At 38.3% G+C, this 72,089-nt stretch overlaps 6 protein-coding genes across 7 annotated transcripts; 3 read left to right on the top strand and 3 right to left on the bottom strand.

Annotated features, from left to right (window-relative positions):
• Positions 1–31,734: 31,734 nt before the first annotated feature.
• LOC149951790 (uncharacterized) lies at positions 31,735–33,974 on the top strand. Its single transcript, XM_090169675.1, has 2 exons — positions 31,735–32,544; positions 32,605–33,974. Exons 1-2 carry the CDS (start codon positions 31,735–31,737, stop codon positions 33,811–33,813), a joined length of 2,019 nt encoding a protein of 672 aa, XP_090025801.1. The 3' UTR covers positions 33,814–33,974.
• A 2,224-nt stretch (positions 33,975–36,198) lies between these two features.
• LOC149951789 (uncharacterized) lies at positions 36,199–37,681 on the top strand. Its single transcript, XM_090169674.1, has 3 exons — positions 36,199–36,363; positions 36,452–36,916; positions 36,985–37,681. Coding segments are annotated over exons 2-3 (699 nt in total). The 5' UTR covers positions 36,199–36,363; positions 36,452–36,914.
• Positions 37,682–41,878: 4,197 nt separating this feature from the next.
• LOC149951788 (uncharacterized protein F54H12.2-like) lies at positions 41,879–43,201 on the top strand. Its single transcript, XM_090169672.1, has one exon. The coding sequence runs from the start codon at positions 41,879–41,881 to the stop codon at positions 43,199–43,201; it is 1,323 nt and encodes a 440-aa protein (XP_090025798.1).
• Positions 43,202–43,833: 632 nt separating this feature from the next.
• On the bottom strand, positions 43,834–47,867 carry LOC149951787 (uncharacterized). Its single transcript, XM_090169671.1, has 7 exons — positions 46,608–47,867; positions 46,411–46,552; positions 46,122–46,349; positions 45,973–46,060; positions 45,503–45,912; positions 44,931–45,440; positions 43,834–44,834 (listed from the first exon to the last, which is right to left on the bottom strand). Exons 1-7 carry the CDS (start codon positions 47,865–47,867, stop codon positions 43,834–43,836), a joined length of 3,639 nt encoding a protein of 1,212 aa, XP_090025797.1.
• Positions 47,868–48,302: 435 nt separating this feature from the next.
• LOC149951786 (uncharacterized) lies at positions 48,303–49,115 on the bottom strand. The gene is made up of 2 exons (XM_090168206.1): positions 48,823–49,115; positions 48,303–48,747 (listed from the first exon to the last, which is right to left on the bottom strand). The coding sequence occupies exons 1-2, from the start codon at positions 49,093–49,095 to the stop codon at positions 48,304–48,306; spliced, it is 717 nt and encodes a 238-aa protein (XP_090024332.1). The 5' UTR covers positions 49,096–49,115; the 3' UTR covers position 48,303.
• An 18,865-nt stretch (positions 49,116–67,980) lies between these two features.
• LOC149951785 (uncharacterized) lies at positions 67,981–69,997 on the bottom strand. 2 transcript variants are annotated; one of them, XM_090168204.1, is made up of 2 exons: positions 68,278–69,997; positions 67,981–68,215 (listed from the first exon to the last, which is right to left on the bottom strand). In XM_090168204.1, the coding sequence occupies exon 1, from the start codon at positions 69,946–69,948 to the stop codon at positions 68,299–68,301; it is 1,650 nt and encodes a 549-aa protein (XP_090024330.1). In that variant the 5' UTR covers positions 69,949–69,997; the 3' UTR covers positions 67,981–68,215; positions 68,278–68,298. The 2 variants fall into 2 exon arrangements, with proteins under 2 accessions (XP_090024330.1, XP_090024331.1); XM_090168205.1 differs by having other exon boundaries at positions 67,981–68,205.
• Between the last annotated feature and the right edge of the window lie 2,092 nt (positions 69,998–72,089).

Raw genomic sequence — 72,089 nt, 5'->3', positions numbered from 1 at the left:
GGGCATCGAAAACCCTAAGGCCGTCAATGGTTGGTCAACAACGCTTAGCGAAATTCTTGGCTCGTTTAAATAAGCGTGTACTCATTGGTTCTTCTCAATGTGAGTTTATTTATAATACCATAAGTGGCATAATTACCCTAAGTGTGCCAATAGGAGCCTTTCCCACAGAAAATCTTCAATTTGAGCTTGTTCTAAACAGACCAAAGAACCGTAGGACTCGCGAATTCCGTTCAAGTACTCTTTATGGTATATTTAATGCTCGCGCCGCAGACGCCGCTTCGCAAACACATTACGTAAATTTCGTCACTGGAAAAATGACGTCATTTACGTCAATTTCGTTAAACAAGGTATCATGGAAAAATTCATCTTATTGACACACTTAGGGTAATTATGCCACTTATGACAATACGTTTAATGATACGTAATATTTCTTTAAATGAGTTTACTCGTGATTCATAAGTATAATGATTAGTTTAAAACGTGTTTTAAACATAGTTTTTTATTGTTTATTATGTGTTTTTTATTGTTCGCTTTAAAAACAGTTTAAAACAATGAATCTTGTTTAAAACAATAAAAAACATTGTTTTTGTTCTTTTTAAAAAAAACAAGGATTTTGCCAACCCTGACACCCCACCTTATGGACGTTGAGACGTTTATCGTAACCCTCAGCAATAGGTCCGTTCGAAACGTCAATACATAGACGTTGGAAAGTAGAACACAAACGAAACACTAACATCACAAAACCACAACACGTCACAAATGCAAAATATACATTACAATCGCAACATCTCACACACACACACACACACACACACGCACACCCACACACACACACACACACACACACACACACACACACACACACACACACACACACAGGGATAGAAATAAACACTCGGATCTACCATGCCAAGGCTCATATTTATTAGAATGTTAATATAAGGTTATTAAATTAAAGTAAATCAAAATCAAACAACAACCAAATATCCGAACACTATAAAACAACTACATATTATTTAACTAATCACAATTAGGCAGTTAAATAAAAAAAACATAATACTAAAAATACTGGAAAACTACCAATAATCAACTAACGCTACCAACCCCATAAAGCATATCAATTCACCCCGACAAACAGGAATATAATCAACAACAAACAAAAACCAAACAATTACAAAAAAATATCATCCCCCCCCCCACTACATTACACTGCAAACCTACATTTTATATGGGAGAAGATTCAAACTACTATAAATGGTTTTGCACATTACATGTCTACGCCTTGACTAGATGCAAAGTGCACAATCTACAGAGATACTGTACCACACGACATAGCGGAAACCGAACCAGCGGACCCTCCAGAAGTTGAGTTCTCGCGTCGTCGAGTCTTCTATCGTTCTCTCTTCCTCCATCCTGACACCGGGTTTTACCACGACGACCACGTGACCCCAACATCTTGGTCATTACCTCTTTCTAAAAGTATTGGTTGTTTGTAATGGGTATCGGCCACAGCAACTGACACTTTCCAGAATGCTTAATTGAGAAACGAAGCGTTCTACGTGACCCAGACAGTTCACACAGTAAATGAAATGTATGATCCCTACGGTTGGCATCTTCTATAAAACGGAATCTCTCCTCTCCCTCTAATTAGTGTTTGGGGTAGGGATGTCGCGACAGCAAAAATAATTTGACCTTCAAAAAATAAAGAAACCCTCTCGCCGTAACACAATTCAACGGAAAACGACAAAAGCTCAATTTAAAGATTTACGATCCTTGGCGAGTATTTTTCGATATAGAGAACATATGGTAAAACTAGAAAAACTAGTTACAACGCCGAAGATGGAACCTCTTGGCACAACGGGCTGTTCGTAAGATAGGACTACAATCGCTTAGGCCTATAACGCCTCGTGAGAAAGAAGCATGACTACAACAACTGATAATTTTATTAAAAAAATAGGTTTTATTTAAAGTTAACCAATAAATTCGTTACACACTAGGAGATAATTACCTTCCCCAAATTGACCATTGCATTGATGAACCTCCATGGAAGAACCGAGAGGAGAAGCCCTACTACAACGTCCACGAAGAGACAGAAGAAACAATAACAGACTGAATGACTATATTTGGTATTAATTTTGAGTTTGGTTTTAAGGGGGGGGAAGGGTATAAAATATTAGTTATGGAAATTTAAAAATTATTACAAGAGGATTAAAACGTGGGAGTAGAGATTCACCATAAACTATCAAAATAAAGGTCTAAAGATACGATTAGCAACAAATACACAAGCGTATTGCAAAGTGTGCCTCCAGCCTTTGCCTCATGGATTGCTTCAAGTCGAAGCAGCGGACGGAACATTTAAAATTTTAATTTAGAACTAGATATTAAAAATTTAAAATCGAAAATGACGAATTTTCCGTGTCGTCAGAGCCCAAATTTCAAACCGCAATCTTCCAAACAAAGAAAAGTGACCCCACGCAATATTATAATGCGGAAAAAAATTAGTATTCGTCCGCCACAGTTATATAGAACCACAGTGAAACTCTGACTTTGTTGTTATTCCATTTCATTAGGCTTTCATATGGACGTGTAGCTTAAAGTTTAGTTTCTTTTTTAGTTCTTCCTGAATTGTATTCTTCACTAAATGTTTTGTGTTTACAGAGTTTCAAAATCTTAAAGTTTAACGAAATTAAACAAGCACCTGATATTAAGAGTAAAAATATAAGCTTTTCAATGTTCCAAATGTTAAAATCGCTTTCAGCTGACGTCCTGTGAGCAATAGAGTTTATCGAACGAATGTGAGTGTTATAGGTCTTTTATTTAAAAACATTATGGATCCAGTTCATGAAAAATAAATCTAAATCACTTATCACGTATTAGTTTAAAAACAGTGCTGCCTTACTTTTTCGATGTGAAACAAATAATTTAACCGAAAAATGCTGGTTCTCCCAATTCCCATTTCTCCCAATCCCATTTCTCCCAATTCCCATTTCTCCCAATCCCATTTCCCCCAATCCTATTTGTCCCAATCCCATTTGTCCCAAAATAGTTATCCCAAATCCCATTTGTCCCAAAATTACACTTGGTATAAACATGAATCTCTGAACGAACTTTATTATGAACCTACCATAAAAATATATATTACAAGAAATAAGTCCAAGTAATTCTTTATATTACTACAATTAGGATATGCCTATTAACAAAAGAAATAACCCAAATTATACTCTCAAGTGATAAAATGTTCACCACAATACTATGAATATGGTAAACCTAACCTAATCTAACATAACATAACGCCAAGTTAATTCACATATTCACAAAACGGTAAACTTACTTTGTTTACCGATTCCAAAGGGCTTTACTCAACTGCCGTCTTCATCTCAATCACTGCACGTTTTTTGATTACTCGTAAATGATCTCTTTACCTATTTTATTAGACAATGTCGTCAAAAAATATAATGCCGTCAAAATGTTACGCTGTACCGATGAGATCTAAAACCGCGCAATTACCATATATTTCGAAAATAATGATTGGGAGAAAGGGGAATCCATATTTTTGGGAATATTGATCGTTGGGAGAAATGGGAATAAATTTTTTGGGAAACTTGATCGTTGAGAAAAATGGGAATACATATTTTTGGGTTAAATGAACTCCGGTTCGGAGAAATGGAATTGGGACAAATGGGACACCATGTTTTTGGGAGAACTGATAACTTTGGGAGAAGGTAAAATTGGGATAAATGGGAACATACCAAAATGCTGGGTAACCTTATGAAAATAGCATCTGTTAAAAATTAAGAAAGGCGGTATTCAGAAAACATCACCATGGACAAGAGTGTAATTAACATACTTATTAAGTTACTTACGCTAGCACATAATTTAAACTTCGGTTTGTAGCAAACCACTTCAATGTGAGTTGACCCCACAATGTCATAGCAAAATGACCATTAGGGCACGGAAGCCGCTTAAGTGGCGCCATCTCTAGACTCCTTGCTGAACTAAAGGAAGAGTTAAGCTTACCACAAATAAGCTACATCTCCACCAACCCGTCAATTAATTAGTGAATCTTTCCGGTCTCTAGAAACAATCGTCTGCTAAATAGAGGCATAGCAAAGAATCTTCAGATGGCGGTTGAGTACCAACATAATTATAAAAAATAAACACGTTAAAAAAAAAGAAAAATAGACAGGTAAAAATATTTTATTTAATCTTAGCTAAAACTGAAACTGAACATGAAAAGACCAAAAAATCTCCTTCAATTTAAGAACCACACCAGAAAGAGTTTATAAATGGAAAATACTAATACGGCTATGAACACCAACAAATCAGGCGTTTTGAAGGAATTTTCTAAGTTTCTGAAATATACTTAGACAAGAAAACAAATAAAAACAAGAAATTGAAATTAAAAATGGCTACGTTAGTTTCGTCAAAATATTCATAATTTTTCTTATTCTATAGGGAATTCGGTCTTGATCGGGGTGTCTCGGTTCGATGGGACACCCTCTGAATAGTCCCTAACTGGGCGAAATTCCAACTCTTCTCTCCTGACGACTGACGAAATCGGAAATTGGTCGATGAAGTCATAGAAAGCCTCGAGTTTAACGCTGCTGACATCGATGGTTGTGGCGTCTGTGTCAGGTTCACCAACTTCTGCTTTCACGGCGTGGACGCTGTGGGGCTTGTCACTGAGAGACTCAATCTGTTCCTTCGTCAAACGACGCAGGTGCACCAAACAATACCTACCTCCCGTTTGGCGACCAGAGAAATCAAATAGACGTGGTGGTGATTGGCGCACTTGTTCTTGGTGGTGACTGTCCGAAGCGCCGATTTGGTTTCCAGCTGCACCATGAATTCGAAGGTGACGTTCGAGGGTTTTACTGCTCGCAAAGTTCCAGTCGCAACTGGGGCATTTGTGGCTAAGAACGTGCTTTTTATATTTAGACCGATATTGTTTTTTTGTACATCCAAAGGGTTTCTCGTCCGAGTATCTTTTTTTATGTTTTATCAAACCACTCGAACTCGCAGATGCGTAGCTACACTGGTCACACTTGAATGGTTTTTCATCCGAGTGAGTTCTTCTGTGGTGAATCAAACTAATTTTACTTGCAGACGCGTAGCTACACTGGTCACAATGAAATGGTTTTTCGCCCGAGTGAGTTCTTCTGTGGGTATTCAAAGCATAATTACTTGCAGAAGCGTAGCTACACTGGTCACATTGAAATGGTTTTTCGCCGGAGTGAGTTCTTCTATGGATAATCAAATGACCCTTCTGTACAGAGGCGTAGGAACACTGGTCGCACTGAAAGGGTTTCTCACCCGAGTGAGTTCTTCTGTGGAGAATCAAAGCATTCTTATGTACAGACGCGTACCTACACTGGTCGCACTGAAATGGTTTTTCGCCAGAGTGGGCTCTTTTATGTGTAATCAAATTCCCCTTCGTTGCAGCTGTGTAGGTACACTGGTCACACAGAAAGGGTCTTTCTCCCGAGTGAGTTCTTCTATGGCAAATGATTCTGCTCTTGTAGCTCGTTGCGTAAGCGCACTCTGTGCACTTAAATTTGTTTTTCTCGGCCACTCATTTTGGCAGAATCACGCTTTACAAGTTCGGTTCGAAGTTTCTTTTGGGATTATGAATTTGTTTCGCAACTAAGATTAGAATCCTTGTATTATTCGTTATCGGCCAAAGCGCTTCTAGAAATGCCTAAAATACAGCAAATATTTTTAAAATTAATACTTAACTATTTTGTTAAAACCGATTCGATGGCCAGCCTACGTAAGAGTAGGTTTTGAAAATAGAGGTTAAGCAGAGCGCTCTAGAAGTTTGAACAATAGAGGAAAGTTACGTGATCATACTCCACGGTGTTACTTTCGCGTTTATATTTCGGTGTTGCAACCTTTTATAACTTGAAAACGACGACTAATTTTTGAAATTGAAATGTTACGAATATATATATATATATAAGTAAAGCACAGTACACGAAAACAAATGTTTGTGTTTAGACATTACTCATATAAGGCGCGTTTTAGTATTTGTTAAACACTTATTTATTTTCGCCATGTAAATATGTCTGAAATGTAATAAAATTATATTTTAACTGATAATATTTTCTTTAATAGTGCAACTGAAGAATTTAATTTCATGAACGTCTAGATACTCCGAGTACCGACGTGGTCGTGCAAACTTCTAAAGCGTCCTGCTTCACTTTATTGAAAATATTTATGTTGACTCACGCGAGCCTACATTTTTAAACATCAATATTAGCGAACACGAATCAAGGACCGCATAGATACGTTTTTGTTCCGAGTTTAAATTTCAAAAACAAAATTTTAACGTTAATTTACAGCAAAACTCCTTTGGAAGGTTTAATCATAACTAAAAAAAACATAAAAACCACTGTTGTACAATAAAAATACTTTTTATTAAACACTATGGCAGATGTTCCCAAAAGGGTCACAGCAGTTCCGTGAATTTGCAGCGCGGCCATCTTTGTTTGTGTCAAAAGTTTTTTAAGATCAGTAAAAAAATGAGTTTGGGTTCCGCCAGAATTAGGTGAATCATTAGGGTTCCATAGCGAAAAAAAATTGGGAACCGGTGCACTCTGGCATAGTTTTTAATAAAAAAAAGTTTTTATTGTACAACAGTGGTTTTATGTTTTATTAAGTTACAGTACGTACAAGGTAGTCTGTAGATATATTTAGGTTTTATCATTTTGTTGGCAAGAATCGAAAAATCTTCGGTTCGGAGTAAAAACCTGACCCAGCAGATAAATCAAATCCATATAAATCTCCATGCGCGAATCACCATGGTCAATGAAAAGATAAATAGTAGGATACAGTAGGCTACGCGTAAAAAAAGAAATATATATATATATATATATATATATATATATATATATATATATATATATATATGGACAAATCTAAGCAACCAAAAATTTTAAATTGGTTTTCGACAGTAATAAAATAACGGAAATAATTTTTAATCGACTAAATATTATACTAACTATTTATTATAACCAACATAAGCTCACTAATGTACAAAGACAATGAGAAGCCAAAATGTATTGAAAACTAAGACAGATGTCCCTATAGTTGCCTTTTGTAATAGGTTTTAAACAAGTTCGCCAAGAAGGCGATAGTACTATTTCGTGCCCGTATTCCATTTAAGTAGGTAGCATAAAATCATGAATTAGTAATAAACCTTAAATATGAGGGAAATATTACTTCTGGCCATACACCACTTCGATAAGTAAGTGCCATATTTTTTATTACATCTGAGGGTCATTTCTTCGAACGTTATTCAATCGGGATCGGACTGTATTACCGACCTGGCTCTCTTAAATCCTGACTGCAAAGCCTCCTCGTGGCGAGAGCCGGGCAACGTATGGCTAATAACCTGCGGCTGATTTGCACAGGTGCACTGTTCCTATCCAGTGGTTTGATGGGGTCACTGGAGCTCTTGAGGGGTTCCACACCCGGCGTTCGGAGTCGCGGGGCTCGTGGGGGCGGTCCACACCCGGTTTGCTGGGTCACTGGAGTCCTTGGGGTGTCACGTGCTCGGGGCGCTGGGTCACTGGAACCTCGGGGGTGTTCCATACTTGGCATTCAATATACTACTGGAGAGGATGGTTGTAGTGGAAGAGGAAGTCACTCTAGTCCTCAGCTGTGCGAGGGTGGGAATTAGGCCAGCCCATGGTGTCGCCTTTTGTTGGGCAATGATGAGGGCGTTTGTTTGCCATATGTGAGCCTGTCTTTATGGCTGTCTCACTGGCCGAACGTTTGTTTCGCAAAGTGCATTTTTGTCCGGCATGACTCTTTGTCTTGTGTGCCGCCGTAGTGCCCAGCGGAACGGTGGGGTACAAATACATAACCTTATGTATTACCGACCTAGTATGGCAATTGCGAGTAGAGTAATTGAATGGCGTGTCAGCAACGAGGAAACATGCAGTGATCACAAATACATTTTCTTTGAAATTGGTGATCTTGTCATGGAGAATGATTCGAATGCAATTCGTGTCAAGGATATTGATCTTGAAAGGTTACAAGATATTATCGTGCCTGACTTGGAGAGGTTGATGGAGTCTCCACTCAACAATGAGGTTGAGGTCGAGGCATGCGTGGTGGAGATTAATAATCTCATTATTGAGCGTTCGAAAGAATTCTCAAAGTTGCGTAAGAATAAGGGGCACAAGTCCACTCCCTGGTGGACGAGCGAACTCAGTGAGAAGAGGAAGGAGTTACGTACGCTCAGGAAGAGGTTCCAAAGAACCAGGGACCATGCAGCCCGGGAGGCGCTAAAGGTCGAGTACCGTCGTGAGTCAAAAAGCTATAAAGCACTTATAGCAGACTCAAAGCTAAAGTCCTGGCAGGATTTCTGCACAAGGGTTTCAAGGGAGGATCCTTTCTCCCTACCCTATAAGTTGGCCACAAAGAAGGTCAAATGTAAGAATGCATTAAATTGCATCAAGAAACCGAATGGTTCTTTGACCTCAGGTATTGAGGAGACGTGGTCTACTCTGATGGATACTCTTTTAAAGAGGACTCCTTGGATGATGATGAGGAGGTTCATACGACAATAAGGGAGTCATTGCACGAAGACTTCATGAGTCAGAATGATGAGCCATTTACGAGTGGTGAGGTCTTGGAGACTATCAACTCTTTTAAGAAGGGCAAGGCTCCTGGTGAGGATGGTATCACCATCGAGCTTTTCAAGATATTTTTCTTAGCTTGCCCAGCGTTGTTTGTCAGGCTTTTCAACACTTGCCTCAGTATGGGATACTTCCCAAAGCTTTGAAGGCAGAGACAGGCAGGACGCAAAGGCCTACAGGCCAATCTCGCTTCATCCGGTGGTAGGGAAGGTGCTTGATAAGCTGTTGTCAAGAAGGTTGTATTACTTTCTTCCCAGCAACAAATTGCTTAGCGATAAGCAATTTGGGTTTAGACATAGTCGATCCACGACTCACTGTCTAACCAATATGGTGAACCAAATCAGGGATAACAAAGCAAATAATTGTCACACCAGTCTGATATCTTTAGATATCGAGGGTGCTTTTGACAATGTGTGGATTCCAGGAATCCTACACGGTTTACGGAACTTTAAGCGTCCGAAGAACATATATGAGACATATGTTAACTATCTAAAGGATAGAGTTGCAGTGGTGAGGGCAGGTAGTACCTGTGTACGGAGAGTACTGACCCGCGGCTGCCCTCAGGGTTCATGCAGTGGACCTCTGCTATTCAATGTGGTTATGGATAGCGCACTGAGGATTGAGTATCCAGAGGATTCTCTAATCCAAGCCTTCGCGGATGACTTGCAGTCATTATTTTGGGGCACGTCCAGGCGTGCTCTCGAAACCACGGGTAAGGTGATCGTGGATAAATTGACTAAGTGGAGCCAAGTCTATAAGCTGAGTTTTTCCATTAAAAAGTCGGCGGCTATCACCTTCGCCGCAAAATCCAAAATGAAAAGCCTCCCAATCTATAAGATGGGAGCCGTCAACATTGCAAATGTTGACAAGTTGAAAGTTGTCGGTGTCACCATCGACAGCAAGCTTTCCTTTCTTCCTCATCTCGAGGAAGTAAGTGTCCGGGTGACGAAGCTGGTGCAAAGCATTGCTTGTTTTGCAAAGGCTGAGTGGGGCCTTGACCATAAAGCGTTAAGGACTATCTACAATGGGTGTATTGTGAGAGTAGTGGCTTACGCTTGCGGTGCTTGGTGGAAGAGCACGCAAAATAGTGTGATGGTGAGGAAGTTGAGCTCAATTCAGAGAATTGCGGCCCTTCGTATTACTTGTGCTTACCGGACTGTCTCGAGTGATGCGCTGAGGATCCTTGCTGGTATTCAACCGTTGGACCTGGTGGTGAGTCAGGAAGCTGCTGTGTTCAGATCCTTTTCTTTTAGAGAAGACAGTAAGCACTGTGGGGTGGAGTTACGTGGTGGTAACTACCTCTACCCAGGCGACCCATGGGAGGACCACCCAGCGGTCAGAAGCATTATAAACATCACAGAGCAACTACCCAATGGCAATGGGATAGAGGTGTTTACTGACGGTTCGTTGTCCGGTCGGGGTGCCGGAGTGGCATTTGCTGTGTACAGAGATGGTGTGGAAGTGTACAACGAGGTCACTCGCATTAATGGTAAGGTGGATGCGTTTTCTCTGGAGCTCTTAGCAATACATGAGGGTATTTGCTGGTTAAGGACGCATGGTCAACGTCCTGGTGATGGTGCAACGGTTTTTACAGATTGTCTTTTTGCTATTAACGCAATAAGCAATCATAAAAACAATCATGGTTTTTGCCATGATATCCGTAAGGTGTTAAAACGGATGGAGACTCAAGTCAACTTTACTTGGATAAAGTCGCACACTGGGTGTGCAGGGAATGAAAGGGCTGACTTTCTTGCAAAGTCAGCAACCGATCTTCCCGAGGAGAAGGAGATGAAGCCAACTAAGTTGGTGATTAAAAGGTGGCTCAATGAGGTGACGACTCAAAGGTGGCAGGAGTCGTGGGATGAGAGTGAGAAGGGAAAGGTAACTAAGAAGTACTTTCCTAAGGTCAATGGTAGCTTCAACACGAACTACTATTTGACGCAAATCCTAAGTGGACACGGTAAGTTCCCACTTTACCTGTTCAACTTGGGTCATATTGCATCGCCCAAATGCATATGCGGTGCTCTGGAAGCAGACTCAGAGCACTATGTTCGTAATTGTCCTAGAACGAACCATTTGTTAAGGAGACCAATCCGCGAGAATGGACTCCACAATCTGGATAACGAAACGATCAACGATCTTGAACGCGTAATGCGTTATATCGTTGTGAATTTTGACGAACACACGAGTGAGTCGTGAGTAGGAGATGCAGGTATACGGGTGTATACGGTTGCGTGTATGTGATTTAGGAAGCATTTCCTATCTTTGTATACAGGTCGACGGCTCGACCGGGACAAATGATGAGTAACCCCTGTAATGCTTTGGCGGTGCACGGGGTATATAAATACAACAATCTGATGTATTACCGACCTAAAAAATGCTCTGGCACTTCCGGGTCAGCCCTAAGCGACTCTCTGCAATCTTCCTTTTTGGTTCTAACTTCGGGGCTATTAAGTCGGACTTTCGTTGTAGAATTATATATTTGTGCAGGAAGGCTGGATATCTTTGAATCAGAGGTACTGCGCACTGAGCTATTTGCTTCCAAGAGTCCTCCTTCGGGATAATCTGTTATATCGGCATTCTGGATTCGGATTGGACGCGGTAGTTCTTCTGGCTGAGCATTGGAACCTGAATGTTGTTCAAATGCAATTGGCCCGGAAGTAGATTAATCTGACTGAGCAATAAATGCATCTGTCCCCGAAGTAAAATCTAGACGCCTCCGCTTTTTCGCTCCGGAATTCGGGATCGAGTTTTTTAGCAGCGTACCTTTCTCTAGCTTTAATCTTCTTTGTTTCTCTAACATCAATGCCACCTAAATCTCTCAAACCTGACATTTTATATACTATCAAATATGCACTTCAATAATAGCAAATAAATAATACAAAAGGTAAAACCAAATATGAAACCAAAGTATTCTTAATTACGCCTGGAACATTTTTATTTTTAAGGGAAATCTCCAAAAACATGCTAACCTGCCATCTTATTTATTACTTACCATACACGGCTTCGATTACGCTTCAACCGAACTACACGAGTGACGTGGCTTTAGCTTGCCAAACTTATTTATTACTCCTAGCCATAAACGGCTTCGATATTAAGCTCACAAACCACTCAAACATACAACCTAACTACACGAGTCACGTTACGAGTTTCGTTACATGGTTCTGGTCCTCAAACCCGTGAGTGGCGCGCGGATTCCAGCGGAGGGGGCGGGGACAGAGTTGCCAGAATAATTTTAAGGACTCAAAAAAGGGAAACTAGCCCAAAATCACACCCAAACAAAAATTGTTCTCTCTTTAATACAGCCCAATTTCAGTCAGAGGAAATCGCTGTTACCTGATGATTAAAGCAATGAACTACGAAGGCACTTATAATTGGAAATTAACTTTCATTACACTACTATTCTAAGTCTTCTATCGAATAGTTAAGTAATTTATATAGGGGCAGTTATAGCAGAATATTGTTTGATGATCTACACTAACCAACGTATAAGGTATATAGTCTTTTGAACGATAATTCGAATAAAATAAATGAAACTTATAGCAGTAAGAATATTTATCGTCGTACGAACCATAAGTTTTACAACGTCGTGCATTGCCCAACCTTTTTTCCCGAGATAGCATTCCCAAAGTAGCTAACTTTGGCGGGTAACCACCCACTTGGCAACACTGCCGGCGGCGTCCCAATCCCTCTCAATATTTCTTGCCATGTTCCTGCGGATATCTGCCCCATCCTATATGGTGCCTCTTTATGCGCCCTTAAAAAGAAAGACGGTGGCGTTCGTCTAATAGCAATTCCACACGTCGGCTGGTCGCCAAGTTGACCTGCTCTCATATTATGCCACCTCTTGGCCCTTTGCTTCGTCCAGTGGGCCCTTAATGGGTCAGAATGTGCAATAACTGTTGGCTTTACCGGGGAGTCGGGGTCCGGCTCTTGTAACCCATAAGGGCGGTGGCGAGATGTTAGCTTCGGCTCAGGCTAACGGAAAGGGTCCGTGCAAACTGGCCGCCTCGGCGGATTGGGTAGCCTGCTGTGGGGCGGCGGGCCTCCGTATGAGGGCACGGCGGTCCTGTTTCCCGTCCTTTTGGACTCACACCGGGATCTTCGGTGCCAGCTGTGCCGGGTTACCTGGACTGCTGTGTGCTCGTCATTCCCTTTAGGAGCTCTCTCCAAAGGGCTTGACTCCCTGCCTCCATAGGTGGGGTGTCGGCTGGAGTTGCTACAACATCCATTCTTAATCCCACTGCTGTGTGCGAAGTGGGGATTGGTCCACCCGTTGCTGCACCTTCTGTTGGGTTGAGTGGCTTGCGTCAAAGGTGCGACCATCAGTAGTGGGGTTCTGCTAGCCCTGCTTTATTTGTCACCTGTCCGGGCTTGGGGACGCTGGCGTAGGGCACGATGATGATAGGCCTCCGGTGGTATGGTCTTTGTTACTAGGTACACCGGGCTATAAATTCTGACACACTGCTTCCTCCAGTGCAGTTGGGGTTTGGTACTCGCGGTGGGGCTGAAGCCGCAGCCCACGCGGCCCGCATTTATGTCAACTACCCTCACCAGGAGACCAAGGTCTTGCTGAAAGTTGATTTCTGCAACGCTTTCAACATGGTTCGTAGGGATCGTTTTCTCCACAGCGTGTATGAGGAGCTCCCCGATCTCTTTCCGTTTTTACATCAATGCTACAACGGGTCCTCTCATCTCACCTATGGCGAATCGCACATTCCCTCTGACAGAGGTATACAGCAAGGGGATCCGTTGGGCCCAGCCTTATTTTGTCTCATCGTGCAGCGTGTAGCTTCCCGCATGAAGTCAGAGCTGAATATCTGGTATTTAGACGATTCTTCACCCGCTACAGCCCCGAAGTGGTCCTCGACGACTTGTACCTCCTGCAAGAACTTTCATCGAACATCGGTCTGGCACTAAACCCTTCGAAGTGCGAGCTTCTTATCCTGAATCCGGGTTCATTTGATCAAGCTTACTTTTAGTCCCTTTTCGAATCGGCAGCCCCTGGTATCTTAACAGTCGCTCGCTCCCATTACGTCCTACTCGGTGCGCCCCTTTCGGACGAAGCTATTTCCTCTTGCATTACGAGTAAGATCGCGGCGCTAAAAACAATGGTCGGGAACCTCAAAGACATATCGGAACATCACGGCTTCTTCCTCTTAAAGCACTCGTTGCCTATTCCTAAGCTCTCGTATCTCCTACGTAGCTCCCTTGTCTGGCGATTCGAGGACGGGCTTCAGTCTTTCGACGATACCCTACGTGTTGCGCTGCAAGATGTCACAAATACATTGATGGACGACGCTCCTTGGATGCAATCCTCGCTTCCGGTGGCAGCGGGCGGTCTTGGAATTCGACACGCGGCTACTATATGATGCCTTAACACAGTGGAAGCTCAGGACAGACGCAAATTTATCGCCCTCTGACCACTGGCCCCATCAAAAAGTGTGGGAGAGCCCATTCGTCGAAAAGTCGTCCGCTTTCCTGTGGGACTGCGCTGCCACTGATAGGGACAAGGCAAGACTGCACTCTGAAAAATCTAAGGAGTTGGGATGCTGGTTGAACGCGCTCCCCTCGCCGTCTCTTGGCACCCTCTTAAACGACGATTCATTTCGAATCGCCGTCGGCTTTCGCCTGGGCGCCCGCATCTGTGTGCCGCATTCGTGTAATTGTGGAAGTGCTGTTGACTCATTCGGCATCCATGGTCTTAGCTGTAAGCGTAGCGCGGGTCAGCTTTCCCGTCACGGTGCTGTTAACGACATTTTAAAACGTGCCCTGGTCTCCGCTGGAGTTCCGTGCATCCTAGAGCCGGCAGTTCTTTCGCGTGATGACGGAAAACGCCCGGACGGTTTAACCCTGGTTCCTTGGTCGGGCGGGAAATCCCTCGTCTGGGACTTCACCTGTACCGAGCCTCTAGCGTCCTCATATTTGGCCTCTTCTTCCTCAGCTGAACCAAAAAAAGAAAGTCAAATACGAGGGCCTCGAGAGTCGATACATGTTTAAGGCCGTCGCCATCGAAACCCTCGGCTCCTTCGGACGGGACGGTTACCGGCGAGCCGCGATCGGTGGAATTTCTCACGCAAAGAATTGCTCTTGCGGTTCAAAGAGGGAACGCAGCTTCAGTCCTTAACTCGTTCCCCCGGGTGCTTCGCTTGCCGATTACCTGGCAACCTTCTGCTAATTTCTTTTCTTTTGGTTCACCATAACATTCGATGTAACTTTGTTTAAGTGGTTAAAGTGAATAAAATTATATGTTACTTCCTCTTGTAGTTTCTATGGCAGAAGAGAGACAAAGCGAGAGCTGGTGAAAATTTTGTCCGTTAACGCTCCGAGGGGATGCAAGAGAAAAGGGGTAGATAGGTAAAGACTACATAAAACCATTTCGAATTTTTTGAATTTTATTCTACGATTGGATTACACATTTATTTACACTCTTATTTCAACTTATAAAACTTCAATGGGTATACCACCACTGCCAGTTTCCTCCACCTCAACTACTCATCTCCATAATTTCATCACAGTTTCCCCAGACATTAAAGTGAACGGTATCAAACTGGCCAATTTGTCGAATTCGTCGTCACTGTCGACGTTAAACTTCAGATCGTCCGAAAGGTTTCTCCTTTTAGAATAACGTTATTTAATAAAAAAAATCCATATTTTAGAAATTCATTAACGGGAAAAATAGTTACTTGGCTGGAGGGGCGGCTGCCTTTTAATCGGGCGTTTTGTGGGCCGGAGAAGTTTTGAAATCAACGTCTGCCTTTTTGACGGGTATTTTGCAAACCGTCGACTGAGTAGGAAAGCGGGTTTATTTGGTGTTTGTAAGCGGTCGCGCACCAGAATTGCAAAGGGAACGTCTAAGAGCGGGTTTATTTGGTGTTTATAAAGGGTCGCGCACCAGAATTGCAAAGAGAACGTCTAAGAGCGGGTTTATTTGGTGTTTATAAGGGGTCGCGCACCAGAATTGCAAAGGGAACGTCTAAGAGCGGGTTTATTTGGTGTTTATAAGGGGTCGCGCACCAGAATTGCAAAGGGAACGTCTAAGAGCGGGTTTATTTGGTGTTTATAAGGGGTCGCGCACCAGAATTGCAAAGGGAACGTCTAAGAGCGGGTTTATTTGGTGTTTGTAAGCGGTCGCGCACCAGAATTGCAAAGGGAACGTCTAAGAGCGGGTTTATTTGGTGTTTATAAGGGGTCGCGCACCAGAATTGCAAAGGGAACGTCTAAGAGCGGGTTTATTTGGTGTTTGTAAGCGGTCGCGCACCAGAATTGCAAAGGGAACGCCTAAGAGCGGGTTTATTTGGTGTTTGTAAGCGGTCGCGCACCAGAATTGCAAAGGGAACGTCTAAGAGCGGGTTTATTTGGTGTTTATAAGGGGTCGCGCACCAGAATTGCAAAGGGAACGTCTAAGAGCGGATTTATTTGGTGTTTATAAGGGGTCGCGCACCAGAATTGCAAAGGGAACGTCTAAGAGCGGGTTTATTTGGTGTTTGTAAGCGGTCGCGCACCAGAATTGCAAAGGGAACGTCTAAGAGCGGGTTTATTTGGTGTTTGTAAGCGGTCGCGCACCAGAATTGCAAAGGGAACGTCTAAGAGCGGGTTTATTTGGTGTTTGTAAGCGGTCGCGCACCAGAATTGCAAAGGGAACGTCTAAGAGCGGGTTTATTTGGTGTTTGTAAGCGGTCGCGCACCAGAATTGCAAAGGGAACGTCTAAGAGCGGGTTTATTATAATAATAATAAGTATTTAAATATGAAAAATGACTCTAAAGAGATTCTAAATTCCTTTAATGAGTATTTTGCAAATGTCGGAAAAAATATAGCTAAAAACATAGACGGAAATTGTTACCAAAGTGTAAATTCTAATTACTCTCATTCATTTTATTTAAAACCTGTAAATGTAAATGACGTTAAAAAAGCTGTTTGGGACTTAAAAAATACAAAATCGCAAGGAATTGATAAAATAACTTCTAAGATGTTAAAAAATAATATTGATTATATCGTAGCCCCTTTAACGTATGTTATAAATTTAAGTTTTTCTTCTGGAATCTTCCCAAAAGTTTTCAAATATGCAGAAATTGTACCGGTGTATAAAAATGGTCCAAAAGATATAATTTCTAATTATCGTCCTATTTCTATAATTTCAAATAGAGAAATGTATGAAAGAGCAGTTAATTTCTTATTTCGATAGTTTTGGTATAATTTCTAAAAATCAGTTTGGTTTTCAAAAAACCTTATCGACAAATGACGCTCTAACGTTGTTTTACGATTTTATTTAAAAAAATTTAAACAATGGTAAAAAAGTACTAGCTGTCTTCATCGATTTAGCAAAGGCATTTGATACCGTGTCCCACAATATTCTAATTAAAAAAATTAGTAATATTGGTATTCGGGGTCTCCCTCTTCGTTGGTTTAGCAGCTACCTAACTTCCAGAAAGGCTTTAGTTAAAATTGGCAACGAACGTAGTGATGAGGAGGTTTATAATTGCGGCGTGCCTCAAGGCACAGTCCTCGGTCCATTGCTATTTCTCATTTACGTTAATATGATTTGTAATTCTACCAATGCTGATAAGTTAGTTTCTTTTGCAGACGATATGGTAAATCTGTATTGTGGTGACACATGGTCAAGTGCTTATAAGAAAGCTAATATTAGCTTCAATAATTTAAAAAATGTTTTGGATGAACACCTCTTGAGTTTGAATCTTGTAAAAACATGTTACATCACTTTTTCGATAACAAATAGTAGACAACCCACAGACGGAAAGATCATAATCCATAAGAAAAACTGTAATAGATTGAATGATTGTGGATGTCATAATATTGAAAAAGTGGATAATACTAAATACCTCGGTATTTATATAGAACACTAAAATGGGAAGTTCATATTAAAAAAATTGTGAATACCCTAAGATACTCATTGTTCACTTTGTATCAGTTGAGAAATATACTGAACAATAATACACTAAGGACAGTGTACTATGCCAATGTAAATTCTGTATTAAACTATGGAATCATTTGTTGGGGCAGTGCAACAAAAATAGCATTACACCCTCTTGTTAATTTACAAAATCGAATAATTAGGGTTTGTCTAAAAAAACCATGGTACTATTCAACTGTAGAATTATATAAAGAATTTAGGGTGTTAAATATAGCACAACTTTATATTTCGACTGTAGTCTCAGCATATTTTGTATACCGCAATATTACGCAATTCGATGGGAAAAAATATTTAACCCGGTTCCTTGATAACTGTAATGTAAAAATTCCCAGAGCAAACTCTACAATTATTCGAAGAAGTTTACTATATCTCGGACCAAAATGGTTCAATTTGCTACCATTGGAATTAAAGACTGAAAAATCTTTTCAACGGTTTAAAGTAATTGTAAAAAATAATCCGGCACTTTTTGTCTTTTGATCTCTGTGATTTGGGAGTTCTCTAAGCGATTTTGATGGCATGTTTGATATCTTTTTAAATGTTTTTTGTAAATGGTCCCGCAACTGATGGAATAATATTTAAACCACTCCCCCTAAATACAAGCACTGCTTAGGTGGGGGGAGGTTCTGTTGTGCAATATTTTAATTTTTTGTAACTGTGTCCCGGAAGAGTGGTATCTTAAGCACAATAAAAAATAAATAATAATAATAATAATAATAATTTGGTGTTTGTAAGCGGTCGCGCACCAGAATTGCAAAGGGAACGTCTAAGAATATATTACAAACGGAACGCAGACGTAATTTTACGATGGAAATTTTATAATGATAATATTAAAATATATTGTGCAATTACCTTTCACCCTCCAAATTTAGAACGACTTTTGAAAGTCAATAGTAAGACCGGACTAGCTTCCAAGAAAAAAAGAACTGGAGAGGCTGAACCTACTATGATATGTATGTCATAAAAATAAAAGTTATTAATTTCTTCAAATATGTGTTCAATATTTGATTTATTTATATTGTCGCTAGCTCGCTCCGCTCAGGTTTTTGTCAAAAATACCCGTTGGGGTTTTGTGACGCCCTAGTTATAAGTCTTCTATCGAATAGTGAAGTTATTTAAAAAGAGGCGGTTATAGCAGAACATTTTTTGATAATCTACACTAACCCAAGTATAACGGTATTTATTGCAAAAAAAATTCTTACCACACTCTCGATATAATGTTATTATAACCATATTTAAATAAATTTTAATCAAATTTGGCACGGACAAAGTTATTGAAATTACCCTTATTTAAAATTAAATACCTGTCCTAAATTTCGAGGTTTTGAGAGAAGCGCGTCGCTTTAAATGACCCGGGCTTAAAATCTTATCTCGGTTTTAAGGGCCCATAACGATATTTATTCATTTTCGTACGTTTTGTCGCTTCTATGAGATTACCAACAAAATGACTGCCTATTTAGTAGTTTTTAATTTTGGATCCTTGCTCACGGTTTTCATAGAGACCATAGCACAGTGTGCTGGGAGACCGAATTTGTGGTCAAAAATCCACAGCGTATATTTTGGATTTTTTTTTGGTGAGATGATGTCAAAAATATAACTTTGGAGACGATAGCGCCAGCTGGTGGCTACTTCGCGTACAAGTGACGTTACATGTGTTTTTGATATATCATAAACCTATCATATGATAGTACAAATAAAATATAATTTCTTGTAAAAATCAACGTATATACGTTGATTTTTACAATAAATTATATTTTATTTGTACTTAATCTACTTTTGAAAAAAGTGGGATTTTGGTTGCAAACAACTGAATTTTGGTCATTTCAGTCAATTTAACCCTAAATATCTCAAAATGGCGCGAATGCGCAGCTACAAAATGGCATAGCAACATTTTGCGGTATTTTGTCTGTACATTTCGAAGTTTCAGCTAGGTAACTGTTAAGGAATCAATTTTTGAAGTAACGAGTAAGCTATCTGAAAATGGCGGGGGTCATCACTTAATTTTTTACACAAGCGTTAAGCGTCGGAAAACATTTGGATTATTTGTTTTTATAATTTTAATTCAGTCTTTTCAAAACGAAAACGAATCAAAAATTGATTTAAATCAATGATTATAACCGTAAAAAAGACCAGCATTGCGAAACGTGCCGGAAGATGGCGTTTAATAAAACTATCGTTTCTCGGGGAGATATATTTGTACAGAATTTCTAAAACGGTTAAACGTCGCAGATGAGCTGAACGAAATTCCAAATCTTTTTGAATTTATTAATATTTTAATATTTTAATTGAAAAATAAAATCAAGATCAAATTAGGTTTTTAAAACCGAAATGTAAAAAAAAAATGGAGTGATAGTCATCGTCATAGAGAAAGGTTCTTCGCGGCCAATGAAAAGTAGTTGAGTGTTAATTTACATTTTGGAGTCGATGAAGCGCCTCAATTGGAGGAGATCCGCTCAAAGGGTTGACCTGAAGTATCCTGGGAAGAAGGTTCGAGCCGTTCACTGGACACCAAGACCAAATAAGTTTAGAACCAGTTTTGAAACTTTCCAAAGCTGCCGCCAAGGTAGCCGAAGATCAAGGTATTTCGGGGCTTGCTTAGGTTTTAAACGAATCGTTGAAGAGCCCACACCTGAGCAAACAAAATAGAAGAAAGGTTGAAAAAGAACAAGGGTGCATGTATGACGAACACTTTGCCTTCTTACACTCCAGACAGATGGCGATATTTCCGTTAACTTCTACAATATTTTAAGGAAAGGTGCTAATAGTCTTGGATTTCAATTATACCCTCCTTATACATTGGTTGCTCAAGCGAAAGAAAAAAGTTATCCTCAAGAATTCAAGTTGGGCAGTGAGACTAGTATTTATGTTTCTCTCAACTCTCTATTGCACCATACCGCTAAAAGAATTATCGCAATACAGCGTGAAGTATTGAACCAATGTTCTACGTCTACCTCAATAAAAAATGCTCCTGGGGTTTTGATGGCAATACAGGCCAATCAATATACAAGCAAATCCACACTGGAAATGAACCTTTGATCCAAATTCTTTGCTAGCGACCACTGCCACTCCACTTCAGCTGAAATCGTTAGACGTAGTACTGTTTCAGAACCTGCGCCTCAGTCGGTTCGCTACTGTCGACCTCTTTTTTGAAGTTCTTGAAGGAAACTAAAGAAACTATATTGACTTGAATTAAACGGCAAATGAATTGTACCGTGATTGATGGAAAAGTATTAAGTATTTTGACTGATACTAAATCTCAGGTAACGTGCCCTATTTGTGGCGCTCAACCAAAAATGTTTAACAGCCTTGAAAACTCTTCTCTCATGTTTAAACCAAAACCTGAAAGTTTGCAGTATGGCATTAGTTCACTTTTTGCGTGGATACGGTTTTTTAATTTTGTTTACATCTTGGGTACAGGAATTGTCCAAGGTTATATTGCTGAAGAGTTAAAAGAACCGAAAAGAAAAATATATTTTCCCAGAGAAAACAAGGTATTTAAACTAGATTTCTAAAAGAAATGGGATTAAGAGTAGATTTTCCTAAATCTGGAGGCAGTGGAACGACAAATGATGGCAATACTGCCAGAATAGCTTTAGACGACCAGTATCGAAATTTGTTTGCAGAAATCCTTCACTTAGAAAAGTGGCTAGTCAAGGATCTTTTTGTCGTACAGTCAACAATTTCACGTGGTCTACTTATTGATCCGCAACTGCTTGGCCAATTCTGTCTAGACGTGGCTAAAAAGTACCCCACGAATTATTCTTGGAACTAAATGCCGGTTACTTTACACAAGGTGTTGATACCTGGAAGAGGCATAATTTTAAACTCAACGTTACCAGTCGGAATATATATATATATATATATATATTGGCGTGGCTTGCCACCACTCTACTACGCATTGTAACCCGGCCACCTGAATTAAAGGCGTTAAAAGTCGCTCGATGACTTAGGCGTCGTGGTTCCAGGGGTTCCGCAGAACTATTTGCGGGAAAGTAGTATAAAGTGCTAATAACACAGAGCTTAAATTTGTAGCATATAAAACGTATAAATAAAACAGCAAGTTGTGCTAATAAATAGTTAACCTTGATTTTAAAAACTAAATCGGCTACACTGTACGCGGGCCCAATACACACAAATCCCTTAGGATTGTGCACACGTAAAAACCGAGCCCCTTAATACGTTATATACGAACATAAATGATCAAATGTCAGAAATTAATCGCTGGTTCACAACGTTTTAACAAGAGCTGGGCAAAAACAATATTACAACCAAGCACAACCTTGTTAAATAAGCTGCGTCCGAAAAAACGCCGAAAAAAAATCCAAACAGAAACGTGTCGCGTGTCCGGTTGACTAAATTTGCGACACCGTACGAGTCCGTCAGTGGTAAATAAGTATACTCACTATAACTTCTATAATGTACTCCAGCTGACTTTTGAGACCAGATTTGGATTCCTTGCATTTCGCAGCATCTCCTTTGGTATACACTTTTTACTAATTAATTAGTTAACACCGTCAAAAAATGAAGTATTTGAAACATCGAAAATTACGAAGAGAGCGGTGGCCGCTTGGTACTTTCAATGAATTTGACTTTTAATAAACAATAAAAATAAAATATGTCCCTTTAAGGCTGCACCTATAACTGGAGCTCTAAACTGTTTTTTTTTTTCGGTTCGAAGAACTGTTTGTTATAATAAGTATACTGAGATATTCGAAAATAAATGAAGGAGATAAAAAAATTGTCCTAGCTCTACTTGGCTTTTTATGCCACACTACCCCAAACGGCTTATCGGGTCACGGCCCACTGCGCATGCGCTCGCGTTCTCTCGCCCCATAGCGGCCCGCTCAATCAGCCCAAAATAGTGAATTCCATTTGTGGACGCTACGTAGGCTGGAGCGCTATAATCTGACCCCTCTTTAACATTGAATCTTACGGATATATGTTGATTTATGATTAATTATGAAAAATATTGAGAATTAATCAGCATTTTCAAGGAAATGAAAGGTATATCAACTCTTTTTATATGTTTTAATCACTTTTTCAAAATTTTTACTTTTGTTTTTTTCCCGCCGAAAATAGTATTTTAAAATCCAAGATGTCAGTGGCTCTCGCTACTGACTCAGCTGTTACACATGACAACACGTCGATGACAAGAGACTGCTTGGATAATCACAATTTACGGTTGTAGCTAAGCCAATAGTAAATATTTTAGTAACTGGGATATTGAAAGTAAGTTATTATTTAAATATTTACAATCCATAATATGGAGAAGTTTAAACAAAGTTATTATTTACATATTTCCAGGAATGACTGCCGCAAATTTCACATTTTGAGAAACTTTCTCGTTTGAGGCATAAAACTAAGTTCTTTAAGATTATCGTCGTTACAAGCTGAAATTATCCGTGTTATATTATCAACTAAAGGTGGAATAATTTTGTCACAGATGCATTTTGCAGAAGTTGAAACATGAGTGTCATTGAAAACACAAGTTCCATGAGTTTCTCGTAAATATGAAATCGCTCCCTCTATGAAGGTCAAAACAATTGAGATAATCATGAAAAACTTCTGCTTTGGATATTTTAAACCACTTCTGTCTGATAATTATATTAAATCAAGGAGTGGAGAACAGCAAATCCCAATTCGAAATTTGATTTGTTTAATCAATAAATTTTGAAGAGGCAAGGAAATGAGTAAACATTATTTACATTTTTGAGGGGCTACTATGATATTTTTAGAATGGGCAATTTTTAATTTCAGGTCACTATATCCACCCCCAAGGGCCTAGAGATGCCATTGCATTTATAACCAAATTGTGTACAGGTTGTTGGAATATGTTAAGCCACATAATTGTCATTTAAAGATGAATTTTTTACCTTTACGATAATCTGTGTCACTAAAGTGTAAACTGCATACTACACTTGATGCTGATTTGTCATTTATTTTGTAATTATCACGTTATATGATTTTCAGCCATCTTTCTCGCAGAGTGTCATAAGGAACGCAACACAAAAGCATTTTAATCTAGCTAAGCAAGGGTAACTAAATGGTCAAATAAAAATTATTTAATTTCTAATTAACTGTTAACTTAACTGTATTATTATGCTTCAATAGTTTGTATAATTAGCGAATCCATTGACATATTGAAAAATGAAACTCAAAACCATATGTTGGAACTTATTCTTAAAAGGTTTTCAAACAATGTAAATCTTAGAACACGTTTATAATCAAAATAAACAAATTCCACCTAAATAAACATTTTATTTTCTTTAGAAGATAATGAAGTTTATATAGTTATATGTATGGAAAAATGGCTACAAGGTAAAGTTGTAACTTAAACTATCTAGGGTTAACTTTCTTGCTAAACAATTTGAAAAAAACTGAACTGAAACCTAATTTTTTAAGTTATAAATGGAAATGTAATTTTCAATTATAATTTAAAAATGAAAAAAATTAGCTTTAAGAATATGTACTTTTTAGCAGCACGTACTCGTCAGTTGTTGAGTTTCCCACCATAGAGTATGATGTTAAATCGGTTGTAAAAAGACGCGTTTTTAGGGTTGGGACGAAGCGCTCCTTGCGGACGACGATGACACTAATCGCTAAACTTTAGTTTCGCGCCAATGCATTGGTTTTAAAATCTTTGAGCGGGCCGCTATGGGGCGAGAGAACGCGAGCGCATGCGCATTGGGCCGTGATCGGGTGGATAGAGAGATATTTATCCTAAGAAAATTTTGTCACGTGATAAAGTTCGCTAGCTCCCTCTGGCCATGGAGAAAATAGGCTTTTAAAAAATAAAAAACGGTTGAGTTCGAATTTGAAAATGACGAGGGATAAGAAAACGTTTGTCGTTAAATTTTTATTTTAAGTTCACCCTTTATTTATTTATTCTTAAAAATGGAAAAATATTTCGTTTTCCGAACATCTAAAAATTACAATATATCAAGTAAACCAGGTAAAATGTTACTTCATATTCCATTCATTTAATCATTTGTAATACCAGGAACCTATATATGTATATGAACGTTGAACAAAAAGCATCGCTTGGGCCATGATTTAATCTGTTTCAGAATAACTCCGCCCTAAAATCCGCATGCAGCTCGCCCTTGAACTAGAAACGCTTTTAACCTTTAGCGCGAGACGCACGGGGTTTTTAGGGCGGAGTTATTCTGTAACCGATTAAATCATGGCACCAGGCGCCAATTTGATCATTCAACGCTCTTATACATATATAAGTTCATGGTAATACTGTACTATTTTACAAATTGAACCGAATTTATTTGGAACATTCTTATTCCGGAGGCAATATGGTTGCGGTTCAGAAGTCAACTTTTGACTTAGCCAAATGTTTTGTTGTATAAATAATTTGTAAATAACAAATACACTATCGTTATTACAATAAATAGTTTAGCATAATATTTAGTCGATTAGAAAGATATTTTCGTTATTTTATTACTGTCGAAAACCAATTTAAAATGTTTGGTTGCTTAGATACGTTCATATATAAAATTTGCTTAATCGCGTGCCCTACTTTATTCCACAATTTATCTTCCTGCCTTTTGGAATTCTAGCTCATGGTAACTTTTGACCAAGGGTTAGTTAAGATTTTAAATAAATTTAATAATTTACATACACATCTTTTAGATAGATCAAAACAAACTGGAAATAAAAATCTTGCTTACCTTTATTAAATTAAATTGATATACTTTGTATAAGTAGAGTTTTCTTCAATAGAATAAGGAGTAATTCTCTTATGGTTTTGTTTGTATATTTCGTGTTTCAGGGCTCAATAAGTGTATACCGACGTCAATCTGCCAGAACGAAAATTGGAAAAGTTCATTTTTGGCTACGGTAGAGACCGCGAAGATAGAAAAAGAATGTTGGACTAAACTAAAGAAACATAAGTTTAACTGTTATATCCCATTTCTACTAAGAAAATGACAAAGGGAGAATTATTTCAAAGAATGATACAAAGTATAGACGTGTAATGGAACTATTAATTTCTAAACATTACCGTATTTCGCGTTCAACTTTTTTCATTCGTTTTTTGTAATGTCACTTTTCGGGCCGAATTGCGCCAATATAACCAGGTAGAATTATTTCAAACTGCTACCTTTAATTCTAGGTTAAATTACCTATCGAATGATACAAAGTATAGACGTGTACGTCCGAAAAAACGTGATCTATTAATTTCTAAACATTACCGTATTTCGCATTTTACTTTTTTCATTCGTTTTTAGTGCGTGTTTGTTTGGTGTGGAAAGCAACGACACGGCAGATGGCGCTGCGAAAATAATTTGCAGTTTTGGCGAAACCGGGATTCGAACTCACAGTCAAAAACTCTGAAGAATGACGCCTTTACGCTCTCGGCCACTGGAAGGTTCCCAAATTTTGTTCGGAACTTCTACTGTATTCTCGTCAGTTTTAGCGGCGCGGGGGGAGTTGGCTAGTTAAGTTGTCGAAATTCTCGTCCGTTTTTACGCCTTATTTTACGTATATTTTCCGAAATTTAAGGTCAAGTGAACCTCAAACTTCGCGTCGGGTGGTGGGTGGTGGGTGGTGGGCACACTCGCTTAAGATGCCTCGCTCGAAAGTGAGTACTCGAATAAACGAGCTCGAAAATTTTAAATGTTCGGGTGGTGAGCAGTGGTAGGTGGGCACACTCGCTTAAGATGCCTCGCTCGAAAGTGAGTACTCGAATAAACGAGCTTGGAAATTTTAAATGTTCGGGTGGTGAGCAGTGGTAGGTGGGCACGCTCGCTTAAGATGCCTCGCTCGAAAGTGAGTACTCGAATAAACGAGCTCGAAAATTTTAAATGCCCATATGTACTTATAAATGCTCTAAAAGCCCCCCAATGAGATACTTATTTTCTTATTTAAATAAATCAACAAGAGACATTAAAAAACTTCATCACTCGTTACACCAAACAAAAGGTTCAAGACAAACTACGAGTTCAATCCACACTGACGAACTTCCTTTTGGGTAATAAAAGCAATAGAACCATAGAGAAACAATTATAAATTGAAGTCACTATCGGGAGAAGGTATTATATTATTAAGAACACGCGTACGCTTAAAAAGTTAAAGCATTGAAGACTCTATTTCCCTTCACACACTTACGTACCGCCATTATTAATTATTGGACTCCCATACTCATCCAAAAACTAGGGGCATTCGGGCATATGTAGTTTTATATCTATGAAGGTAAATTTTTATTACGATAATCTTTGCCGTATACCATTCGCAAAACTTAGGTATATTAACTTACAAGTTCACGTAAAGACTACCCGTTTATAGCTCTACCACAAATAGATCGAAATTTAAAATATAGCTTTTTGTCAAATTACCTTGCAAGTTAAGTCAATAAATGACCTCAACAGCTTATGAATTGGTTTGCCCACCCATGTATCCTGAGGGTGGGCGGTGGCCTCTCTTTAACATAGGATGGTAAATAGTATATCTAACTATAGGAAATCACATGGGCTCAGCAGTTTTTATATTAGTTTGCCCACCCGGGTCTCCTGATGGTGGGCGGCCTCCACCCTTTCACTTAGGGTGGCAATTTATATATCCAACGATAAGAAATCACAAAGCCTCAAAAGCTTTGTATTAGTTTGCCTACCTGTGTCTACTAAGGGTGTATGGCTTTGCCCATTCGAATACACTGATGTGGAACTAATATTACGGCCTGAGCCGACTTGTTTGTAATGTCACCTTTCGGGCCGAATTGCGCAATTATGACAAGGCAGAATTATTTCACATTGATACCATTAAATCTAGGTTAAATTGCCTATCGAATGATTCAAACTATAGACGTGTACGTCCTAAATTACTTGAACTATTAATTTCTAAACATTCCCGTATTTCGCGTTCAACTTTTTCATTCGTTTCCTGTAATGTCACCTTTCGGGCCGAATTGGGCCAATATGACAAGGTAGAATTATTTCATATTAATACCATTAAATCAAGGTTAAATTACCTATCGAATGATACAAAGTATAGACGTGTACGTCCTAAATAACCTGAACTATTAATTTCTAAACTTTACCGTATTTCGCGTTAAACTTTCTTCATTCGTTTCCTGTAATGTCACCTTTCGGGCCGAATTGCGCCAATATGACAAAGCAGAATTATTTCACATTGATACCATTAAATCTAGGTTAAATTGCCTATCGAATGATTCAAACTATAGACGTGTACGTCCTAAATACTTGAACTATTAATTTCTAAACATTCCCGTATTTCGCGTTCAACTTTTTTCATTCGTTTCCTGTAATGTCACCTTTCGGGCCGAATTGCGCCAATATAAAAAGGTAGAATTATTTCATATTAATATCATTAAATCTAGGTTAAATTGCCTATCGAATGATACAACCAGGCGCCAATTTTATCGTTCAACGTTCTTATACATTTATAAGTTCCCGATCCAATAAAAGAAACAGTACAGGTTAAATTTTACCTTATATTCCATTCATTTAATTCTTTGTAATACTGTACTATTTTACAAATTGAACCATATTTATTTGGAACATTCTTATTCCGGAGTAAATATGGTTGCGGTTCAGAAGTCAACTTTTGACTTAGCAAAATGTTTTATTGTATAAATATTTTGTAAATAACAAATAAACTATAGTTATTACAATAAATAGTTTATCATAATATTTAGTCGATTAGAAAGATATTTTCGTTATTTTATTACTGTCGAAAACCAATTTAAAATGTTTGGTTGCTTAGATACGTTCATATATAAAATTTGCTTAATCGCGTGCCCTACTTTATTCCACAATTTATCTTCCTGCCTTTTGGAATTCTAGCACATGGTAACTTTTGACTAAGGGTTAGTTAAGATTTTAAATAAATTTAATAATTTACATACACATCTTTTAGATAGATCAAAACAAACTGGAAATAATAATCTTGCTTACCTTTATTAAATTAAATTGATATACTTGGTATTAGTAGAGGTTTTTTTCTATAGAATAAGGAGTAATTATCTTAAGAAGTTAAGAATCTACTGAGGTCAATCTGCCAGAATTCTGAAACTTGGAAAAGATAATATTTAAGGTGTGGTGGATTACCCGACGAAACAAAATTAAGCTATGGTCGTAATTACGCGTAAAACATTAGAAACTGCTTTTAAACTTTAATAACATTACGGAAAAAATTATCTAACGCACTAAAAACCTTGTTTACTATTATTATTATGTAAAATTCCGCGCCTAGCCCCGCTCTCAGTCCTTCATTAATTTGTGAGGGCAATAAAAGGTGTGTGGCCCATATGCCTGGGATTTCCAAGAACACATATCGTTCGTCACGAGCATGCTGCGCGAAGGGATCACACCTGTTCACCAATTGGGCAAATCTAAGGTCAGCCCCATGGCGACAAACAGCTAATGTGATTGACAGGGACCCAAGACAGGGTGGTTCGCTGCAACTCGCGGCGGTTGAGCCAATAGTGCGAATAGTGACGGCTCGTGTTTAAAGAACTGGAGTGCGGCGTCTTAGTGATACGCGATGCGTGCCGTGGCAACTGAAAACACAGGTTAAGAAATCGGACCGCGGCTGATGGACCGTGTACCAAGTATAAATGTTTGCTTGTTTTTTTTTTTGGTTTGTGGGCTAGGAGAGCGGGAAGCGGTTACAGCGGTTGGGCTGTTGTAATTGTTTACTGGTTTAATGTGTGATGTAAATAATTGGCTCAAGATGTTTTAAAGTGTAATGTGTTATCGATAAATAGTAGTGTGCTGTTAGGTTGTTAGTTAATTGTTTTATAAGTGTAGCTGTTTTATGTGTTAGAATAATTCGTATTTTTTGTTAATTAAATGCTGGCTGTTAATGAATGTATAGGTAAGCTTAAACCCCCTATACATCAGCTATGGCTACCCCAAGTTTTGAAGGGTACCCAAAAGACCCGGGATATCATATTGTTTAATTTTAGCAACCCGAGGTAGGTCGGCTATGGTTTCCCTATAGTTGAAGATAAAGCGCTACACAGATTATTCCGCTACAATGGAGTCTAAGATATTTCGGGTGTAATATTTAAACCCGATTTAATAAAATATGACGCCATTGTCAGGGAATTATTTAATTTTAAAATTTCATCTTGAAAAGGAGGTTTAGATGTAATTTTTATGTAAATCGAAAGCCGACCTTTCGCATTATAAATGGTGGTAGTATGAATATGATTCACCGTGCCATATTTAATTAAATCGGGTTTAAATATCACACCCGAAACGTCTAAGACCTTTTCACACGAGCCAGTTTTCCAAATCAAAATGCTGAATCAGCAAAAATGGATCAGTGATTAATGTTTTCTCGCGTACCTTTTTTGGTGGATCAACTCATCGAACTTTTATTCACATGAACCAACTAGTTGACTCATCTAGTTGCGTCAAAAAGGGGGTAGTGTGAAAAGGCCTTTAGACGCTATTGTCGCGGAATAATCTAGTTATGTTTAATCTTTAATATTTCATCTTTTATAGGACGTCCGTCCACCCAAATTCATTTATCATTACCCTTATAATATTAAAAAAATATTAATTTCAATAACTTTTCCTATGCATTTAATTAAACACATATTGTAGTATCATTAACGGTAAATCCAATAAAATTATATTTATCTCAATCACATTTCCTATGTAAAATTTTATTAAAATAAAGGAAAATTTAAAAACGCTGTCAAAAATATAAGACATCGGTAGTGCCATCTGTTTTAGTTGTTTTTGTAATTTATGTTTTTCCTCTTATTTTTAGATAACTTTGGCTTTTTTGCTTCATAATTATAGTAAACAAGGTTTTTAGTGCGTTAGATAATTTTTCCGTAATGTTATTAAAGTTTAAAAGCCGTTTCTAATGTTTTACGCCGAAATTAGACCATAGCTTAATTCTGTTTCGTCGGGTACTCCACCGCACTGTAAATATGATCTTTTCCAAGTTTCAGAATTCTGGCAGATTGACCTCGGTAGATTCTTAACTTCTTAAGATAAGTACTCCTTATTCTATAAAAAAAAAATCTACTAATACAAAGTATATCAATTTAATTTAATAAAGGTAAGCAAGATTATTATTTCCAGTTTGTTTTGATCTATTTAAAAGATGTGTATGTAAATTATTAAATTTATATAAAATCTTAACTAACCCTTGGTCAAAAGTTACCATGTGCTAGAATTCCAAAAGGCGCGAAGATAAATTGTATAATAAAGTAGGGCACGTGATTAAGCAAACTTTATATATGAACGTATCTAAACAACCAAACTTTTTAAATTGGTTTTCGATAGTAATATAACTACGTAAATATCTTTCTAATCGGACTAAATATTATGCTAATAGTTTGTGTTTAACAACTATATGGTCTGTCTATCATGCTACTGTAAACTCTGTTCTTTCATATGGAATTAGTTTTTGGGGTAATGCCACTGCCAATAATTTAGAACCTTTAATAAGCCTGCAAAACCGTATATTACGTATTTGCCTAAAAAACCATGGTATTATTCAACTTTTAAGCTCTATATAGAGTATAATGTTCTAAATATTAGACAATTATATATAATGTCGGTTATTCTACTGTTCTATAAAAATGTTGACAAAAATATTCTATCGACAAATAATTTTAATTACAAAACCCGCTTTGCGGCAAATCAAAATGTATATATTCCTACTGCGAATTTATCTTTAGAACCTAGAAATATTATATTCCTAGGGCCAAAATTATTTAATGAGTTAGATATTGATGTAAAATCAGCGTTGTCGATAAATTCTTTTAAAGCTAAAATGAAGTCTTTCTTAAAATCTAACTTTAAAAAATGTTAAATACTTATCTGCTTTACTTAAAATGTCTCCCATTTCATATACAAGGCTTAGTGGCATTTCAATTTAAACGACTATTTACGATTTCTAGTATTCAGTATTTTTATTTGAACGGTATAGATGTTATTGCACGTGTCACATTAGCTCGGCGGAAATATGGCGTCGTCTTCAAGGTATAAAAGGTTGTAAAATATTTTAGTATTCCTTTTGTTTAAATTACGCTGTATTTTAGGTATTTCATGAAGCGCTTTTGCCGATAACGAACAATACAAGACTTTCTAATCGTATTTGCGAAACAAATTCTTGATCCCAAGAGAAACTATGAACCAAACTTGTAAAGCGTGATTCTGAAAAAAATGAGTGGCCGAGAAAACAAGAAATTCAAGTGCGCAAAGTGTGATTACGCAACTAGCAACAAGAGCAGTATAATTTGCCACAGAAGAACTCACTCGGGAGAAAAACCCTTTCTGTGTGACCAGTGTAACTACACAGCTGCAACGAAGGGGAATTTGAATATTCATAAAAGAGCCCACTCTGGCAATAAACCATTTCAGTGCGACCAGTGTAAGTACGCGTCTGCACATAAGGGTAATTTGATTATTCATAAAAGAACTCACTCGGGCGAAAAACCATTTCCGTGTGGCCAGTGTAGCTACGTGTCTGCAAGTAATAGTGGTTTGATTCTCCACAAAAGAACTCACTCGGGTGAGAAACCCTTTCAGTGCGACCAGTGTGTCTACGCCGCTGTCCGGAAGTCTAGTTTGATTTGCCACATAAGAACTCACTCGGGCGAAAAACCATTCAAGTGTGACCAGTGTAGCTACGCGTCTGCAAGTAATACTGGTTTGATTCTCCACAGAAGAACTCACTCGGGCGAAAAACCATTTCAGTGCGACCAGTGTAGCTACGCGTCTGCAAGTAATACTGGTTTGACTCTCCACAGAAGAACTCACTCGGGCGAAAAACCATTTCAGTGCGACCAGTGTAGTTACGCGTCTATTAAGAAGAGTCATTTGATTCGCCACAAAAGAGCTCACTCAGGCGAAAAACCATTCAAGTGTGACCAGTGTAGCTACGCGTCTGCAAGTAATACTGGTTTGATTCTCCACAGAAGAACTCACTCGGGCGAAAAACCATTCAAGTGTGACCAGTGTAGCTACGTGTCTGCAAGTAGTACTGGTTTGACACTCCACAGAAGAACTCACTCGGGCGAAAAACCATTTCAGTGCGACCAGTGTAGCTACGCGTCTGCAAGTAATACTGGTTTGACTCTCCACAGAAGAACTCACTCGGGCGAAAAACCATTTCAGTGCGACCAGTGTAGTTACGCGTCTATTAAGAAGAGTCATTTGATTCGCCACAAAAGAGCTCACTCAGGCGAAAAACCATTCAAGTGTGACCAGTGTAGCTACGCGTCTGCAAGTAATACTGGTTTGATTCTCCACAGAAGAACTCACTCGGGCGAAAAACCATTCAAGTGTGACCAGTGTAGCTACGTGTCTGCAAGTAGTACTGGTTTGACTCTCCACAGAAAAACTCACTCGGGCGAAAAACCATTTCAGTGCGACCAGTGTAGGTACGCGTCTGTCTATAAGAATGCTTTGATTCTCCACAAAAGAACTCACTCGAGCGAAAAACCATTTCAGTGCGACCAGTGTAGGTACGCGGCTGTACATAAGAATGCTTTGACTCTCCACAGAAGAACTCATTCGGGCGAAAAACCATTTCAGTGCGACCAGTGTAGTTACGCGTCTATTAAGAAGAGTCATTTGATTCGCCACAAAAGAGCTCACTCAGGCGAAAAACCATTCAAGTGTGACCAGTGTAGCTACGCATCTGCGAGATCGTGTGGTTTGATAAGACACAAAAAAAGATACTCGGACGAGAAGCCCTTTGGATGTGCAAAGTACAAATATCGGTCTAAATATAAAAACCACGTTCTTAGCCACAAATGCCCCAGTTGCGACCGGAACTTCGCTAGCAGTAAAACCCTCGAAGGTCACCTTCGAAGTCATGGTTCACCTGGAAACCAAATTGTCGCTTCGAGCAGTCACCACCAAGAACAAGTGCGCCAATCACCACCACATCTATTTGAGTACTCTGATCGTAAAACGGGAGGCAGGTATTGTTTGGTGCAACTGCGTCGTTTGACGATGGAACAGATTCAATCTCTCACTGACAAGCCCCACCGCACCCACGCCGTGAAAGTGGAAATTGGCGAACCTGACACAGAAGCCACAACCATCAACTCCGAATGCCTCAACATCGATGTCAGCAGCGTCAAACTCGAGCCTTTTTTTGACTTCATCGATAAATTCCCGATTTCGTCAGTCGTCAGGAGAGAAGAGTTGGAATTTCGCCCAGTTGGGGAAAATTCAGAGGGTGTCGCAACGAACCGAGACACCCCGATCAAGTCCGAATTCCCTGTAGAATAACAACAATTGTGAATTTTTTGACGAAACTAACGTAACCAGTTTTCATTTCAATTAATCGTTATTATTTGTTTCTAAATTTCGGAAACTTAGAAAATGTCTTCAAAACGCCTGATTTGTTGGAGATATTCATACACGTATTACTATTTCCCATTTATAAACTCTTTCTGGTATTGTTCGTAAATTAAAGGAGATTGTATTTTTTTTTTCATGTTAAGAAAAGATGATATTTTTTTATTCTAAATAATTTACATCTAGAATCTTTTATATGAACTGATTATGTGTACAATAAACATGACATTTTATATTATTCTAAATACTTTTCATCTAGAATCGACTGAAATTACCTATTATCTGTACAGTAAGCATGCCAATTAGCTTAATTATTAATAATTTTCATCTAGAATCTACTATAATGACCTATGATCTGTACATTAAACATGCCAATTTATTCTATTCTAAATGATTTTCATGTTCAGTTTCAGTTTTAACTGATACCATAAGTTAATGATACCTCTAAGTAGACAAATAAGCCCTTTCAAGAAAATGTGATGTCAAATCTTGTCTCTCCGATTCCCGCGAAAATGAAAGATTTGAATAATATCTCGGACCCAGCGCCGCTGTGCGGTCGAGAATGAAACTATATTGGGCTGAGATAAATAAACCAATAGCAAAAAAAACGTTCTTTTGCCTCTGCGGGGGGAACGAATTTTCTAAGGGAATACCGAAATTTATCTCTTTTGGGGAAGTTCAAGCTAGCCTTGCACCAAACGGGATTAAAGAAACGTTAGCTTCGGCAGTTCCAAGTGTATGTTAAGGCTACTTTGATACGCAGTACGGAGAGACATAGGTCGATTTGGACAAGCATATCCGCCATAGGCAGCATAGCCATTTGTCTACTTAGAGGTAATATTAACTTATGCTGATACTAAATAAACGATTTTTACTTGTCGATTTGGTCTTTTTTTAATGTGTTCATTTTCAAAGCAGGCGAAATTATGTAGGTACTCAACCTGTATCTCAAGCTTCTTTGCTAAGCCTCTATTTAGCAGACGACTTTTTCTAGAGGCCGGAAAGATTAACTTATTAATAGACGGGTTGGTGGAGACGTAGCTTAATTGTGGTAAGGTTAACCTGTCTTTTAGTTCAGAAAGGAGTCTAGAGATTGCGTCACTTTAACGGCTTCCGTGCCCTAGTGTTCATTTATCCATGACACTGTGGGATCAACTCACATTTAAGTGGTTTGCTACAAAACGAAGTTTCAATTATGTGCTAGCGTAAGTCACGTAATAAGTATGTCATTTACACTCTTGTCCATTGTGAGGTTTTCTCGAGGGGTCGGACATTTGGTAAAATCCCGTACAGAATTTGGAAAAAAATCAACAAATCCAAAATCCAAGAATTTTGCTCCCATAGACTTTGTATGACAAATCCAAAATAAAAAATCCTGGATTTTTAAAAAATCCAAAATCCCGTACACAAAACAGGCAAATGTCCGACCCCTCGGGTTTTCTAAATAACGCCTTTCTTAATTTTTTAGTAAACTTATTATCAAATCCTTAATCAGGAAAACGGACCAACCGAAATATTAGATCCACATTGAGGTAGCAGGGAAAATCAATTCATTTCGCACTCTATTGGCACTAGTTCCGTTCAAGTGTTCTATCTTTGGTATTTTTGCTTTTCTTTGCTAAATTTATTATGAGCGAAGAAAGTAAAGATATAGAATTTAAATTCCAAAGGTATCGAATGCCCACTTTTGTGGAACGCCTAGTGCTCAAATATATATTTCAAACGCGGGAGTACAATATTTTAAATCCATACTATAGGACCAAAAACCACCGTATTGTGGAAATTTTAATTTGGGGGTTGAAAAATCCTCTAAACACTATTTCAATAATAACTGCGGGGTGCCTTGGAATTATTAATCAAACGACCCCGAATAGAAAATTCTTTCAAACGCCTTTGGGGGAATTCGACTTTTCGCGGGAACCCATACGGGGACGAAAAACCACCTTTGCAGAGGAAAGCCGCTTCAATCAAACGATGAATCTCCGGGTATGAGGCTAATTAAACTATTTAGTCCAGTTTCGCGCAGGCATTTACGCAGAGTCAAGCGAGGGCCTACACCTCGGAAACCCCATCATGAGTACTTGAGTAGGTAGAAAATGAGAGTTGAGCCCCACGTGGATCTATGATCCCTATGGGGATCCATAAGGATCATGCGTGGATCTGCCCCCATAAGAATTGAACGTGGATCTCCTCCATAGAGGGGGATCCATAAGGATCATGCGTGGATCTGCCCCCATAAGAATTGAACGTGGATCTCCTCCATAGAGGGGGATCCATAAGGATCATGCGTGGATCTGCCCCCATAAGAATTGAACGTGGATCTCCTCCATAGAGGGGGATCCATAAGGATCATGCGTGGATCTGCCCCCATAAGAATTGAACGTGGATCTCCTCCATAGAGAATCAACGTGGAGCAAAAATCACCGACTCGAGTTCGTTCTCTTTCCCAGCTCGGCGCCGGTAGAGACAAAGTACGAAAAAGTCCGTTGAAATAATGACTTTCCGAAGCCTCAATGCGGCGTAGAATACCGAGCTTATTAAATAGGCGGCTTCCTATTTCTTTACGCAGAGGGAATGTACCTTGAACGTGTTTTACGGCGAGAGAGACGAAACATTAGCTATATGCTTAAAATAACGGGGAGCGAATTCAAGTGGAGGCTAAAAGAGGCGACGAGAAGTAATGTAAAGTGAAAGAACGGTAGACCTTGAAAAACGGATCCTCGGTTACGGAGTTTCTCCCTTTGCCGGAAAGGGATCCTATATGAGTTATTTAACGTGGTTTCCAATATCCGTCGTCCGTCGAATATAATCGCTTTTAGGAATAAGTCTAAACACGTACTCCATCGAAATATTTGAAATTTAAAAACATACAATATTAAAATAACGGGGAGTAATTCGTATTTAATCCACACTGACTTACACGAAGGTCGTACAAAGGTCGTATTTAGGTACTATATAAAGGGACGTCGTTGTCCCTCCGAATTTATTCTGAATTTTGTCAGCTTGAGTATCACATCTCGGAATATTGAAAAATGTAAGTAATAAAACGACCCCTTAGTAGCCAGGTTTGAAACGTATACTAACGAGTACCAAACTTTCTAGGAACGCCAGTAAAGCTTTCCCAATTTCTAGCAAGAAAGGAGTATCGGTGACGCCAGACGCTAATATCTACATTGGAGCATTAGATGGAAGCGTTGGAATCGCCTTGACGGAAAGCCAATTTAAGCAACTATGGAGAGCGGGCAGCCAAATAACATCGTTCTTGGAGGACGAATCTATCCCACCTTCTACGTGGTTCTTCGAAGGATCGGAAACAAGACGAGTCGAGCTGTGTACTTTTCAAAACCGACGGGTTGTGGACGTGAGAGAAATAGTCCTTGGAACTGGGACCAACTACGGAAAGCATTACCTAACTAAACGGGGGAGCACCATCTCACTCTACCCCTGGAAGGCATTGCTAGATAAATATGATGAAGTGATGATCTACCACAACGAGGTTAAACGTGTGTTTAAGGAAATAAAAGAGACTGTACTGGGGAAAATAACTGATTTCATTCATAAGCAATGCAAGGGGTGTGAAAGTGATCATCCCAGCCAACGTCAGCACGATTGCCTTATGATAGATTGGAATTCCCGTTTAGAAATGCATTTATTTGACGCGATGGAAAAAATAAGTTATTACGAAATAACCTCGAAACTAGACACGTTTTTAAGCGAGGACTTTCGTGATAATATCATGTCTTTTGTTGTGTGTAATGCTAAAAAAATGTTGGATCAAACTGAGGATGTTGTAGACTAATAAATATTTCGACTTACTTAAATCTTGACTCGTTATTTATTAAGATCATTTACGAACATGGATCCAGTGATGTTACACCCCTTCACTGGTCTCGTATCTGGACCTACTCAATGTGGAAAGTCCCATTTCATTGCGAAGCTAATTAAGCATAATGAGTCTTGCATTTCCCCTCCACCAGAACGTATAATTTGGTGTTATACGGAATATCAAAATGATTTATTTAATTCAGTTTTGGGAAGTAATCCAACAGTTGAATTTCACGAGGGTTTGTTAGACCCGGCTAATTTGAATCCAGCGATTAGGAACTTTGTGATTCTGGACGACTTATTATGCGAAATAGCCAATAACAAAGACGTCACCAATCTATTTATTCGAGGCTCCCATCATCGAAACACGTCGGTCCTGATTTTAATGCAAAATTTATTTTATCACGGCAAAGAAGTTAGAACTCTCAATCTAAATTCGCAATACCTTATAATTTTTCGATCTGCTAGGGACGTTTCAAGCGTATTGAATATCGCTAAACAAATATCCCCCTCTAATACTAAATTCGTCGTTGACGCTTTCCGTCAATCTGTAGCAAAACCGTACGGGTATTTATTCATTGACTTGAAACCGAACACCGCAGAAGAGTATAGACTACGAACGGGAATAATACCCGGAGAGGAACCCGCAGTTTTTGTTCCTATATAAAAAATGGTGGTTTCAACTTCAAAAAGAGTTTGTAAAAACATAAACTTTCTGAAATATTTGAGCACTTGTAACGCTAAACAGAGAAAAGGCATTATTAAACTAGCAAACCGTGAAGCTATTTTAGCGTTGGTCGAATGTTGTATAAATGTTCTACGCGGGAACGTTCAACTAACAGATGGTCAGAAGAGTCGGTTAAAGAAACACCGAAAGGTTTTACATCATCTTTGCCAAAAAATTCCTCTCACCAAAAGAAAACAAATTCTCGTGCAGAAAGGAGGATTTCTCCCACTGTTATTAGCTCCGCTACTTTCAATCGTCAGCTCCGTAGCTGGTAGTGCAATAAGTCGTGCTATCAACAAATGAATGGCTCGCAAAATGATATTAGTGTCTGAAGACGTGCTGCGTCGAATGAAAAACTCTACAGTAGAAGAAGTCTCCCGTGAACCGGAAATGCCTACGTTAGACAAAGAAATGAAAGCTATCCTTGAGACTTCAAATACAACTGAATCCGAGAAATTGACATTATATAATCAAACTTTACAGCGACATTTAAAATCTAACCGCAAACCAGAAGAAAAGCAGCGAGTTAAGAAAACTTGGTACCAGGATATCGCGTCTTCGGTTTCACCTACTATGCTTCCTGATGCAATATCTTTATACAACTGGACAATGAGATATATCAATTGGAATGAACTTGGTGAAATGGAAATTGGTGGACGAGCCGTCCCAGGATCAAACGTTATCGATTTAATTTACGACGCGGTTAGAAAAACCAAAGCCATAAGCGATCCCACGGGAATTAATAGTTTTTACGAAACGTTACAAAACAACAATGTACCCAAAAAATTTATTAAAAACCCCGCGAGAATAAACTTGTTAAAGTCATTTTCTTATAACACAACCACACCCAGTCGACAACCTTGGGTGACAATTTGAATGTATATACCAATAAAATGTTTAACGCAAGAAGCGAGTATTTATTTCAATAACCTTTATCACCATGGAAGGGTGTGCGGATAGTGTAGCTGTTAGTATGGTGTCCAAATTAACAAATTCGTTCTCCAAAAAACCGAAACTTTTAACAGCCATTTTATTCATGTTACTTCTTATAATAATCAAATTACTAGATTTTCTATTATGGAATTACTTAGCGCCTACTTTTGGAAATTTTACTAATTATGGATAAACTGCAAAATATTTATTATGATGTGAGAGACTCTGGGGGTTTCGTCGGTGCACGAGGATTATATCGTTCAGCTCGAGAAAAAGGAATCAAAGTTACGTTGAAAATCGTCAATGAATTTTTAAGAAATCAAGATACATATACCTTACATAAGAACGCAAAATGGCGGTATAAAAGAAATAAAACAATAGCATATGGCATCGACGAACAATGGCAAGCTGATTTAATCGACCTTCAGAAAATTTCGAGAAAAAATCAGGGATATCGTTATATTCTAGCCTGCATAGATGTTTTTAGTAAATACGCTTTCGTTGAACCGGTGAAAGATAAGAAAGGGGTTACTATCGTCAAATCTCTGAAAAAAATACTGGATGGTGAAAGAAAACCGAAACGATTGCAAAGTGACCACGGAAATGAGTTCGTCTGTCGTTCTGTACAGGAAGAGTTAGAAAAGCGAGGAATAAAATTTTTTGCCACAGACTCCGAAATTAAGGCAAGCATCGTTGAACGGTTTATTCGAACCCTTAAATCAAGAATGTATCGATACTTTACCGGGAAAAATACAAGGACCTACGTAGATGTACTACAAGATTTAGTGCACGCGTACAATAACAGTTACCATAGATCAATTAAATGTAAGCCCGTTGATGTTACGAAAGAAAATTCGAAAATCATTTGGAAAAATTTGTATGGAGACATCGATTTCAGCCCACCAGTAGCTTATGATTTTGAAATCGGCGACATTGTAAGAATTAGCAAAAACAAGGGTCTCTTCGAAAAAGGATTCCTTCCAAACTATTCCGAAGAATTGTTTCGGGTGATTAAGCGGCTACCGAGACACCCTCCGGTATATAAACTAGAAGCTTTAGATTCCGAACCCATTTTAGGAGTATTTTACAAGGAAGAAGTTCAAAAAGTGGGGAAAGACTTGAATACGTGCGCTTTTGAAATCGAAAAAGTGTTACGAAAAAGACTTAAATCGGATAATACCACCGAGTTACTCGTGCGTTGGCGAGGATACGGTCCACAGTTTGACAGTTGGGTGCAGGAAGTAGATTTAAAATGAGTTTCTATATCACGTTACCCTCCGATTCTTCAACCAAATACTTTCCTAATAATACGACAAGTAAATTTAGAACGTATCTCCCGGAGATGGTAAAACTAAACGGTCCCTACGAAGTAGCACTAACGGAAATAAGTTATCCTAGGACTTGGAATAACGTAAAGAAAGATAGTGCAATTCGAATTTGGTCCACTGACGATAAATCGAATGAAGTAGTAGCTATTATACCTAAAGGAAGTTTTTTAACAATTCAGGAATTACTGAACATGTTACATGTAGATAAAAGTATACTATTTAAGTACGAAGAACGATTAAAACGTGTTTCCGTTTCGTCTGGTTACGATTTCAAATCGATTTCCGCGGGACATAAATTTAAAGTTGATATGCCCGGGGACATAGCAGTCATGCTAGGATTTACGTTGGAACCAAAAGAAAATTTCATAATTACGGATTCCATGATAGCACCTTATATGGCGGATTTGGATGCGGGTTTACACTCCTTATTTATTTATTCCGACGTCGTTCAAAATACGATCGTGGGGGATAGCAACGTTCCGCTTTTACGTATTGTTAGTGCGAAAGGAAAAGACGGAGAAACTGTGGACGTAGAGTTCTCTCGACCTCATTATCTACCCGTCGCTTCTTCGGAAATACAAACTATCGAAGTGAACATTATGGACGAATTGGGAAACCCTGTCCAATTCGAACGTGGGAAGGTGCACGCAACTCTACATTTCAAACCGCGGAGGGCCTGGCTCGCGCTATAACAACAGCGCGCGACCTCGAGTGACGATCATTTTCGTTAAAAGTAACGAACGATAAACATCATGACTCGCTTCAATGCCACCGCTGTAAGCGACTACGAACACTACTACCTAAATCAAGCTGGCTACGGCTCTATTCCCGTGTACCGAGGAATAGGGGTGCAGAGGGGATATGGTTTGGGAAACATACTCGCGTCGGCATTTCGTAGTGCCATGCCTTTATTTAAACGTGGAGCGCAATATCTCGGAAGAAAATTTTTAGATACCGGAGCGAAAGTAGTGACTGACGTTGCCAGTGGAATACCTATTAAAACAGCTCTGGCATCCCGATCAAAGAGCGCGGGTCGGGAAACTTTATTATCAACCGCGAAAACCATTAAGAAAATGACAGGGTCGGGGCTTAAAAAGAGACGTGCAAAACCACGAAAAGTCACTCGAGTCAAAGTCAAGAAAAGGAAAACAACGTGTCCTAGTTACTCCGATATATTTTCGTAATGGCTCTATTACACCCGCATTCGAATGGATGTGTGAACTCTGAATTGGACCTTTTTCAAGTTCCGTTAACGCAGACGGGGATCATAGGAGGTGAATGGGTCGAATACAATCCCATTTCCAGTATTTCCAACAATTCAGCGCTAACTTTCTGCGTTAGTGGGAATTCAGAGACGTATATAGATTTGTCGCAAACTCTTTTACACGTACAAGTTGATGTCACGAGAGAAGATGGCGAATTCCCGAGACCCGCAGTAATCGCGGCTGATGGTACCGTAACTACTGCCGCTGATAATATAGCACCTGTAAATTTGTTTTTACAAAGTCTTTTCCCCGAAGTTCATTTATTTTTAAATGAAAAATGCGTTACGCCAAGCGCTCAGAATTACCCATATAAGTCGTATTTTCAAACAACATTAACATTTGGAGACTCGGCTAAAACGAGTTTTCTGACCAGTTCTTTATTTTATCACGATACGCACGGAAAATTCAACGATTTCGCGAACAATAAAGGTTTCGTCAAAAGAAGGCATTTCGCGCAAAAAGGAACGATTGATATGATTGGAGGTCTACATTTGGACATTTGTCAGCAACCCCGCTATCTTCTTAATTTAGTGGATTTAAAATTTGTCTTTGGAAAACCAAACGTTGAATTTTGTTTACATTCTGACATGAAATGTAAACTCAACATAAAAATGGCCTCCCTTTATCTCAGAAAAGTTAAACTTATTCCCGAAATCCCTCTGTCACATGCTAAAGTGTTGCAAATGGCGAGAGCTAAGTACCCCATCACGCGTACCGAGTGTACATCATTCTCCATTCCGGGTGGAAACCAAAGCGTAGTTCAAGATCATTTATTTACTGGTCAAATTCCAAAAAGAGTCGTTATTGGAATGGTTAAACAAACGGCGTTTTTGGGCGAATTAAAATCATCCCCGTATAATTTTCAACATTTTGATTTAAATCATATTGGTCTTTTTGTAGACGGAAATTCCGTCCCCCATAAACCGCTTACTCCGAATTTTGCGGGGCATAGTTATATACAAGCGTACGCTAATTTATTTCTTCAGACCAATCAATGGGGTATAGACGAGGGTAACCAATTATGTCGCGAAGCCTTTGTTGGTGGAAACTGTCTTTTCGCCTATGATCTAACAGCTGATCTTATGAACAACGCTTCCCATTTTCACCTGGTTAAAAACGGAAATTTGAGACTTGAAATAAAGTTTGCGAAAGCTTTACCCGAAACCATCGCAGTCATCGTATACGCCGAATTTCAAAGCCTTATCGAAATTGATAACAACAGAACCGTCTTATTTGACTAAAAACAATGGATACGATACAACTAACTAAAATTATGGAAATGGATAAATTCACGAAAGACCTTTTCCGTGGCGTGTTTGCAGCTGATCAACTACCAAAACACGTGATATATTTTCCGTCTCTCTACATCGTAAACACTGATACGTCACAGGGCGAAGGCGAACATTGGGTGGTGTTATATTTCTCTAACGAAAAGGTTACAGGTATTTCCCTGAAATTCGAGTACTGAAAACAGATGGAGCGAAGTATTAATTGTTTTTGTTTTTGTAGAATTTTTCGACAGTTTCGGCAACAGTCCGGATTTTTTCCCTTTTAATAATTTTGTCGAAAGAAACAGTGCGACAGTGACGTTTAATTCTATGCAGCTACAGGAAACTGGGAGTACCACGTGCGGGGGGTTCTGCGTTTATTTTTCTCTTAATCGGTGTAGAGGAATAAGACTATTTGATATTGTGTCTAGATTTTCTAAAAATAAATCTGTTAATGATAAAATGGTTAAGGAATTCATGTATTCAAAATATTCAATAAATTTTCAATGATAATAAGTTTTTTTATTTATCAACACTTTACAAAAACTAAAAACAATTTAGAAAATGGATTTTTTTACACGTTACACTCGAAACATATATTTCACTTAGGTCTTACGTTTTATCAAATCTATCCAATGGTGACCATACGATAGAGTTCTTATTCCGTCTCCCAAAATGTATCGTTTATTGTCGCAAGGACTTAACGAGAGTTTGTTTTGAGTGACTGTAAACAGTTGGTGTTTATCACTTACAATCCGTTTCATGGAATGTGTAAAAACACGGGTTTGGAATAAACAGTTTCGGTAATGCGCGTGGCGTATTTCTTTTTTCACGACTTGTCTGCACACTCCTTTCGCTACTTTCTTTTCTCCATGTTGGAACAATATACTGTATAATTTCGGACGCAATCCCACGAAAGACTGTATAGGAACCCCTGAAAGTTCGTCTTTCATTTTTCCCATGACTTTTTTATTTACTTCGGAGTGAAGGAAATGCGACTGAGGATAGTCCGAAAAGTCGAATAAGTGGGAATCCCTTTTCAAGTCCGCGTAGACGTCTTGGGTCTTGATGTCATATGTGAGGGAGTCCGTGTCGGTAAAAAGTAATCGAGCTTGATCCCCGTAGGTCTTCTTAATATAATCATAATGAAATTGATACATGATCAGTTTGGATAGATCTAATACCGTGAACCCCGTATAGATCGGCTTGTTCAAGGTTAGAGACTTTTTCTTGAGCTGAATACCGACAAGTTCTTGGTGAAAGATTGTAAATTTTTCAAACGCCGGGCTGCTTGCCTTTTTGATTGCCTTCTCGGGTGTTTGTACAAGATGGAAATCAATGCGGTTTCGCAGATTCTCCATAGTCTTTCCAAAGGTTGAATTATTTAGTAATTTAAAGAAATTTTTTTCAAAGTTATTTTGGGCTTGTTTTCTTTTCTCGGTGTTGAATTCGATGAAAGGTCGTAGCCACTGAGATTGGTTGAAAGAGAGTATTTTATGAACTTTGGTTAGTTTCATACCCTTGGAAACGTAATATTTAAGGTTTCTGTAGTGCAATACGTATCGTTCCTTATCGAGGAGGTTAGGTACAAGTTTGGGGAGCGTGTCTTTGGCCGGGAGATTCAGTTGTTTTAGCATTAGTTTATAATAGGAAGAAAATAAGTCAGTGGTTACGACGCGAGATTCGGGGGCCAGCGGATTACAATTATGATCCTGGTGTAGTTCTTCCGAATAGTGTAGATCTACTTCCAAAATGAACCCGTAAGGAGAATCGTCGGGTAGAGTTAGAACGTGTTTTTCAGTGTACACCAGAAGATCTGATACTGGAACCCACGCGAATTGGCCGGTCGGGAGGTAATCAATCATGGCAAAACCGTATAAATTGTTACAATCATAGTACATGATGTAATTAGACGGTTTGTCTTGATTATAGGTTTCCGGGAGGTACGGGTTATTTGCCTCAGCGTTTCGATGGCTTATCATTGACACACCGCCTCTGATTCCACGCTCGATGAATAAATGCATATCAGGGTCAAGCAAAAGTTCTAATCTAACTTTTGTCATTCGAAGGGCGCTTTCCCAAGCGAAACCGGGTATGGTGTAGGCGTGGCAACAATCTAGGTTGTAGTATTCTACGCACATTGCGCGAAAACTCTCAAAAACGTCCGCCAGTTGTAAGGTATCAGCCTGTACATAAAGATCGTGAAGTTCTCCTACGAAGTTAGAAAATAAACAATTAATTTCTTTCACCGTATACTTAAGCAGTATATCGTACCTAAATTTCGAATATTGAAAACGTTCCAAACTTGACGAACGGTTTCGTAATCCTCGTCTGAGATGTCTTCTCCTATAAGTGAATTATGGAAGGCCTCTTTTGAGGGGAGAACCGTTTCTTCAAATCTTTTTACGTCGTCCATGTAGTCATACGGATACGTCAATTTTTTCAGTAAAAATGGGACTTGGTACGGGGGATAAAAAGAGTTTAGGATTGGAAATTTGACCGGACCACCACTAGCCAAATTAGAGATTAAGGTTGAGAGACTCTCCGGAAGAAATCGGTAGGAATCCAAAAACCGAAGTCCCCCGAATGAAAAGGAAATGTAGTTTTCCGTATTTGAGGGGATGCAGGTAATGTCTTCGTCTTTAAACAGACCAATGCGCTGCATAATCAGGTGAGCGTCATACCTGCAATAAATATTACAAAGTTAACACTATTCTAAAATTTTAAAAGAATTAAGGAATTACCTGCTTAAATTGTGCAGAAAGACTGGCGTGAATTTCCCGACACGTAATTTCAAGTTACAGGAATTATGAGCCACCCCTCGAAAACGACCTAAATTAAAAAAAGATGATTTATTTTAAAATATTTTTAATTATTTACAAACTTTTTATACCGGAAAAATGGCAGTGATCTCTAACTCCCGGGTCTTCCGGTGTGATAACTCCTTCGCAAACATAACAAGTAGTCGCAGTTCGGCATGCTTCCTCTTGGGCGGGAGTTAGATCCATAGGAACTATTTCCTTTAGTAAATCCGTGATTTTCTGTCGTTCCATTAATAGACTTTCCAGAAATACGTCGATGGAATCCATCCCGCGATATGTAACTGGTGCATTCGGCTTTCCTGTTAAAAAAAAATAAAAACTTTAGTAATTGTTGAAATTTGTTTTTCAAATATTTCTCACCGTCCGGTCCTACAACCACGTAAGAAAAACCGCACGCAACATGTTCGCTAAGTTTCGTTGTGGATGACAATTTTGAATCCGGGAGACATGTATGTATTTTATCTATTATTGATTCAAAATCGGCGTAAATCACGTATGGAACCTAAAAGTAATAAATTTGAGAACAGGAGCTAATAACATTTGATTGAATTCCTTACCTTTTGCTGCCATTCTATTTTCTCGAATTTTAATATCGGCTTCTTGAAGGGCATCTTAGTCAACTGCGGACCATGTACGTTACAATTTTCTACGTGTTTCCTATGGTTTGTTTCGGAGTGCATACCCGAAAAACGATGTAGACAATATCTGCATACATGCACCTTTCCATTGTGCTTCGTGAAATGACTAACTAAGCGGCTTAAGTCCGTTATTAAGCAGAAATGATCGAAATCTCCAGATTTTAGAAAAAGTAAGTCAATCTGACGATTCTCCGGGGCCTTATGGTCACTGATATATAAAGGGAACACCTCCTCGTCATACCCGAAAATATTTATTGAAATGTCATTTTTCACTTCAATTTTCTTTAGTTTGTTAATATTTAATTGAAAAGGGAAATCGATGTCGCACAAGTCTAATTCATTCTCGTATTCCTCGTATTGTCCCTTTCTTTCCGGGTGAGCACTTGCCGGGTATAATTTTGCGAGCAGACACCATAAGAAGCATTTGTCATCTTCGGATTTGATATTTAAGACTCCTCTCTTACTTAATTTCGGAGGTATTTCAATGTAACATCCTGCGACAAGTGGCTGATATGAAATAATATCTAATTGGAAAAACAAGATGTGATCAATCGTCCAACCACTTCCCGCGTCTTGAAATTCTTCCATGGCCCTCGAAATCTCCTTCAATCCCGCGTCGATTTGACCCGGGATAACGTCAGATGTTAGTATAGCTTGGGTTCTACTTCGGAAGTATGGTAAGGCTTCAACCGTCTGACCATCCGGTAATTCATGTTCATATCTCACGCGAATAAACATGTTCCATTTAATCCCCCGCTTCTTACTCAAATGGTTTTCCAAATATTTAATTAAAGCAGGTTTGATTGAATTAATTAAAATCTCGGGGTCCGTGTGCGTAATACGTGGCATATAACGTGAACTGACCAAGGCGTCTTCAAGAGCTCCGAGTTCTTCGACGTCCCCTTCAAAGTCAGGTTTCCCGTCATCCATCGGTTCTTCTTCTTGAGGCGACGGCGAATTTTCTTCTTGCTGGGATGTGCCCGCTTGGGGTGAGCTCACTTCGGAACTTGAAGATTCATTCGTGTGAATCCGAGAATGCCGAATTAACCCCGATCTACGCGCGAAACTATTTTTACACTCCGGGCAAACATGTTTTCTTTTCGAATGTTGTTCCCTGATATGTCGATTTAAATTATTTCTCCTCGTGAACTTATTCGAGCAAATGGGACATTGGAACATTTTTTCGCCTCTTAATTGAATACGGAGAGAACTCCCATACTAACTGCTCTACTCAAATGAAGAGAGGAGCGAATCAGGGTTAGACTATATATCGGTTTTCTCTAGGGTGTACTTTGATACCCAAAACCTTTATGGAATATCTGGGTGTTTAGGTAGAAGAAAATATGATCCAAAAGTATGTGAATAGATCCCCGTACCATCAAATTAATCTCTCCTTTCTAGTATCATTCCCTCCATTTCATTTCGAAAATGGAATTCAATCTATAGAAATGTAAGAAATCTCATTTCAATTTTCTGGAGTATTAACTTTATATTTTCAGAATTATTTGAGTGAAGAGTAAGCTTACGGTAATTTAGTATGTTTATTATTGATATGAAATAAATATAAGGAATTTATATATTTTTATTTTAAATCATCCTGGTTATACAATTTTATTTACATGTCATAGCTTCCCTCCATCGCGTCTTTCACTATTTGTTCTAAATCTATTAGGTCGTCTAAATCATTAGGGAAAACCACTTTTTTCGGTTTCTTCTGCTGACCTGTCACTGTAGACGAGGTCTTTTTTTTACGCTTTTCGGGTTTGGAAGATGACGGTCTTGAAGAAGATGATGAAGTGGTGGAGAGCGCCAACGGATGAGCCCTCGAAGTAGAAGGTAAAGACAAAAGAGATTCCAATGAAGGTGTGGAAGTTGAGGACGCTAAAATAGGAGCGACTGATGCTGAAGCTTCTATGTACGATGCCGATGAGGATGCGAGAGATGCCGATGACGATGTGGAAGCGAAGGTTGAGACGGTCGGTGTGTTATTGAGGGAAGACAGAAGCATTGAAGCCATGAGGTCCTCCTCGTGGGAGATAGAAAGATCCCGCTTCTCTATCTATTTAAGACTAATTTCATTAATACAGGGTCTGATATGTAAAAACTAAGAATGGAAACCATGGACATTACTTACTGTTATTAACTGCATCAGGCAGGGTCCAAGTGCATTCCGAATATTCCCTATATTCGGGTGATACGCTAGATGTACGTCAACGGTACATCTCGTTTCGTCCGGGTGGAAATTAACCCAGAACCCTTTGTGATGCTTCCTTAGAATTACCACGAACATGCGAAATGAAAGATCGGGCAGTTCGGGCCTTCCGGGAATAGGTCCCAAAGCCACGGTGTAGCGAAGAACTGCGACGGCTACTTTTCGGTCAAGAGGCATTTCACTTCGAATCGACATTGTGAATATAATTCTTCTTATCTCGACACGAGTTTTTATACTCTTCGAAATAAAAACAATGGTACCAAAGGGCATAACGCGTTACCCTAGTTAATTTATTTACCTTTGAACAAAATGTCGGTGTATTTATTTTTGACGATTGTCTCAAAGTGACACGTTACTCAACGGGTCTCGGAATTTTAAACATACTTAGGTATTGAATTTGTTTTATTTTTTCTATTAAACAATTTGTAATAGAATCCTCGAGACTAACCATTCTCCTATCTGGCGACATGCGAGAATTTTAAACATACTTAGGTATTGAATTGGTTTTATTTTTTCTATTAAACAATTTGTAATAGAACCCTCAAGACTAACAACTCTCCTTTCTGGCAACATGCGAGGTTTCCTCAACTAGTACGGCGCAGCGACGAGTCGCTCTTAATGCAACCGAAATTAGAAACCGCGGATGCGTTAAAAGGCTCCTTCCTTATATTATGATTAACGACATTTGTTTTTATTAGAACTCAAGATTTTTATTATTCAAAACAAACTATCGCATTTTTCCATGATTTGATTTTAAAGGCCTTAAATAAAGCACAGTTTACATTATAAACATGGTATTTACATTGTAGTGGACATATATCTGATAGTCTAGTAAAATTAGGGCATCCGATATCTTCTATATTCACTATCTTCGAACCGAAAAGTTCTGAAAGGAAAGACGCTTTTTCCAACCCTTTTGTGTAGAAGCGCCTCGCTTTTGACAAAATGTCAGGAATAATTATATCCAAATCCGCTTTTACGTATTCCCCTTCATTCCATTCCATTCCACAGATGTTTCGTGAAATCCACGCACACTGTCGTCGGTCTCGTAAACATAGTTCATGGTAGGAGAATGGTGCTCGGAAAGAATACACATTATTTTCCCCAGTCTCTGCAATGATATAGGCCAATTCTTTGAGAACGTACTGTCCATTCGCTCTGAGAAAGTTCACTTCCAAGATGCATGTTTTTTCCGACGACCTTTAAAAAAAACCGCTCTTTGAAAAACAAGTCTTAAAAACAATACCTTTAAAAGTTATAGAAACTTACATTGTTAATGTTCCAAGATGTGGTACTCAAGCGGACAAAATTCTGAATAAATTCGGAGTAACAACGACGTCCCTTTATATAGTACCTAAATACGACCAAACGACCTTCGTGTAAGTCAGTGTGGATTAAATACGAATTACTCCCCGTTATTTTAATATTGTATGTTTTTAAATTTCAAATATTTCGATGGAGTACGTGTTTAGACTTATTCCTAAAAGCGATTATATTCGACGGACGACGGATATTGGAAACCACGTTAAATAACTCATATAGGATCCCTTTCCGGCAAAGGGAGAAACTCCGTAACCGAGGATCCGTTTTTCAAGGTCTACCGTTCTTTCACTTTACATTACTTCTCGTCGCCTCTTTTAGCCTCCACTTGAATTCGCTCCCCGTTATTTTAAGCATATAGCTAATGTTTCGTCTCTCTCGCCGTAGAACACGTTCAAGGTACATTCCCTCTGCGTAAAGAAATAGGAAGCCGCCTATTTAATAAGCTCGGTATTCTACGCCGCATTGAGGCTTCGGAAAGTCATTATTTCAACGGACTTTTTCGTACTTTGTCTCTACCGGCGCCGAGCTGGGAAAGAGAACGAACTCGAGTCGGTGATTTTTGCTCCACGTTGATTCTCTATGGAGGAGATCCACGTTCAATTCTTATGGGGGCAGATCCACGCATGATCCTTATGGATCCCCATAGGGATCATAGATCCACGTGGGGCTCAACTCTCATTTTCTACCTACTTACTTGAAAAAATTGAATACAGATTTACTTTCTGAGATAAAGAAAAGAACCATTAATTTGGACGCCGCCATTGTTTTCAGCTATGTGCCTGTAGGGCAAGGCTGGCCAATCTTTTCAGCTCAAGGGCCAAATTCGAAATATGTCTCGGGCTGCAAGTTTATCTTTAAATTGGTCTCTTACCAAAACATCAATCAGTCCATTTTACTTTTAGAATCTTCCTGTGCCTATTTTGGCAGATTAATGCTGATCAAGCAGACGGTTTTATTTTCTTTACGTCTGCTTTCCATGAGGAGTAGAAAGAGTACCCCAATACTCTCGAACAAGCGAACAGTTGCTGGGACAGAGTAAATTCCATCCGCAGAGCAGATGAATTAATCGTTTTAGAGTAAATCCGAGAACAGGTGAAAATAAATCACCAAATTGGTATTACTACCCTGCATTTTTCGTTTAAATTATTTGTTTGCCATCGAAAAAGTAAGGCAGCCCTGTTTTAAACTAATACGTTATAAGAAATTTTGATTTATTTTTCATGAAATGGATTCATAATTTTTTAAATAAAAGACCTATAACTCTTTCATTCGTTCGATAATCTCTATTGCTAGAATATCAGTTGTTCTTATGTCACTAAAGCTGCGCTCACAGGACGGTAGCTGAAAGCAATTTTAACATTTGGAACATTTAAAACCTAGTATTTTACTCTAAATATAAGGAGCTTGTTTAATTTCGTTAAACTTTCGGATATTGAAACTCTGTAAACACAAAACATTTAGGATAAATTACAATTCTATAAACCATGCTGTGGTGGACGACTACTGTTTTTTTTGCATTTTAATATTGCGCTGAGGCACTTTTTTGTTTGGAAGGTTGCGGGTTGAAATTTGGGCTCTGACGACACTGAAAATTCGTCATTTTTTATTCGAAACATTTTTTAAACTTATTTTTATACCAAAATGTTTGTAATTTTAATTCCGTATTTTACAGCGTGTTTTAAAGTTTATATTTTTAGTTCTAAATTGAAATTTTAAATGTCCCGTCCGCTGCCTCGACTTGAAACAATCCATGAGGCAAAAGCTTCCGATACAGCCACACTTTGCAATACGCCTATGCATTAGTTGCTAATAGGATCTTTAGACCTGTATTTTCATTGTTTATGGTGAATCAATATTTTACTCATCTCGCCCCCTTAAAACAAAACACGTCCTCGTGTATAAACTCAAAATTAAAACCAAATATAGTCATTCAGTCTGTTATTGTTTTTTCTGTCTGTTCTTGGACTAATAAAATATTATTTAGGAGAGGGATACCTTCGCCGCGAGAGAGGGGGGGGACAAGAAAAGAGAGGGGGGAGCGAAAAATAAAGAGTGGACTTATTATAAATTATAAAAAAGATTCGACTAATAATTCACGATTATCGTAGCGCCCACGCTCCGCTCAAGTCTTTGTCGAGAATGCCGGCTCCGGGTTTTGAGACGTCCTAGTTGACATGCTTTATGGGGCTGGTAGGCCTGGTAGATTATTTGTAGTTTTCGGGTATTTTTAGTATCATGGTTGTTTTTAAATGAATTGCGTAATTGTGATTAGATAATTAATATGTAGTTGGTTTTATAGTGTTCGGATATTTGATTTTTGTTTGATTTTGATTTTCATTTACTTTAATTTAATAACCCGATATTAACATTCTAATAAATATTGACCTTGGCATGGTAGATCCGAGTGTATTTTTCTATCCCTTTAACCCAAATTTAAATGGCAGCGCTTTACACAGAGAATCCGATATTTTCAACCTGATAACATTAATAAACTTTAACTCTCCGTTAATAGCCTTTTATAACATCTGGTAGTAGTGGTTGAAAAATGTCAACAGTGACTACCTTAGGTTGCGACCAATTCTTTCGCCCTATTCGTCCTTTCTGTTTCTTCTTCTTGGTCGTTGTTGGTATTAGATTCAATCGGTTTCATAGCTTGAGCCGTTAAACATTTCGTTTAAACGAGTATGGTGCACTACAAAATCCTTGGAATCGTCATCTCCAGTGATTTTATAGTTAAACTTCACGACTCACTCTGCAAATCGTGGGTGGACCAGTCCAGGGTTTCAGAAATTTCTCACTAGTGCCAAGCGGACAACAGGGGTTGTACAACCAGACGCGGTCACTGACATTAAACGGGTTGAATTTCACTTTTTAGTCATATTGTTCTTTTTGGTTCGTTTGATTCCTCTGAATGTTTTTAAGTACTCTTTCAGTTATATCTCTCATTTCCTCGTCGACATGTCTTGCATATTCTTTTGGCTGAAACTATTTTGTCTTTCTTCCAAATTCAAAATTGTGTCTTGTGGAAGTTTTACGTCTCTTTCCGTGACCAACTTGTACGGTTTATGCCCACTAGCGCAGTTCCCATTTCCGCGGTTTCCCAAAAGAGCAGTGTCCCAAAAGCGCGGTTCCCATTTGCGCAGTTCCCAATAGCGCGGTTTCCTGTTTGCGCACTTTCCCGAAAGCGTGGGGCCTCATGTGGTTTTCGACCGCCACAGTTTCCCATTAAAAAACAAAGAGTCAAAAAAATTTCAAGTTTAATCCCTTATTTTATTCCCAAAAATAAACTATACCTAACCTATCCTAGAGTGCCTACGCGCCTGCGGCGCCCCCGGCTAACCTAACCATTCCATATTCAAAGTTATATACACTAGGGATGCAACGGTTCCACTTTTTTGGACTATATCGGTTCTGGATCCGGTTACGGTTCCTAAATTTTTGCTTTATCGGTTCCGGTTCCTAAATTTTTGCTTTATCGGTTCCGGTTCCGGTTCTTAAAATTTTAATTTATCGGTTCCGGTTTCGGTTCCGGTTTCGGTTCCGGTTCTCAAAATTTAGAACCGATCGGTTCCGGTTCCTAAACGGTTCCTATACGGTTCCAGTGTGTTTAGTATTAATTAAACTTAAATACACAAGCAATTCAAATGAAGTTAAAGATAAATAATATCCACCACATTTATTTATTTAGAATATAAAATTTGTTTTTGGTAAATTAAATTTAAAAAAAAAATTGCTTTCTCAGTGACGTAGCTATGGGTTCGGGGTCCTCCCACGAAACTGTTTTTGGGGTCCCTTATAATCATTAAGGCTGAGTCCCGATTATCGCTATCTAGAGTTAGGGCTAACATGTATCGCCTTCTACAATTAGATTTGACACGTACTTGCGTGTTAAATATATAAAACGCTTAAAAATGGCTTTAAGCCCTAAGTGAAACGATTAAGATAAATCACGGCAATCAGCGTCTGGAGCATTAAAAACCAAGGATCTGGTAGAAGTTGGAAGTCTGGAGTTCAGACTCCCAAGTCCAAGCAGTGTTATTGATTAAGATCGTGAATAAAATGTTTATTTATTTAGAATCACGATCTAGATGACTTAATGTAAAATAAATAAATAAATTATTGCTACTATTATCTCGTAGGGAACTCATGTAAGCGCGTTATTTGTTTATTCAATAAAATAGGTTAAAATGAAATCTTCTGTTTGAACATTCCCACGGTTTCATCGTTTCAAGATGGAGGGGGGGGATGATGTACTTTCAAGTTTTTGGGAGACATTGCCTACCCTTCCGCTCCTCATTTCAGGGGCGTAGGAACGTTTTAGAAGTTGGAGGGGGCAAAGAGAAACGAAACGGGGGTCTAGGAGCTTAGCCCCGATGTAGAGTGAGTAATCGGTCGCGAATGTCATTAAGGCATTAACAGTAACAACAGTTATCATACGAAGTTTATTTTAGTCTTTAGAGTCGTTTATGAATTTAAGATACACAAATCCACAATAATAAAATGAGAATGGTTTTGAATTTTTAAAGGAGTGTAGCTTCACCAAATGCATGTGTTACTGTTTGACTACTATGTAAATTGGCGAGAAAAGACACAGTTGAGCTTCTATAAGCTTTATATGCTTTTAAATTGAGAATTTGAGCTTTTCAAGATTTCAACTGACCAAAAAGTTGAAGTGGCAATAACATTAGTTGCCCCTCCCAGCAAAATTCTAGGGAGGGGCATTGCCCCCTTGGTTCCTACGCCCCTGCCTCATTTCATTGAAAAATATAAAGATGGGATTTCTATGACTCGTTTTGATTTCAGTTGAGTATATCGTTCTAAATGGAGTCCATATTATTTCGTTCAATAAGCATTGTCATTTGTGAAATGTAAGCAAATGCAAAAGTTGAAATTTTAGATTATCTAGACAAAAACTACCCAGGCCAGGGATTATATTATGCAAACGAATTAGCCTTACCTTCAAAACTTTAAATTCAGAAACACAACTTAGTTATTAATATACAAGATTTAACGATCTGCTATAAAAACACGTGTCTCGATACTTTTCAAACTTCAGTATGTTACTTTTATTATGTACGTTGTTTGGATATTTATTCGACGGTTATTGTGGTTGTATTTATAAAGTTTTGGGCACGCCTGTTGAAACAAAGAAATATCTGAAGCAAGTAAAACATTAACTTGAGCTGACAAGAGAAAAAACTAGACGAGGCCTCGCGCGGTTGGACTGTACAGCGTCCCATAGGCGATTTGGGGGCCCCTCGATGGAGCCCCCCCTCCATTGCGGAGTCTGCCGGGGCGTTATTTACACCACTGGCTTTTCTGCTGTTTCTCCTCTAAGTCGGTTGCGAAGGGGATCAAAAATTATGCTTGCCCATTGCCCCACTAAATAATTGCTCGGAAGGCACACTAGTAGCAGTAGACGACAAATATTTTTTCAGGCCTTTGCTACATTAATTTGTGAAATTGTGTCGAGTTTTCCGACTGAAGAAAATAAAACTAAAACTATCGCGGATTTCCGGATTATGCCAGTTTTTAAAGCAAACATTTGGAGAACGAGCCCATTTTCAATTGAGAATACGTAAGGGTGTGTCAGTTGACAGTTACGTAGAAACCCACATAGAGTTATCTGAGATAGGATAAAGATGAGTTTATATGAAAAACTAATAGTAAATTAGGAAGTTTAATTACTTAATTTCAACATGCGCTAAATGTTGGTAAATAAAGTTATAGAACCGTTTAAAAACCGTTTAAAACAATGAAAAACTCGGTTTCGGTTCCGGTTATCATTTTTTTAAGAATATCGGTTCCGGTTCCAGATACGGTTATCAAATTTTTATATTGTCGGTTCCGGTTTCGGTTCTGGTTCCTAGAATTTACTCGGTTCCGGTTCCGGTTATCCGTTGCATCCCTAATATACACTGAAAATTGAATAATTAATCGAAATTATCGAAATATATTTTTGGACTTATTTTCCCGAACGGAGATTCGAACTCAGATTTCCTAAACAGCACTCGGACGCTTTACCTCGAGACCATGGGCGGTTGGAATCTCCTTAAAATTCCCTTTGGTTTATTTTCATTAATTTTATATACATATACGTAATAATCGAAACCACGATCGTAAAACGTGGTACTGAAAAAAACTTTGAAAATGACCAAACAAAAGCTTGGGTAGCGTCTAATATCCGAAGATGTTTCGAGCTGGTGCAGAAAAAATAGTCTAGAGTTATTTTAAACCCACAACGCGATAGTTTTACGAAAATAATTTGCTGCGACCCCCATCCGAAATTTCGGTGCAGTTTTACGCGCCATGTGGAAGTGACTCCGCGAAATTGGCCTTAATAGCAGTGAATTTGATTTAATAAATTTTTTAATATGGTTTCGGGTTCAACTAGGTCCCCTACAGCAGGGCAGTGATCAGCGATTCGGTATCATTTTTTTTTTTTTTTTTTAGAAGCTAGTTATGAGCGATTGTAACGGGTGGGACAATTCAGTCCGCTCGTCCATTTGATTAATCAGGTGCGAGATATGTGTTACGGCCACGCCAACGGGGGGATACTTAGGGATAGGGTTGGGACACCCGTGGCGGAAGTATGACAACCACCCGTTGGGGGATTAGTGGTCGTCCTCACACGGCCATCCACAAACTGTGCCTCCCGGACGCCTGGGATTACAGGAGTGAGCCACTACTCCCGGCGATTCGGTATCTAGGTAAAAGAAATCAGATAGTAGATAAAAAGATAAAACTACGTAATGCCAAATTATCGAAGGTATCATCCAGTAAAATTTAAAAAGATACTTTTTTAATCGATGAAAAATATCTAAACAATTTTTATTTTCATTTTTAGATACTTATTTATTTTTAATAAGAATATTGGAAAATATCTTTTTGAATTTTTACTTGAAAATAGTTTTATCTAGTTTATTTGACACATTAACGTTAGATATAAATATTTGTAACTAGATAAAATAGCAATAAGATACTGATATCGAATTTGAAAGTTTTTATACGCAATCCTTGGGATTTGTGTGAATTATTTTGAAGTACAATGTAGCCGATGTCGATGCCGATACCGCCGTGTCGCGCATATCTCTTTAACAGTTAGAGTTAGAAAAGTCAATGATATTTCGTTCGAATGTACATATCTCGGCATCGATAGCATTTCATAAATGTTTGAAATCGGAGCCCTAGAAGTTGGGCATTTGCCTAATTTATTATTTTCGGGGGTCGCACTTTGTGTGGTGGATATTTTATTTAAAATTAAGTCCGATAACGTTAAAAAAATATTTTGGTTAGGCTAGGATTCAGTGGACCTCCACTTTCGGTTATATCAGTAAATATTAAATTAAGTATATTTTCCAGGGTAATTTACGGGACCCCAAATTTCGTGGTTTTATATTTTCGCCTAAAAGTCTGCACAACGTTCCTTAATTTAAGTCCGATTTTCATTAAAGTTATATTTTTGAATATAACCTAGAGTTGCAAATACGTTCCTTAATTTTAATTCTAAGTAAGGCTTTTTGGGCAGCGTATACGGACCCCCGCAATTTCCGACATCGTAAATCCGCGTGTTTATAGAGGTCTACGCGCCAGTTTGCCTCTCGCATTTTTAACGCCACGCTTTCAACGTATGACCAGAAGTAACAATTAAGTATGACACTGATCTACCTAGTCTTCATGGTATGACCAGAAAAAATAAAGGCCCTTTCACACTATCCAACTTTATTCAGCTGACAAATTGAAAGATTTTGGACGGACGTATCAGTTGGATAGTGTGAATGCAAAAAAGTCAGACTGACTAGTCTGCCGGATTTAGTCAGCTGACTAAAGTTAGTGTGAATGAGCCTTAAGTTTGACACTCAACGCCTGACCAGAAGTAACAAAAAGTGTGATCCAAAGTAACAAATAAGTGTGACACTGATCGAAGTTATCCTCGACGCTTTCAACGTATGACTAGAAGTAAGAAAGTAGTGTGACACTTTCCACGTATGACTAGAAATAATAAATAAATGTGAAACTTTTAATGAGTGACCACAGAAGAAACAAATAAGTGCGACACTTTCAACGTGTGACCACAGAAGTAACAAATAAGTGTGACACGTACTCCAATGTGTACAAAGTGTGTTCAAACTAAGTGTAAAGTATATATTCCATTAGGTAAAATTCTAAATAATCTTTGTACCTAATTTAAATGACAAATAGCTTAGATGAGAAATATAGTACAGATAAGAAAACTTTTACTTATGACGAAAATATTAAGAAATGGACAGTAATATAAATGTATCAAGATAAAATATAATTTATCTAATACCTTAAATTGAGATGTTCCAAATTGAGTATATATAAAATAATGATAAACAAATTTAGGTAGTATTTTAGTTTTTTATTTATCTTGGAAAAAATACCTAGATCCGCATTTAGATACTTCAAATTATAGATAAAAGTATCTATCGCTGAGCACTGGATTTGGGAACGTTCTCATTTCCTTCGAGCAAACAGCAGCATCGTCGCCAGTCTTGGAAATAATGCATTTTTTTAAAACTAGTAATTAGGATTAGTGACCCCTATTGTCTACAAAAATAAACTGATCCTTAAGACCAGTGACCCTTAACATGATTTTTTTTCTATTGGTCCCATTGTAAATTATTTTTTATGGAATAATTTATTGTTATTAATAAATTTATTGTAACTTTAATACCACTACTAAAGGCTGCTGGTAACTTCGTATGCCCTTCATCTCTAGTAGAAATTGGAAGGAAGCTTGAATTTTTAAACTGGTCCCACCTCAATGCCCATAAAAAAAAGTGAATTATTAAACTGGTCCTACGGACCAGTGACCCCCAGTATTTTAATTAAAAAACTGGTCCAAGCAATTAATAAACTGGTTTTGGACCAGTGGACGTGTGTTATTTCCAAGACAGATCGTCGCCTTGATTTTTTCGGAAATTTTTTCTTGCGTCGTCTGCTCCTCTGTATACTAATATGTTACCTCCGTGGCACGGCCTTCTGTAATACAAGAGAAAATAGAGCAACCGGGACTAGTGGCGAAGTCCTGTAATCCCAAGGGTCTGGGAGGCAGAGAGTAAGGATGACCGTGTGAGGAGGACCACTTTTTTAGAAAAAAGGAAGATTCTAAATGAAACAAGTTCGCCAAGAAGGCGATGATATTATTTCATTGCCAGGTGTCACACTTATTTGTTACTTCAGGTCATACGTTGTAAGCATCGCGTATTTTTCCGATAAGTGTCACACTTATTTGTTACTGCAGGTCATACGTTGTAAGCATCGCGTATTACTCCGATAAGTGTCACATTTATTTGTCACTTCAGGTCATACGTTGTAAGCATCGCGTATAACTCCGATAAGTATCACACTTATTTGTTACTTTGGTCATACAAAATTTCATTGCCACCTATGTGAGGCAATGAAATAAAAAGGACTAAACGATTTTTTAATGTTTTGGTACGAGACCAATTTAAGTTTAATCTTGCAAGCATTGAATTGGGAATAATACTATCTAGAGCCCCAGTTCAAATTTTCCCCATAGGCTTTAACACAGCATTAGTGAAGATAGGAACGAAAATCATGGGAGGGTTATCAACTACGACAAAAGCCACCTATGAGCGAAAAATGCAACTATTTAAATGAAAAATTCTTCGATGGCCCCTGCCGCCACCTATTAGCGACTTTGTGAACTATTATTATTTAAAGCTAAAAAACAAAACAACGAAGGTTCTTGGTAAATCATATTTAATTTGGAAATAATTTACAGTATTTTAAAAGATTAAATTGCACTAAAACAAAATAAAGTATGTAAAAATGAATACAAATAAATAATAAGGAATATAAATAAGTAAATAATGAATATAAATAAATAATGAATGTAAATAAATAATGAATGTAAATAAATAATGAATGTAAATAAATAAAATGTAAATAAATAATGAATATAAATAAGTAATAAAGAATCCAGTACATCTTGAATCATCAGTAAGTGAAACATCAGATGTGGTGTCCTTTTGTAAAATATTATTGGAACTTTCGCATAAATTAGGAATTGATGTATCATCGAGGGCTAAAATATTTGCCATAAAAGACCTCTTATAGGCAGACTTAAACTGAGCTACTGTGGGGTTATTGTTATAGACTCCCTGTTGTCGATAAACACTAAATATAAGTTCTAAGTGATCTTGTGATAACTTGTAGGTAGGGAGATATCTGTATGAAGTGAAATTCTTAAAATTTGATTCTTACAACTCAACTTTAAACCTAATCAGTACTTCAATGGTCTTAAGGCGTAACTAGAGTATCTACCAGATGTAGAATACAAGTGATGGAAACTGCAAAACCCAGAGGTCCAGTTTTTCTAGTTGATTCTGAAATCAAGTTTCCATCCGAATCACACAAATTTAACATTTCAGGAGGCTTGTCCTTGCTCTCTTTGTTATAGCTATTGATTGGAGCCTTGTACTCTTTAGCGTATTTATTTCGTGAATTGAGGATATCAAAACAAACTTAATATCTTAACATGTGCTAATACTTACACCTTATCTCTACCTATCCACAAATTCAATGAAGTTAACTGTTAGATCCATTTCTGAAACTCTTTGACCTTAATTGCCTTCAGAATTTTCATGGCGCTCGCTACTGAGGCACTCATTGTTTGTACTACTAATTTTACTTTCATCTTTTGTGTATGAAACTTTATGTGAAAGCGTGTAAGTTTGTTGGCCAGACTAAGACCCTCTACAGCTTGGATGCTCTCGAGAAATTCTACCAAAGACCATAATATATCCTATTATTTGTGAAGATGTTAATAATGTTACTAATTTTATCTTTTTTTCCAGAAGTTAAAATAAAATTTGCTTTACTTCGTTATAATCATTTCGCTGATCAAAGATAACCTTGAACAATCCCCACAAGTTTCTTCGAAGTTTGAACATATGACATATATCCAAAATGAATACCACTTTTTTCTCTGGGTTTGCTAAATTTATAAATTTGAAGTTAAAATTTCTACTTTTAATAATTACGAATTTTACCAGGCTTAGGAAAAACTGATTTTATTTCTTTGGATGTCATAACCACTCCTAGTCGCTGGGCCATTGCAATATTGGAAGAAATTCCATCACCTACCAACGCAACACATTCAGCACCAGTGGCTTTGATGTGATGAAAAGCTTCCCGAACCAGCTTGTCCAACAACCAGGCTGGTGTTCCGTGAACAAAAAAAAACAATTGAAATTTTCCAACTGCCATTAATGGCAACAAAAAAAAAACAAAGCCAGAAGTTATGGTGTTGCTGTCAAGAGATGTTTCTAGACGAAATTGCGCATTTCCTACCCATTATGCTTAAAATTTCACTAAAAATCTAAAGAACTCACAAAAGATACCTTTATTGTGTGAATAAAGAGTTTTCAGATATACATGACTTTATTAAAAAAAAACGCGTCGCTTTCCCACTTTAATTCAAAAGTTTAAATTATAATAGTTCACAAAGTCGCTAATAGGTGGCGGCAGGGGCCATCGAAGAATTTTTCATTTAAATAGTTGCATTTTTTGCTCATAGGTGGCTTTTGTCGTGGTTGATAACCCTACCATGATTTTCGTTCCTATCTTCACTAATGCTGTGTTAAAGCCTATGGGGAAAATTTGAACTGGGGCTCTAGATAGTATTATTCCCAACTCAATGCTTGCAACAGGCATATAGTTAAAAACAGTGTTGGTGACCAAATAAATGGTTATTTTTTTTTATCTCGGAAGGTAAATCTGTATTAAATTTTTCCAAGTACTCATGATGGAGTTTCCGAGGTGAGGGCTCTCGCTTGACTCTGCGTAAATGCCTGCGCGAAACTGGACAAAATAGCGTTTAATAGCCTCATACCCGGAGATTCATCGTCTAATTAAAGCTGATTTCCTCTACTTCACTATGAGGCAGTTATGATACAAAGCAGTTTTTCGTACCCGTATGGGGTCCCGCTAAAAGTCGAATTCCCCCAAAATCGTTTGAAAGAAATTTCTATTCGGCGTCTTTGATTGATAATAGTGAGAGCGCATGTTTACAAAAATACCCGAATTGTTCGGAATTGGTATACAGCTCTGAAAATTGAAACTATACTCTCGACTACGTTATTTTTATTTTTCAAAAAACACCACTGGAAAAACTTTTATACGCAAAAAACCCGCTTGTTGCTGAGGTCGCACGCATCTTCGTTAAATTGTTTTTAAAATGATATCTTCTAAGTTGCACCACATCTTCGCAGCTTTAGAAATAAAAAATGGTAAATCACGTTAAGCTCGGGTGGTAAAGATGGTAAATTTATGAATTTTTTTATGGTGATACGTTTCACAGTGCTTCTTAAAACTTGATATGGAACCACATCGAGATATTTTTTTACTAGACGTTTTTTACCATTTTTCTTTTTCCTCCGTTATGTTTTTTTTATTTAGGCTTAGTTGTGGTAGCCATGGAAATTTGATATAAAAAAGATTAAATCTGAAGAAAACGGGAAAATTGAACCATATCAGGTTTTAAGAAGTTCTGTAACAAGTATCACCATAAAAAAATTCCTAACTTTACTACCTTTACCACCCGAGCTACACGCGATTTGACATTTTTATATCTATATAAACTTGCGGATATACGGTGAAAATTAGAACATTATAAAAACACAATTAAACGAAGATGCGCGTGCCCTCGGCAACAAGCTGGTTTTTTGCTTATAAAAGTTTTACCAGTAGGTTTTTTTGAAAAATAAATTAGGTAATCGAGAGTATAGTTCAATGCGCGTGTACATGAATTTTCAGAGCTGTATACCAATCAATGGTGGTCATTTTCTCTGTTACCACATTTTCGAATATTCACTTCAAAAGAAGCAAACATTTGTTAAAATTAACTTCAATAAGACATGCTAAAGGCGCCTTCTCCATCAATATCATTTCCCTAAAAGTTTAGTTCGTCAATTGCCTGAAATTTCGTTTTAATTCTGCACTGCAGTTATCACTACCCTCTGCATATCAAAATATAAGTAGTATAACGACGCTTAAACTTTCCGGGGGGAAAATTCAATAAGTTGTATTACGACCGAGGGGTCGGACATTTGGTAAAATCCCGTACAGAATTTGGAAAAAAATCAACAAATCCAAAATCCAAGAATTTTGCTCCCATAGACTTTGTATGACAAATCCACAATAAAAAATCCTGGATTTTTAAAAAATCCAAAATCCCGTACGCAAAACAGGCAAATGTCCGACCCGTCGATTACGACACTATAACTTTCAAGGGGGGTTGAGCGGAGTCGTGGAGATTGGAAGGGAGGGAAGATTCAAAATGTTCCAATTGTACGGAAATGGTTGATTCAGAGTCGTATTTAAAACATTTTGGGGAATAGTAGGTACCCTTGACGCCGCTTGTGATCCCACATACTGAGAATAGTCATAAGGACTCTGCCAAAGAGGGATTCTATTCACACTAGAAATATTTAAGGTATCGTTAACACTTTGTGTACTGAGTCTGGGGATAGTATTTTGCATTGTGGTTGAAAATATCGGCCCCTTATTTCTTGGGGTCGTATAGACACTAGTAACCAGATTAGGTTGGGAAAAGATTGGAGACCCCCAATTACGGTGTATATTGGTAGCAGGGGTTTCAATTTCCCGCTTTACCCTAGTTGACTCGAATATTGACGGTATTTCGCCGCTTTTACTTTGAGGGGACCTATTGGGATTGGTTGGTCGTAACTCAGAGATTCGTTTAGGTACGGGGTCCCTATTTACTTGAGAGTTAGCTAAATTGCATTGTGCGAACTGGTTTATGAACTCGGGAGGCACTTGGGGTGCTCTACCAGTAATATAAAGGGTCTATTCTATCGATAAATTCGGTTGTTTCCCTTATTCTATCTGCTTTATCTTTATTGATGGCTCCTTGAACCCCATTAAGATCTTCCTCGGATGATGGACAATTAGTCGCTCCCCTGGGAAGCGTCCACTCAGAGTTCATAATACCAAAATTTTAATTTACACAATTATTTATTGACTTCACTCAGCCGACCATGTAACAACGTGACTGTTAATCTAAGGATCCTGCCGACTGCGCCAGATATTACGACACTATAACTTTCAGGGGGGGTTGAGGGGAGTCGTGGAGATTGGAAGGGAGGGAAGATTCAAAATGTTCCAATTGTAACCTTGAGAATCTGACCCACGCACTAAACTCGAGGGAAATTTAAATACTTATTTCCCCGTGCCGTATGTATCGAATTAATTTGTTTGGGATCCTTAGAGTCGGTATTGTTACAGGGTAGGTAAATGAAATCAATTGAAGTTATGCAAAAATGGAACTCTTGGTTTATTATTGGACTTATAGTGACAACAGATTCAATTATGGTAATTATATAAACATTGGTAATTATTTGGAGATAATTAATACTTAAAGGCTATGACGGGCTCTTTGGGGTGTACTATGATTATAGTAGGGGTAACTTTGGTTGCGTAATTAATTAAGTAGATTGGCTATGGTTGGCCGCATCTTTAAGTTGAATTTATACAAAATCGATTTAGAATAAATAACAATAGTTTAAAAAGTACTTATCGTTCTTCAAGTAACCGTCCTTAAACCAAGGAACGAACCGCGCATAATTCTCTTCACCAAGAATTATCACGAAAAACCACGAATCCGACGCGAAATACCCGCACAAATACCGTGCACTTTAACCTTCACGTCGAACCGCGTCACCGGATGCTGTATACCACATCCTGATCAATAAACCCTTGAAAACACGATTGAAACAAAACTAAAGAAATACTGAATATTGTCCAAAGCTGACTTGGCTTTATATACTAGATAAATAGATGACCCCTTATCTTATCGGGGTGTGTAAATAACTAAAAAAAAAGCTACGGGGCTGCGAGAATAGGCCAGAGAAACGAAATGAAACAAAACACAATATATGAGTGGTCCCTAGATGGCTATACTGAGGAAAAAAACGATAAAAAGTAGAAAAATAACAAGATGATCACTCCCGAAAGTTAAAGGGTCGTGATAGTTGTATAGCTCAGTAACTAAAAAAAGTCAAAAAAATGGGATTTATATCAGCTTCTCCCGCACTATAGTGTTAAAGGAATAGTAAGTGAAGCTGACTATCCTTGCGTCGATTTTGGATCGGCATGACTGAGTTGTTTAGATTTACCAAATATATGTGAACAAATGAAATCGTAAAATGAATGCTAAGTTACTTTTTAATGACCAATAAGTTCTTTAACAAAAAATGAAGCAACTACAAAAATCAATTATGACCCTAACACAGTTTTAGCTAATAATATACTTTTAGACAAATAATAAATAGCCCCTCTATTGTCCCCCTGAGTACAAGGTAATATGTGTTAAACCAAGCTGGTTTTGGTGGACGCAGACAAGGCTTAATTTAAGTTAGGGAAAAACATGCTGGTACTGGAAGTCCAAGCAATGGGAGTTTTCAAAATTAATAAAGGTTCTGGGAGATCATTACATACTAGGGAGAAGTTAAGATACAATTACGTTTTAAGAATTAGGGGCCAATGCTTAACGGCTACTGGTAAGCTATCATACTTAACCAGCTTCTATTCAGGAACACTTTACCGGTTACAATGATTTAGAAAAATATAACTACCGCGTGAATAACTGTAAATCACACAGGGGCTACGGGGTTTCACTAGTGGTATCACGGGTAACAGTCGTCTATTATTGGGTTGTAAAGGGGCAAGACATAAGACATGAAATAATAAGACACTTAAATTCAATAAATAGTAAAATAGAGTTCAGCAAAATGGGTTTTAATATTTACGATCACCGTCAATGTCCTTCTTCCAATTGCTTGTCTTCTACACGCACAATTACTACACCCTCGCACAATTGCCGTACCACAACAATCAGTCAAGTTCGTCAACTCACGAACACACCTGACTACTTCTCCCGATTGGACGTGTTAACTTTTCCCTAAGCGAATTACGCACCATCCGCTCGTTCCGAAGAGTCTCCCTTACTTCACTCAAGTTAAGTTACAAAAAAATTGGATGCTTCTAACTGGCTATCATGGGTTTATATAGTAAAATACAGCATCTGCACTGTTGGGGGTAATTAGATTAGGAGGCCGGTTTGTTTATTTTTTATCAGTTTTAGTTTAGGGTTTTAACTTTAGGTGGCGCTGTCGTTCGTTAAATTGGAATTTGTAAAGTTTCGGCGCCAAGATTTAAATTGAATTTGCTTTCATTAAAGGTTAGTGACAGATTTTACTGTGCAAACGAAAAAGGAAAACTAAAGCGGAAGAAAGTTACTGATTCGTTATAGTAGCAAAAACAATGTTTTTCCTTTTTTTATGAAACGCTTCCAAAACACCGAAGACGGCCAAAGCTTTGAAGTTCTATTACTCTGTACACTAAGGTAAAGCAAAGCCAGGGATACTGAACAGAATGTAATATTCTAAAATATATAAAATTACATGAGAATTTCACCTTTATGCACCTATAATATAGAAAAACTAGATATTGCGAACGCTTCACTTGTTGATTGTTGTTTCAAGTGTGTTAAGACTTAAATTTTAACTCCACGTTCGTCGTCCCGAAGTTCTGACACGAATGAAAAAAATTAAGAAATTTTGTGCTTTTTTATTATTTGTGACAATTGTTCTTTCTTCATAAATATACGTCATTACGTAGCCTTTTTTAAAACTGAATTGTATTTTAACTGTAATTGTTTTTTTCGTCTTCTCAAATCCTGATCATTTTATCAAGCGTTACTGAACTAATACGCCTCTATCATGCGCTATAGTGTTGGTAACGATAATAACTTGCTTCACTTTTTTGAATAATTTTTGTGAACGTAATTAAATATGGTTAGGAAGTGTTTTAAAGGTCGTACATGGTGATCGAGTAGATATCTGACACGGATGGAGGTCCCCCAACGTTTTTTTTATTTGAGCAACCCAAATTGTTGAAGGACTAAAAATTCTTAGCGTACGCTTCGTTGTGAAGCATAGTGAAAAATGCCCACCACTGATACCAATTGCGAACAGTTTATCACCATGCGCTCTCACTATAATGCCAATGAATCCCACAGTTATTATTCAAAGGGTGTTTGAGGGGTGTTCCCCCAAAATAAAATTTCCACTAAACGAAGGTGGTTTTCGGTCTCAAGTATAGATTGAAAATATTTTACTCTCGCTTTTAAAATATATATTTGAGCACTAGGCGTTGCACAAAAGTGGGCATTCGATACCTCTGGAATTTAAATTCTATATCTTTACTTTCTTCGCTCATAACAAATTTGGCAAGTAAAAGCGAAAATACCAAAGATAGTAAAACTTCACGGAACTAGTGCCAATAGAGTGTGAAATAAATTGATTTTCCCTGCTACCTCGATGAGGAACTAATATTTCGGCTGGTCCGACTTCCTGATTCAGGATTTGATAATAATTTACTAAAAAATTAAGAAAGGCGGTATTGCGAAAACATCATTATGGACAAGAGTGCAATTTGCATACTTATTAAAACTTCGTTTTATTGTTAACCACTTAAATGTAAATTGATCCCACAGTGTTATGGATAAATGACCACTAGGGCACGGAAGCCGCTAAAGTGGCGCCATCTCTAGACTCCTTGCTGAACTAAAACACTATTAAGCACCAACAACCCGTCTATTAATTAGTTAATCTTTCCGGTCTCTAGAAACAGTCGTCTGCTAAATAGAGGCTTAGCAGAGTCTTGAGATAACGGTTGAGTAACTACCTTATTTCGCCTGCTTTGAAAATGAACACATTAAAAAAAGAACAAATCGACAGGTAAAAATCTTTTATTTAGACTTAGCTAAAACTGAAACTGAACATGAAAAAACCAAACAATCTCTATCAATTTAAGAACAATACCAGAAAGAGTTTATAAATGAAAAATAGTAATACGTCGATGAATACCTCCAACAAATCAGGCGTTTTGAAGATATTTTCTTAGTTTCTGAAATATACTTAGAAAAGTAAATTAGTTAGAAACAAATAAAAACAAGAAATTGAAATGAAAAATGGTTACCTTAGTTTCGTCAAAAGTTTCTTATTCTACAGGGAATTCGGTCTTGATCGGGGTGTCTCGGTTCGTGGCGACACCCTCTGAATTGTCCCCAACTGGGCGAAATTCCAACTCTTCTCTCCTGACGACTGACGTAATCGGAAATTGGTCGATGAAGTCATAGAAAGCCTCGAGTTTGACGCTGCTGACATCGATGTTGAGGCATTCGGAGTCGATGGTTGATGTGTCTTTGTCCGGTTTGCCAATTTCCGCTTTCACGGCGTGGGCGCGGTGGGGCTTGTCAGTGAGAGATTCAATCTGTTCCTTCGTCAAACGACGCAGGTGCACCAAACAATACCTACCTTCCGTTTGGCGACCAGAGGACTCAAATAGTGATTGGCGCACTTGTTCTAGGTGGTAACTGTTCGCAGTGCCGATTTGGTTTCCAGGTGAACCATGACTTCGAAGGTGACCTTCGAGGGTTTTTTTGATAGCGAAGTTAAGGTCGCAACTGGGGCATTTGTGGCTAAGAACATCCTTTTTATATTTAGACCGATTTTGGTACTTTGTACATCCAAAAGGCTTCTCGTTCGAGTATCTTTTTTTATGTCTTATCAAATCACTTGAACTCGCAGATGCGTAGCTAAACTGGTCACACTTGAATGGTTTTTCACCCGAGTGAGTTCTTCTATGGAGAATCACATGTTCCTTCCGGGCCGCGGCGTAGACACACTGGTCGCACTTGAATGGTTTTTCGCCCGAGTGAGTTTTTCTATGGCGAATCACATGTTCCTTCCGGGCCGCGGCGTAACCACACTGGTCGCACTGAAAGGGTTTCTCACGCGAGTGAGTTTTTCTGTGGATAATCAAACCAGTATTACTTGCAGACGCGTAGCTACACTGGTCGCACTGAAACAGTTTTTCGCCAGAGTGGGTTCTTCTATGGATAATCAAATTCCACTTCGTTGCAGATGTGTAGGTACACTGGTCGCACTGAAATGGTTTTTCGCCCGAGTGAGTTTTTCTATGGCGATTCAAACCAGAATTACTTGCATACGCGTAGTTACACTGGTCACACTGAAATGGTTTTTCGCCTGAGTGGTCCCTTCTATGGATAATCAAATTCCACTTCGTTGCAGATGTGTAGGTACACTGGTCGCACTGAAATGGTTTTTCGCCCGAGTGAGTTTTTCTATGGCGATTCAAACCAGAATTACTTGCATACGCGTAGTTACACTGGTCACACTGAAATGGTTTTTCGCCTGAGTGGTCCCTTCTATGGATAATCAAATTCCACTTCGTTGCAGATGTGTAGGTACACTGGCCACACTGAAATAGTTTTTCGCGAGAGTGGGTTCTTTTGTGTCTAATCAAATTCCCCTTCTTTGCAGTTCTGTAAGTACACTGGCCACACGGAAATGGTTTTTCGCCCGAGTGAGTGCTTTTGTGGATAATCAAAGCATTCTTATGTACAGACGCGTACTTACACTGGTCGCACTGAAATGGTTTATTGCCAGAGTGGGTTCTTTTATGTGTAATCAAATTCCCCTTCATTGCAGCTGTGTAGCTACACTGGTCGCACTGAAATGGTTTTTCGCCAGAGTGAGTTCTTCTGTGGCAAATGATTCTGCTCTTGTGGCTCGTTGCGTAAGCGCACTCAGTGCACTTGAAATTCTTTTTTTCTCGGCCACTCATTTTGCCAGAATCACGCTTTATAAGTTTGGTTCAAAGTTTCTTTTGGGATTATGAATTCGTTTCGCAAATGAGATCAGAAAGTAGTAGTAGTGTTCGGTATCGGCAAAAGCGATTCTAGAAATGCCTAAAATAAAGCGAAATTTAAAGGAATCCTAAAATATTTTGCAACATTTTATAACTTGAAGACGACGCCTTATTTCCGCCGAGCTAATGTGACACGTGCAATAACATCTACACCGTTTAAATAAAAATACAGAATATAACAATTAAATTAAAATAATTATGGTAGAATGCTTCTTTTCTAGCAACGTTCGTTTTAGCAATCGTAAATACTGGTTTATATTGAAATGCCACTAAGCCTTGTATATGAAATCGGAGACATTTAAAGTAAAGCAGAGTACACGAAAAAATTTAAATTGAATTCGACATCAATAAAATAACGGAAATAATTTTATAATCGACTAATTATTATGCTAACTATTTATTATAACCAACATATCGCACTAATGTACAAATACAATTATAAACCAAAATGTATTGAAAACTAAAACAGATGTCCCTATAGTTGCCTTTTGAAATACGTTTTAAACAAGTTCGCCAAGAAGGCGATAATACTATTTCGTGCCCGTATTCCATTTAAGTAGGTACATGTAGCATAAAATCATGAATTAGTAATAAACCTTATATTTGAGTTAAATATTACTTCAGGCCATATACGGCTTCGATAAGTAAGTGACACCCTTTTTTATTACTTCTGGACATACCCGGCTTCGATAAGTTAGTACCACACTTATGGTTTTAGAATTATATATTTGTGCAGGAGTGCTCGATCTTTAAATCAAGGGTACTACGCACTAAGCTAGTTGCTTCCAAGAGATCTCCTTCAGGATAATCAGATATATTGGCAATCTGGATTCGGATTTAACGCGGTAGTTCTTCTGAACCTGAATGTTTTTCCAATGTAACTGGCCACGAAGTAGATTCATCTGACTGAGCAATAAATGCAGAAATAAATTAATCTAGACGCATCCGTTTTTTCGCTCTGGAATTCGGGATCGAGTTTTTTGGCAGCGTACCTTTCTCTAGCTTTAATCTTTCTTCTTTCTCTAACATCAATGCCACCTAAATCTCTCAAACCTGACATTTTAATAAATCAAATAAGCACTTCAATAATAGCAAATAAACTCCAAAATATTTTATGCCTGACACATTTTAACCTTTAAAGGAAAACTTCAAAAAAATGCTACAAAAGGTAAAACCCAAAATTAAATCGAAGTATTCTTAACTACGTCTGGCACATTTTTATTTTTAATTGAAATCTCCAAAAACATGCAATCAAAAGGTTAACAAAAAACTGGGAGATCTAATACGACGAAACCTTTTCGCTCACAAAGCTCTTTAATTAGAACATATTTTAATCTTTAAGGGAAATCCCTAACAAAAGCTTAAACCAAAAATCAAACCTCCTGACGAATTTAATCCACCAGGGAAATCCTCAAAAACATCCAATCCAAAGCTTACAAAATAAACCCAAAGGAATAAAATTGATCAAGCTGAGATATCCAATAAGGCGAATCTGTTTCATTCTAGTACGGGTAAAAGAGGCCCAAAAAGAGGTATCCAGCGGCAAAATTCGTCCCAACTTGCAATGTGGCCTAAAAATTCTATTTTGATGTCTACTTTGAGGATCCGATGAGTCCGCAGCGATGCGGGGTGCACAACACAGTTTGGGGGGGGGCAGGAGGGGGCAGTTGCCCCCTAAATTTGCTTTCACCGAATTGAGCCGTGTTTGGTGTTGTTCCCGATGATTCATTTCACCTTGAGTCGAATGCGACCAACCACATGCCCGTAAGATGAACCGTGTCCGAGTTATGGCCGAATTTGTACTGAAACGCGTGGTTTTTTCTCTAATATGAAATAAATCCCCAAATGTTAAATTTAGCAATCCGGTCAAGTTGGGTATCGTTTCTGTAGTATGGTTTACCATTGAGTCGAATGAGACACGCCGCGGATCGCTGGGTCTAATAGTTTCGGAGGTAAGACCAAAAGTACACTAAACAAAGTTTGTTTTTAGGAATTTCACTAAAAGTTGAAACGGTATATCAACCATTTGGCCAGGACCAACCATACTTTCGGATCGT

This window comes from Leiobunum rupestre, chromosome 3 (assembly GCF_980474605.1).
Source record: "Leiobunum rupestre chromosome 3, qqLeiRupe1.1.hap1, whole genome shotgun sequence".
NCBI classification, from domain to species: Eukaryota; Metazoa; Arthropoda; class Arachnida; order Opiliones; family Sclerosomatidae; genus Leiobunum; species Leiobunum rupestre.
Note: the sequence above shows the minus strand (reverse complement) of the source record. Positions and strands in the feature narration are given on the sequence as shown.

Excerpts from the sequence above, each read along its gene's own strand:
- LOC149951788 (XM_090169672.1), top strand. The coding sequence starts at position 41,879 with ATGGCTCTATTACACCCGCATTCGAATGGATGTGTGAACTCTGAATTG.
- LOC149951790 (XM_090169675.1), top strand. The coding sequence starts at position 31,735 with ATGAGTGGCCGAGAAAACAAGAAATTCAAGTGCGCAAAGTGTGATTAC. Across the intron at positions 32,545-32,604 it reads ACCAGTGTAGCTACGTGTCT|TGCGACCAGTGTAGCTACGC; the intron begins GCAAGTAGTACT and ends AAACCATTTCAG.
- LOC149951787 (XM_090169671.1), bottom strand. The coding sequence starts at position 47,867 with ATGTTCCAATGTCCCATTTGCTCGAATAAGTTCACGAGGAGAAATAAT. Across the intron at positions 46,350-46,410 it reads CGTGGTTGTAGGACCGGACG|GAAAGCCGAATGCACCAGTT; the intron begins GTGAGAAATATT and ends TTTTTTTAACAG. Across the intron at positions 45,441-45,502 it reads TTTCAATATTCGAAATTTAG|GAGAACTTCACGATCTTTAT; the intron begins GTACGATATACT and ends CTAACTTCGTAG.
- LOC149951785 (XM_090168204.1), bottom strand. The coding sequence starts at position 69,948 with ATGAGTGGCCGAGAAAAAAAGAATTTCAAGTGCACTGAGTGCGCTTAC.
- LOC149951786 (XM_090168206.1), bottom strand. The coding sequence starts at position 49,095 with ATGTCGATTCGAAGTGAAATGCCTCTTGACCGAAAAGTAGCCGTCGCA. Across the intron at positions 48,748-48,822 it reads GCCTGATGCAGTTAATAACA|ATAGAGAAGCGGGATCTTTC; the intron begins GTAAGTAATGTC and ends AGTCTTAAATAG.